The sequence below is a fragment of the Aquarana catesbeiana genome, linkage group LG08 (genome assembly GCF_042186555.1).
Source record: "Aquarana catesbeiana isolate 2022-GZ linkage group LG08, ASM4218655v1, whole genome shotgun sequence".
Lineage (NCBI taxonomy): Eukaryota > Metazoa > Chordata > Amphibia > Anura > Ranidae > Aquarana > Aquarana catesbeiana.
The window spans coordinates 294,915,814-294,976,761 of record NC_133331.1 but is presented as its reverse complement, the minus strand read 5'-3'; the positions used below and the strand labels follow the sequence as shown (position 1 = coordinate 294,976,761).

The window sequence follows — 60,948 nt, the reverse complement described above, 5'->3', positions numbered from 1 at the left end:
GTTTAATAATAAAAGTAAAAAGAACAAACGTAGTCAAAACATAGCCAAAGTTCAGTAACCGTAACGGATAGTCAGCCAAACCAGAAGTCAGGGATCAATGTAGTGGAAGAGCAAGCAGGATCTGGAGCCAGAAGGGATGTCAGCCAAGCAAGTCTTTAAACAAAAACGCCCTGACACGCTGGCAACAAAAGTGAGTACGCCCCTAAGTGTAAATGTCCAAATTGGGCCCAAAGTGTCGTTATTTTGTGTGACCACCATTATTTTCCAGCACTGCCTTAACCCTCTTGGGCATGGAGGTCACCAGAGCTTCACAGGTCACCACTGGAGTCCTCTTCCACTCCTTCATGACAACATCACAGAGCTGGTGGATGTTAGAGACCTTGCGCTCCTCCACCTTCCGTTTGAGGATGCCCCACAGATGATCAATAGGGTTTAGGTCTGGAGACATGCTTGGCCAGTCCATCACCTTTACCCTCAGCTTCTTTAGCAAGGCAGTGGTGGTCTTGGAGGAGTGTTTGGGGTCATTATCATGTTGGAATACTGCCCTGCGGCCCAGTCTCTGAAGGACCATGACTATGACACTCCCACCACCATGCTTGACTGTAGGCAAGACCCACTTGTTTTTGTACTCCTCACCTGGTTGCCGCCACACACGCTTGTCACCATCTGAACCAAATAAGTTTATCTTGGTCTCCATCAGACCACAGAACATGGTTCCAGTAATCCATGTCCTTAGTCTGCTTGTCTTCAGCAAACTGTTTGCGGGCTTTCTTGTGCATCATCTTTAGAAGAGGCTTCCTTCTGAGACAACAGCCATGCATCCAATTTGGTGCAGTGTGCGGCGTATGGTCTGAGCACTGACAGACTGACCCCCCCCACCCCTACAACCTCTGCAGCAATGCTGGCAGCACTCATACGTCTATTTCCCAAAGACAACCTCTGGATATGACGCTGAGTACGTGACCTCAACTTCTTTGGTGGACCATGGCGAGGCCTGTTCTGAGTGGAACCTGTCCTGTTATACCGCTGTATGGTCTTGGCCACCGTGCTGCAGCTCAGTTTCAGGGTCTTGGCAATCTTCTTATAGCCTAGGCCATCTTTATGTAGAACAACAATTCTTTTTATCAGATCCTCAGAGAATTCTTTGCCATGAGGTGCCATGTTGTACTTTCAGTGACCAGTATGAGAGTGAGAGCGATAACACCAAATTTAACACACCTGCTCCCCATTCACACCTGAGACCTTGTAACACTAATGAGTCACATGACACCGGGGGGGGGGCGATGGAAAATGGCTAATTGGGCCCAATTTGGAGATTTTCACTTAGGGGTGTACTGACTTTTGTGGCCAGCGGTTTAGACATTAATGGCTGTGTGTTGAGTTATTTTGAGGGGACAGTAAATTTACACTGTTATACAAGCTGTACACTGACTACTTTACATTGTAGACAAGTGTCATTTCTTCAGTGTTGTCACATGAAAAGATAGAAGAAAAGATTTACAAAAATGTGACTGAGGGGTGTACTTACTTTTGTAAGATACTGTGTGTGTGTGTGTGTGTATGTAAGTAAATATATATATATACACACACACATAATATGTATAATAATCTGATAACATCCTCCAACTTTGGAACCTTAAACAGAAAGTGATAATGAGGGAGGAGTCAATAATCCAATGATGGTGGTCTTCAGGATCAGTCCAGTCTTCATCTTGGTTGGTTAGGGGGACCAATCAGCTCATGTCTAGTAATAATCTTTGTATTTCTATTTTAGTAGATGGACGGGAGATGAGGAAAACCTCAGAGGATTGTCTCACTTTGTCTCCAGACTGTAAAGTAGAAGATGAGGACATCACACAGTATAGTCCAGGAGAAAACCCGACTACCTCAAATGTCCATCCGGCACCACACAGTGTAGATGGACCCTCGTCTTCCTCTTATCCTGAGGAACCTCGGAATGTGAGGGACAATGCCATCCTTCCAACAGATAAGAGATTTCCCTGTACTGAGTGCGGGAAGTGTTTTCATTCTAAATCTGCTCCTAAAGAGCATGTAAAATCTCACACAGGTGAGAAACCGTATTCCTGTTCTGAGTGTGGGAAATGTTTTTCAGTGAAATCCTCGCTTTACAACCATCAGAGGTCTCACACAGGGGAAAAGCCATATCCCTGTCCTGCGTGCGGTAAACGTTTTTCACGTAAGTGCAGTCTTAAGAGACATCAGGACATGCACACGGGGAAGAAGTCGTATTCCTGTCCTGAGTGCGGGAAATATTTTTCATATAAGTCCAATCTTTACAAACATCAGAGATTGCACAGGGGGGAGAAGCCACATTCCTGTTCTGAGTGCGGGAAGTGTTTTTCAGTGAAGTCCAGTCTTTACAAACATCAAAGATTGCACACGGGGGAGAAGCCGTACTGCTGTTCTGAGTGCGGGAAATGTTTTTCACAGAACTCCAATCTTTACAGGCATCAGAGACTGCACACTGGGGAGAAGCCGTATTCCTGTCCTGAGTGCGGGAAATGTTTTGTAGATAAGTCCAGTCTTTATAAGCATCAAAGATGTCACACAGGCAAGAAGACACGTTCCTGAGTGAGGGAATTGCTCCTCACTGAAGTCCTGTCTTCCTGTACATCAGGGGTCCCACACAACCCTCGAAGTGTATTAGTGAGTCTTGTATATGAATGTTGCTGGACATGTGGGGAAGAAGCACACCCTGATATACACCTCAGATATACTCCATGGCTGATCTTCATCATGTTAGAAACAGTTGATAAGGAGATCAGAGATCACCAAAGACATGGATGAAGTGTTGTACCGTGTTGGCCATTCATAGCAGGAGAAAAATAAAAATGGAGTCATTACCTCTCATTGGCTGAGTACATTTTGTGGTAAAAACTCTTGCAAGAGGTCTTTTTTCTCAAGTCGTCTTCCAGGACGAAACAGGTTAACCTCACCACTTAAAAGGCGGCCCTCTAGGCCTTTTAAAATAAAAATGGGTTCATTACCTCTCATTGGCTGAGTACATTTTGTGGTATGGAGACTTAGAGGTCTATTATTCTCTTGCAAGAGGTCTGTTTTCCCAAGTCGTCTTCCAGGACGAAACACGTTAACCCCACCACTTAAAAGGTGGCCCTCTAGGGCTTTTAAAATAATAATGGAGTCATTACCTCTCATTGGCTAAGTACATTTTGTGGTGGAAGATTTCACAAACACTTACAGGTCTGTTTTTTTTTTTTTTTTTACAAAGCAGGAGTGCTTTATTGAACAAACAAAACAATATAGCATAAAAAGGCTCATAAACCGAATAGAATTCCATAACTGATTAGCATTTGAATAATACTCCAAGACCCCTCCATACATTGCCAAAATACATACTGTATACCTCTTACACTGACAGAAACAACAATCTAACATAACAATAATGAGATCTGACATGTCGGCATGTATTCGCTCTAGAATTACCAGTTATCCAAGTAACAGATGGAGCGATCAACGGAACCATAACTGAGTTATTGAGCCATTCGCAGTTTCCCTGTACCGGCCGTGTGTACTTACACGTGAATGGCTTAATCTTTGAGACATGCATATGCTACTGGCAGGATCATGGGACAGATCGCCAGAACATGCAAAACAGAACAATAGCTGGTAACAGCGAGGTGTAAGACGGAAATAGTCAGCAGCATTTCAACTTGAAGTCCAAGACCAAACTTTCTCATACTTCCAGGAACAACCTCCGATTTATTTACACTGCTCAAAAAAATGAAAGGAACGCTATTTAATCAGAGTATAGCATCAAGTCAATGAGATTCCTGAGGTATTGATCTGGTCAGGTAAGTAGCAGAGGGGGTTGTTAATCAGTTTCAGCTGCTTTGGTGTTCATGAAATGAACAATAGTTGCACCAGATGGGCAACAATGAGATGACCTCCAAAACAGGAATGGTTTTACAGGTGGAGGCCACTGACATTTTTTTCCCCTACTTATCTTTTCTGACTGTTTCTCACTAGTTTTGCCTTTGGTTAGGGTCAGTGTCACTACTGGTAGCTTGAGGCCCTGGACCCTATAGAGGTCAGTGTCCCTACTGGTAGCATGAGGCCATACCAGGACCCTATAGAGGTCAGTGTCACTACTGGTAGCATGAGGCCATACCTGGACCCTATAGAAGTCAGTGTCCCTACTGGTAGCATTAGGCCATATCAGGACCCTATAGAGCAGGGGTAGGCAACCTATGGCCCTCCAGCTGTTGTGGAACTACATTTCCCATGAGGTATTGCAAGGCTAGCAGTTACAATTACTCCCAAAGGCGTGATCGGACTTGTAGTTCTGCAACAGCTAGAGGTCCCCAGGTTGCTTACGCCTGCTAAAGAGGTTGCACAGGCAGTCCAACTCCTCCAGGATAGCTCATCAATACGTACCATTGCCAGAAGGTTTGCTGTGTCTCCCAGCACAGTCTCAAGAGCATCGAGGAGATTCCAGGAGACAGGCAGTGTTTTTAGGAGAGCTGGACAGGGCCGTAGTAGGTCTTTAACCCATCAGCAGGCCCAGTATCTGCTCCTTTGTGCAAGGAGGAACAGGATGAGCCCTACAAAATGACCTCCAGCAGGCCACTTGTGTGAATGTCTCTGACCAAACAATCATAAACAGGCTTCATGAGGGTGGCCCGAGGGCCTGATGTCATCTAGTGGGCCCTGTGCTCACTACCTGGCATGGTGGAGCTCGATTGGCATTTGCCATTGAACACCAGACTTGTCAGGTCCGCCACTGGCCCTGTGTGCCTTTCACAGATGAGAGCAGGTTCACCTTGAGCACATGTGACAGACGTGAAAGGGTCTGGAGAAGCCGTGGAGAACGTTATGCTACCTGTAACATCGTTCAGCATGACCAATTTGGTGGTGGGTCAGTGATGGTCTGGGGGAGGCATATCCATGGAGGGACACACTGACCTCTTCAGGCTAGACAATGGCACCCTGACTGCCATTAGGTATTGGGATGAAATCCTTGGACCCATTGTTAGACCCTACGCTGGTGCAGTGGGTCCTGGGTTCCTCCTGGTGCACAACAATGTCCGGCCTCATGTGGCGAGAGTATGCAGCCAGTTCCTGGAGGATGAAGGAATTGATACCACTGAATGGCCCCCATGCTCGCCCAACCTAAATACAATAGAACACCTCTGGAACATTATGTTTCGGTCCATCTGATGCTGCCAGGTTGCACCTCAGTCTGTTCAGGAGCTCAGTGATGCCCTGGTCCAGATCACCATCCATCGTCTCATTAGGAGCATGCCCCAACATTGTCAGGCATGCATACAAGTACATGGGGGCCACACAAACTACTGAGGACCATTGTGAGTTGCTGCAATGAAATTTCAGCAAAATGGACTCGCCTGCTGCATCATTTCTTCACTTTGATTTTTGGGGTGTCTTTGAATTCAGCCCTCTGTAGGGGGATCATTTTCATTTCCATCAAACAATGTGGCATTCTTTCATCCCCAACACATTACCCAGTCCATACCAGTATAGATCCTAACACATTACCCAGTCCATACCAGTATAGATCCTAACACATTAACCAGTCCATACCAGTATAGATCCTAACACATTACCCAGTCCATACAGTATAGATCCTCACACATTACCCAGTCCATACCAGTATAGATCCTAACACATTGCCAAGTCCATACCAGTATAGATAATCCAGCATGGGATTTTTCCCCATTGAGAGCTGATGTGTTTTCAAAGTGTTCCTTTCATTTTTTTTTTTTTGAGCAGTGTATGTAAGTCTATAAATAGGTAAAGCAGCATCCACCATCGCTTCCCAGAAGGACAACGCAGAGAGAGTGGAGGAGGTCCACTTAAGGAGAATTTCTGCTTGGGATAGAAGATATGAGATGAGCAATTTAGTATAATAAGGCCGTTGCTCATCCTCATGAATCCCCAGAAGTGGCAGCTCCGGGGAAGGAAAAAGTGTCAACTGTAACCTAACATTAATCACTTCAAATACCTCAGACCAGAATTTAGCAATATTAGGACAAGCCCAGAACATGTGCAAATAGGACCCTAGATGAACCCGACACTGAGGACATTGCAGGTCTTGTGTCTTATGGAGTCTCACAGAGGTGTAGTACACTCTATGTAAAAACTTAAATTGTATCCATTTATCCCTGGAAGAGATCATCAGTTTAGGGCCACCCTCCAAACAATCGTCCCAGCTCTCTCTATCCAAGGAGAGAATGTCATCTCCCACACTCGCTTCAGTTTAGGGTAGTCAGTATTGAGGAGCGTCCCATATAGGGTGGAAAGTGGTTTATTAATATCACCCCGAGTGAGTAACTCCTCAATGGGGTCAGCCTGAAGGAGGGGCGGCTGAGGAAATTGGGCCCTAAGCTGGCCATAATGAAATTGCCTCTATGCTGGTAGATGGAATTGCTCAGCAAGCTGCATAAAGGACAGAAGGGTCCCTGAAGGCATGGCATCTGCCAGAGTTTTTATGCCTCTATGTGCCCACAATTGGGGTTCGGTGATGTATCAATTGGGGGAGGAAGGGATTGCCCCAGAGTGGTTGAGCAGACGACTATGGATTCAGATGCAGAAAATAAAGGCAGGCAGACCCTCAAGGTGGTACAAGTCGGCCCCAGAAATGCATTGTTCACCTTGGGTCCTCTGTAGACCATATTACGGAGGTCGGCCAAGGAGCCCAAGAAAGTGGCCTCCAAACAGACAGCAGCTTAGATGGAGGGCCCGCAAACCACCAGTATACATAAACTAGCATCGCCGCCCAGTAATAGACCTGAATGTTGGGCAGTGCTGACCACCCCAAACTAGTAGGTAACCACATGGTGGATTTGGCAAGTCTGGGCAGCTCACCATTCCATATAAAGGAGCTCACACATATATCAACTTAACGAAAGAAGGGATCCAAATAGGACAGTTCCAAAAAATGTAGTTGAACTAAGACAGGAGCATCATTTTGACAAGGTTGATACCACCAAGAAGGTTAAGCGGGAGCCCAGCCCAAGATGAATAGTGAGATTTAAGAACTGATAATAACGGGAGAAGATTACTTCATAAAAGTGAGGAAGGTCGCAGGACACGTGGACCCCCAGGTATTTGAATTCGGACACCCAACACAATGCAGAGGGACCGGCAGAGGTGACGGTTCGCTGATCCAGGGGGAAAAGTAGGGACTTAGACCAACTGATTCTAATGCCTGAGAAAGAACCAAAGGTGTTAAAGATGCATAACGTGGCCGATAGGGATGGGCCGGCATCATTAAGGTATAGCAAAGTGTCGCCCGCATTATAATGATATCTTCTCCTCTAACCTCCCCTCTCGCAAGCCCTGAACCTCAAGAGACTCCCGAATCAAATAGCCAGTGGCTCCAAGGCCAGGGCAAACAGGCTAGGGGAAAGTGGACAGTCTTGACGTGTGCCACAGTAGAGGAAAGGGAGTGGAGAGATGATCGTTGGTGTGGGCCAGTGCTCTAGGAGGGTGATACAGCAGCTGAAGTCAATGGAGGATTTTGACCCGAACCCAAAACGTCAAAGAACCTCCCAAAGATATACCCACTCGACTGAGTCAATTGCCTTTTCGGCGTCCAATGAGGCGATGACCCTATTACCCGTGTTGTCATGTGGGAGGTCTGCTTTTTAAAAATCAGTTGAACCAATATGTCCAGCATTCCCCCAACTGTGACAAATTTTAGCCATATTTTATTTATTATGATAATTTCCTATGATCATTGGCTCCATCTAGTGGCCTTAATGCTGTGTTGCACTATTTTTACTGATGGAGGTATTTCAGAAAAAATATACTGCATTATAGACACTAGATGGAGCTGACACTGTGTTCATTAAAATATGGCCAAAATTTTTCACGGCTGGGCAAATTTCTTACAAGTTTCTTACAATCATGATCTAATTTTCTATAAAATAGACTCCTTAGTTTCCTCCATCAGACGTGACTTACTACAAATAACTGAGATCATACTCACGGACTTATGAGGGCAGTAGACAATAAAGGACAATTTTTTAAACCAAGTATAGCACCGCACCTTCAAGTGTGCAACTAGTCTAGGTAAATGTATTTGTGACTCCTGGTAGTTGTGTGAGTCTGTAATTAGGTTGGGTTACTCTAGGTCAGGCTGGAGGGCTCTACAGGGCAGGACTTTGGTACTTTCCCCCAGATCTAGAAGCTTGGAGAAGCTTCTGGAAGTTAATTGGCGGAGGCCAAAGGTTCTGATCTGTATACTTGAGGGAATCTAGCCAATCCGCAGACAGAAGGCACTGGCAGGGTGGCTGGATCAGCCCTTTGTGCTAGTTTGCTAAAGGGAACTGAGAGCTCCGGGCTCATAGAGGACCTTGCCACTGATCCATAGAGACTGCGATTATTTCGGAGGGAGTACAGTCCAGGATCTTCATCGTTCTGTGTACATAGAAAAGGAAGTTTGTCACCATCTGTTGTTTCTTCAAGTCAAGTTTGGCATCTCATAATCCCTAAACTCTATCCAAGTTGTTTTCCCCAATAAAACAACAAAAAACAGGCCCATGGCCATATTACTTGTGTCTGGATGCAAGTTGTAAATGTGTTTTGCCTGGCTGTGCAAGAATAGGGGGGAACCAGAAATCCAATGGCTCCTGCGGTGGTAGCGCTACATTTGGGGTTCTCGTCCAGGATTCCCCTATGGTAACCTGCACGTAGCAACTGCTAACCAACCCGCCAAAGAACTGTAAATCTGTTATCAAGCGAGCCTGGAGAAGAGTATTGGGATGCTTGCCCTTACACGCACATGAATTTTAATGGCATCCCAGTCTTGTTCCGTAGGGTTCAATATTGAGTTGGGTAAAATCAATTGATTGAACGTGATCTGGAAAGGCACACCGTTAAAAGGGCCTCATAGCTAATAATGCATACTGTATCAGAACAAAGAACTGCCTGCAGGGTTCACAGACAGGATTATTGCAAGGCACGAACCTGGGGAAGGCTACAAAAAAAGTTATGCTGCACTGAAGGTTCTCAAGAGCACAGCGGCCTCCATAATTCTCAAATGGAAGAAGTTTGGCACAACCAGGCCTTATCCAAGTGCTGCTCACCCGGCCAAACTGAGCAATCGGGGGGAGAAGGGCCTTAGTAAGAGAGGTGACCAAGAACCTGATGGTTACTCTGACTGAGCTCCAGAGATCCTGTTTGGAGATGGGACAAAGTTCTAGAAGGACAACCATCACTGCAGCCCTCCAGCGATCTGGGCTTTATGGCAGAGTGGCTGGATAGAAGCCTCTCTCTACCGCTCTGTGCAAAACAAATGAAAGCCAGCTTGGAGTTTCTGGAACTTTGAAAGGAAGGAAACCACAGAGCCCCCCTTACATCAGAGGCCCTCTTACATTAGAGTCCTGACTTTGAGGCAGGAGAGGCGGGAAACTTGACTCACAGTGGATGGATGGATAGGTAGTCAGCACCTTTCCTCACCCGGCTGCTGGGCTTTAAACTTCCCACCCTATAAGGAACAGCGCTACTGGGGAGAGGCAGACACAGGAGCAGAGGACGAGAGGAGGAGCAGAAACAGCTCTTTCTCTCCTCTCCTGTCCATGTGGGGGGGCTGTGGCAGAGGGAATCTCCCAGCTTTGAGCCTTGCAGCCGCTGGAGAACCAGGGTTCAAGCTCTTGGGGCCCCCCACAGTGGCTTTAGAGCAGCCCAGGGGGGCAATTGCCACCTTGCTCTATGGCCCAGTCTCCCCATGTTGAGGATGTGTTATTGACACCTGATATGGTTCAGGAGTGGGCATGCTCACTCTCCACCCTTCATTGCCCAGTCAGGCTGCATGCTCAGAACAGCGTCTGCTATGGATTTTGGGGGGTAACTGACACTTTTTTGTTTCCTCCTCTTAAAAACTAGTATAAATAGATTCTGTAGTCAGAGGTTCAACTCAGCCGAACAACCATTTAGTTCTACCATTTCCTGAACCCACAAACAAGCTAAGTTCTGTCCGAACCTGGGTTCAGTCCAAACCTGGTGCTCATCCATAGTGGTCAGTGTGATGGTCTCTTCGGAGACCAATGGTAGAAGAACCCCCTTATATCAGTGGTCAGTGTAGTGGTCCCTTCGGAGACCAATGGTAGAAGGACCCCCTTATATCAGTGGTCAGTGTTGTGGTCCCTTACATTGGCGACCAATGGGAGAAGGACCCCCTTATATCAGTGGTCAGTGTAGTGATCCCTTCGGAGACCAATGGGAGAAGGACCCCCTTATATTAGTGGTCAGAGTAGTGGTCCCTTACATTGGGGACCAAAGGGAGAAGGACCACCTTATATCAGTGGTCAGTGTATTGGTCCCTTACATTGGTGACCAATGGGAGAAGGATCCCCTTGTATCAGTGGTCAATGTATTGGTCCCTTACATTGGTGACCAATAGGAGAAGGACCCCCTTATATCAGTGGTCAGTGTAGTGGTCCCTTACATTAGTGACCAATGGGAGAAGGACCCCCTTATAACAGTGGTCATTGTAGTGGTCCCTTACATTGGTGAAGAATGGGAGAAGGACCCCTTAAATTAGTGGTCTCTTACATTGGGGACCAATGGGAGAAGGACCACCTTATATCAGTGGTCAGTGCATAGCTCCCAACTGTCCCTGATTTCAAAGGAATGTCCCTGATTTGGAACAATGTCCCTCTGTCCCTCTTTGCCCCTCATTTGTCCCTCATTTTGGTCTGATCTATATAGTTGTATATCAATTGCACTTTTTATCTTTCAAAAAGTTTTTCCCAGTGCTAAACCTTTCATCCAATTTCAAATTTGCTGCATTTGTACATTTTAAAAGCCAATATAAAGGAATAGTAGTGGTAAAAAAAAAAAATCCTTGTGGATTTAATTAAACTTTTTTTGGTTAATTCTCCTTTAAGGGGGTGTGGTGGGGGCGTGTCTTATGCCTACATTTGTTTGTTAGTAAGTGTCCCTCGTTCCCATATCAAAATATTGGGAGGTATGGTCAGTGTAGTGGTGCCTTACATTGGTGGCCAATGGGAGAAAGACCCCCTTATATCAGTGGTTAGTGTAGTGGTCCTTTACATTGGTAGCCAATGGGAGAAGGACCCCCTTATATCAGTGGTCAGTGTAGTGGTCCCTTACATTGGTGACCAGTGGGAGATGGATTCTCTTATATCAGTGGTCAGTGTAGTGGTCCCTTACATTGGTGGCCAATGGGAGAAGGACCTCCTTATATCAGTGGTCAGTGTAGTGGTCCCTTACATTGGTGGCCAATGGGAGAAGGACCTCCTTATATCAGTGGTCAGTGTAGTGGTCCCTTACATTGGTGACCAGTGGGAGATGGATTCTCTTATATCAGTGGTCAGTGTAGTGGTCCTTTACATTGGTGGCCAGTGGTAGATGGATCCCCTTATATTATTGGTCAGTGGGAGAAGGAGACCCTTACAGATCATTGATGTCAGTTGTTACTGAGAGACAGAAATTGTTCATTGCTCAAGGAACCCCTAGAACCCTTTAGAGGAACCCTGGCTGAGAAAGGCTGGACTAGGCAGTCATATATTTGAAGATGACCCCATCTATAAGGATATACAGTACATACACACACAGCACAAGGCCGTGTTCACACTACGAGATGTTTCTCTGTGCTGCAGTTCCTCTGAGCTCCACAAGATGGTGATCTCACTTCTACCATAGAGACAGGAAGTCTCTATGGAACACAGGAAGTGATGTCAGGTATACATATGAAGTTACGGGTGAAAGGTGAGTCGAGAGGAAGTAGAGAGAAGACATTGCTGGAATTGGCACCAGAGGAGGTAATAAGATCTTATTTTCTATTTACACCCAGTAACCCCCCCGTCATGTCCGTCCTCTTCCTCCATAGTCACTGTGATGTATTTTATCTCCAGCAGATGATGATACACACATATATAGTGTGGAAACCTAGATTAACCCCTTCAGGGGCAGAACATTTCCCCACTTATGGGGCCGGAACATTCTCTTCATTTTAGAGAGGTACGGAGGATAGGGGATTTCTATAGACATAAAGGGTGAGAGGCTACTGGACCCCAAAACCATGGCATATGCTGAAAGGAATGTTCCGCTGTATGTAAGCCCACTGGGGTTCTTCCCTCATATTACCCCCCCCCCCCCATACATCCCCATCCTAATATTGTACAACCAGTACAGTCCAGATCATTCTCTGTTATCAATTATTGGTCTACAGGAAACCTGTATAGATCACATGACCAATGAGGATGGGGGAGGACCGGAGTCACATGACTGAGAAGATACTAAACCTCACCCTGGAGATCATCTACCTGCTGACCGGAGAGGTGAGGAGGATTCTGGGAGGTCACATGACATCACTCTTATCTCTATTAATAAAACACAGACCTGACCGGAGAGGTGAGGAGGATTCTGGGAGGTCACATGACATCACTCTTATCTCTATTAATAAAACACAGACCTGACCGGAGAGGTGAGGAGGATTCTGGGAGGTCACATGACATCACTCTTATCTCTATTAATAAAACACAGACCTGCATGGAGAGGTGAGGAGGATTCTGGGAGGTCACATGACATCACTCTTATCTCTATTAATAAAACACAGACCTGACTGGAGAGGTGAGGAGGATTCTGGGAGGTCACATGACATCACTCTTATCTCTATTAATAAAACACAGACCTGACCGGAGAGGTGAGGGGGATTCTGGGATTCTAACATGATATTCCTATTGGTTCTCCAATACAGAGATTTCCTCTTGTGAAGTCAGGTGATCATATGACCATCACAGTGCCTCCATGTGACTCCCTAAAACCTGAGAGACACAACATGGAGAAGATTCTAGAAGTCACCAAGGAGATGATGGAGCTGCTGACAGGAGAGGTGAGCGGTGCTGGGAATTCTGGGACATTATCCAGTAACAGACAAGGGATGTGTCTGGATGGTGACTGTATCATTGTGTGTGTCAGGTTCCTATAAGGTGTCAGGATGTCACTGTCTATTTCTCCATGGAGGAGTGGGAGTATTTAGAAGGACACAAGGATCTCTACAAGGACGTCATGATGGACAATCAGCCGCCCCTCACATCACCGGGTAAGAGGAGACTTTATTGTAAAGGAGAGAGCAGTACGGAGGCTCCACCTAGATCCCCCATCATCTGATAAACACATAGAAACAATGTATTCAGTCAGTGTGTGTGTTTCCTACAGATGGATCCAGTAATGAGAACCCACCAGAGAGATGTCCCCGTCCTCTGTATTCCCAGGATTCCACACAGGAAGGTCACACCATCCCTCACCATCATCAGGTAGATGACTGATAATTACTGGTAGTTGTGATTTATACACAAGCGTGTTGTTACAAAAAATATTTTGTCATATCTTTTAGAATGAAATATTCAAGGATAATATTGTTGTAAAAGAAGAGTATAAAGAGGAGGATGAGGAGTATGGGGTGATAAAGGAGTTTTCTGAAGGACACAAGGATATGATGGAGCCACCTAATATCAGGAACCCACCAGAGAGATGTCCCCGTCCTCTGTATTCCCGGGATTCCACACAGGAAGGTCACACCATCCCTCACCATCATCAGGTAGATGAGGAACAATCACTGATAGTATCATTAGGATTTGTACATTATCTGCATAATGTACAGGTAGGTCTGCGAGTACCTGTGTATTGTCTTGAGTATTAGTGCCAGGAAGCTAGTTGTTAGGTAATTTGGACAGGGTAAAATCCCCAAATCCTCACTAAATTTAATAGGTACGATGCCCGGCGGGTGTGGAGAGGCGACTCTTTGTACATCTTGCGGCATGTATGCGTTCCTTGATCATCCGATCGAGGGTGAATACTGCTGTGTAAAATGTAAACACATTGTTTCCCTGGAAGCCCAGGTTCTGAATCTGGGGAAGCAACTGTCAGCACTGAGAAGTCCCTCCATACTAAAGGAGAGCCAGGAACGTACACGGCAGGTGCCGGCAGGGGCCAGCACAGAGGCGGGTGGAGACAAAGAGGTGCAGGCACTAGCAAAGAGTAGATGGGTGACAGTCAGGAGGGGTAGAGGGGGAAGTGCCAGGGAGGCCAATCCAGGACTGGAGCATCCCAATAAGTACGCTCCATTGAGTGACATTGGTGTAACCAGTCAGGGACCAGCACTGCTGGAGATGAGGGACTCTCCTAGCTGCTGGGGGAAGAACTCCTCCAGTGAGTGTGGGGGGGGGAAGGAAAGACAGATTCTGCTGGTAGGGGACTCAATTCTTAGAAGGACAGAGAGGGCAATCTGTAACCAAGACCTGAAGCGCCGAACTGTATGTTGTCTACCGGGCGCTTGGGTTCGGCACATCACGGATCTAGTGGACAGATTACTGGGAGGGGCTGGGGAAGACCCAGCTGTCATGGTGCACCAATAACAAAGTCAGAGGCAGATGGAGTGTCCTAAATAACGATTTTAGGGACTTGGGAGCTAAATTGAGGAAAAGGACCTCCAAGGTAGTGTTCTCAGGAATACTACCGGTACATCGAGCCACACCAGAGAGAGATTAGGGAAGTAAACAAGTGGCTGAGGAGCTGGTGTAGTAAGGAGGGGTTTGGTTTCCTGGAGGACTGGGCCGACTTCTCAGTCAATAACCGGTACTATAGAAGGGACGGACTGCACCTAAATGAGGAGGGTGCAGATCTGCTGGGAGTGAAGTTGGCCAAAAAGTTAGAGGGGTTTTGAAACTAGGTGACAGGGGGAGGGTCCAGAGATAGCCAGCGCGGAAGATATTCCAGAGGGTAGTATTGGGGGCATTAGTGGTAGGTTGACCAAAGCACATAAACCCAAGGTAAGTATAGTAGCAAGTCCTAGTTGCAATCTCGGAACACCCAATAAGAGGATAATATGTGACCGGTCTAAACTATGTGGTATGTTCACCAATGCCAGGAGCATGGCGGACAAAATGGGTGAACTAGAGATACTGTTGTACGAGGAGGATTTGGATTTTGTGGGAATTTCAGAGACCTGGTTCAACAGCTCTCGTGATTGGCTGGCAACCATTCAAGGATATACCCTTTACCGCAAGGATAGAGAGGGTAAAAAAGGGGGAGGGGTATGCCTATATATCAAGAATAATGTACAAGTGAATGTGAGAGATGACATCACTGAGGGAGCTAGGGAGGAGGTGGAATCCTTATGGGTAGAGCTCCAAAGGGATGAATCTAAGGGGAAAATAATACTGGGAGTATGCTATAGACCCCCTAACCTGAGGGATGAGGGGGAGACGGATCTCCTATTACAATTTGGATTAGCAGCAAGGATGGGAAGTGTTATCATGATGAGGGCTTTTTAATTATCCAGACATAGACTGGGCGGAGGGAACCGCGCATTCGTCTAAGGCTCTCCAGTTCCTAAATGTCTTGCAGGACAATTTCATGGTTCAGATGGTAGACGCACCAACTAGAAATAAAACATTACTGGATCTACTGATTACCAACAATACTGACCTGATCACGGATGTGGAAATACGGGGCAATTTAGGTAACAGCGATTACAGGTCAAATGGCTTCAGTATAAATCACACAAATAGGAAACATAAGGGGAATACAAAGACACTGAATTTCAAAAGAGCCAACTACCTTAAACTATGAACCTTGTTAGAAGGCATAAATTGGGATAAAATATTAGGAACAAAGAACACGGAGGAGAGATGGGTTTGCTTTAAGAACATATTAAATAAGGGCATTAGCCAATGTATCCCATTGGGTAATAAATTTAAAAGTGCAAACAAAAGTCCTGGATGGCTTAACTCCAATGTAAAAATGTATATAAAAGCAAAGGAGAAGGCCTTCAAAAATACAAGGTTGGGGGATCATCATCAGCATTCAGACTTTATAAAGAATGCAACAAGAAATGTAATGCCGCATGCTCAAGAGCGGACATTACGGCAGACTTTGCCCGGCGGACGGGATTTGGTCGGACAATTCGATCGTGTGTGGGCTCCAGCGGACTTTGTTTTCTCAAAAGTTGGACGGACTTAGATTTGAAACATGTTTTAAATTGATCCATCGAAATCGAGTCCAGTCGAAAAGTCCGCCGTCTGTATGCTAGTTTGACGGACATAAAGCCACGCTAGGGCAGCTATTGGCTACTGGCTATGAACTTCCTTGTTTTAGTCCAGTCGTACGTCATCGCGTACGAATTCGACGGACTTTGGTGGTTTGTGTGTAGGCAAGTCCGTTCATTCAGAAAGCACGTCGAAAAGTCTGCCGTAAAGTCCGCTCGTGTGTACGTGGCATAAGGGTGCAATAAGGACAGCTAAGGTAGAAGATGAAAGACACATAGCGGAGGAGAGCAAAAAAAAATCCCAAGAAATTCTTTAAGTATGTAAACAGTAAAAAAGGGAGGACAGACCATATTGGCCCCATAAAGAATGAGGAAGGACATCTGGTTACAAAGGATGAGGAGATGGCGAAGGTATTGAATTTATTCTTCTCCTCAGTCTTCACGAGTGAATCGGGGGGCTTCAGTAACCAAAACTGCAGTGTTTATCCTCATGACACAACACAGGTAGCACCTCCATGGTTAACAGAGGACAGAATTAAAATTAGACTTGGGAAACTTAACATTAATAAATCACCGGGACCAGACGGCTTGCACCTGAGGGTACTTAGGGAACTCAGTCAAGTGATTGCCAGACCATTGTTCCTAATTTTTACTGACTGGAATGGTACCAGCTGATTGGAGAAAAGCCAATGTAGCACCAATATTTAAAAAAGGGCCCAAAATACATCCCTGGGAATTACAGACCAGTTAGCCTAACATCAATAGTATGCAAGCTCTTGGAGGGGATGATAAGGGACTATATACAAGATTTTAGTAATAAGAACGGTATCCTTAGCAGTAATCAGCATGGATTCATGAAGAATCGTTCTTGCCAAACCAATCTATTAACCTTCTATGAGGAGGTGAGTTGCCATCTAGATAAAGGAAGGCCCGTAGACGTGGTGTATCTGGATTTTGCAAAAGCATTTGACACAGTTCCCCATAAACGTTTACTGTACAAAATAAGGTCCGTTGGCATGGACCATAGGGTGAGTACATGGATTGAAAACTGGCTACAAGGGCGTGTTCAGAGGGTGGTGATAAATGGGGAGTACTCAGAATGGTCAGGGGTGGGTAGTGGGGTTCCCCAGGGTTCTGTGCTGGGACCAATCCTATTTAATTTGTTCATAAACGACCTGGAGGATGGGATAAACAGTTCAATCTCTGTATTTGCAGACGATACTAAGCTAAGCAGGGCAATAACTTCTATGCAGGACGTGGAAACCTTGCAAAAAGACCTGAACAAAGGAATGGGGGAGGGGCGACTACATGGCAAATGAGGTTCAATGTAGAAAAATGTAAAATAATGCATTTGGGTGGCAAAAATCTGAATGCAATCTATAGACTGGGGGGAGAACCTCTGGGGGAATCTAGGATGGAGAAGGACCTGGGGGTCCTAGTAGATGATAGGCTCAGCAATGACATGCAATGCCAAGCTGCTGCTAACAAAGCAAACAGAATATTGGCATTAAAAAGGGGATCAACTCCAGAGATAAAACGATAATTCTCCCGCTCTACAAGACTCTGGTCCGGCCGCACCTGGAGTATGCTGTCCAGTTCTGGGCACCAGTCCTCAGGAAGGATGTACTGGAAATGGAGCGAGTACAAAGAAGGGCAACAAAGCTAATAAAGGGTCTGGAGGATCTTAGTTATGAGGAAAGGTTGTGAGCACTGAACTTATTCTCTCTGGAGAAGAGACGCTTGAGAGGGGATATGATTTCAATTTACAAATACCGGACTGGTGACCCCATAATAGGGAGAAAACTTTTTTGCGGAAGGGAGTTTAACAAGACTCATGTCCACTCATTAAAATTAGAAGAAAAGAGGTTTAACCTTAAACTACGTGGAGGGTTCTTTACTGTAAGAGTGGCAAGGATGTGGAATTCACTTTCACAGGCGGTGGTCTCAGTGGGGAACATTGATAGTTTCAAAAACCTATTAGATAATCACCTGAATGACCGCAACATACAGGGATATACAATGTAATACTGACATATAATGACACACATACAGTAGGTTGGACTTGTGTCTTTTTTCGACCTCACCTACTATGTAACTATGCATTGTTACAATTGATGTCATTTTTATTATATATTCAGAGTGGAAACCTGAGAGATTCTAAAGATGGGGTTAAATCAGAAGAAGAAGAGAGGTATGTGAGGGATGATCAGCAGTCTATGGAGGAGGATGGAATAACGGGGACATTTATAGAGGAGGACACTTCTACAAAGATCAGCAAAGGTGAGTCATTAACACTAAATCCATTCCTCCACCCATACTGCTCACTGATTGGTCCAAAGTAGGGCGGGGACTGGGTGATATCAGCCTGTAATCCCCTGGTCACTTTCCTGAGCTGTGTTCCCCGTCCTGTATTCCTGTATTTCTCTCGGATAATCTTCCTTCTCTGTGCTGCAGACACAATTTATGTATCTAGACTGGATTTATGGAGATTCTGGGGTTCAGCTAGAAGCAAAATGTTGATTTTCACCATAGATCTTGCTCAACCTAGGCACCTGGGGTATGTACCTTGGGTATTCTGCCCCGTGCCCGGGTCTAGGAAGCTCTCTGACAGAACAATTCTCCCGGGGTTACTTGTTCTGTTATTTGCTGGCTGTGCCGGGTGGAGGGATATGTCTGTATAGTCTCAGACCCAAGTCACTGAGTGCAGTCTCAGGAGATGGGAGGCAGCGGTGTGGGACCTCTGCAACTTGTCTCCAGTAAACATATAAGCGTCCACTGATTGCTGAATACCAATATTATGAGTCTTGACCCTTACACTATATACTCTATGTTGTACATTGTGGTAACATCCTCCAACCTTGGAAACAGAAAGTGATAATGAGGGAGGAGTCAGTAACCCTCTGATGGAGGTCTTCAGGATCAGTCCAGTCTTCACCTTGGTTGTTCTCCCCCCATCCTCACTCTCTGACCTCTGGTGGGGCTCAGCCACGCTGTTATTCATGACTAAATAAGGAAATGCAGGACTTCTTGTGTTGGGAAGATGGCAATGAGTGATAGAGGGGGAGGGGACACTCGTCCTATAATCCCCTCATCACTGTCACTCCTATAAAAGACAGTTCTCGTTGTTTCCTCACTCTCTGACTAAGGTCCATGAATAAAGAAATGAACTGGTAGGAGATCAGAGGACCCATTTACTAGTTACCTTGAGGGGGGAATTGTAAGATCCTCAGAGACAAAGCTGCCTGATGTGGGCGGAGTCCTGGTTTAGGGGAACCAATCTGCTCATGTCTAGTAATAATCTTTGTATTTCTATTTTAGTAGATGGACGGGAGATGAGGAAAACCTCAGAGGATTGTCTCACTTTGTCTCCAGACTGTAAAGTAGAAGATGAGGACATCACACAGTATAGTCCAGGAGAAAACCCGACTACCTCAAATGTCCATCCGGCACCACACAGTGTAGATGGACCATCGTATTCCTCTTATCCTGAGGAACCTCAGACTGTGAGGGACGGTGCCGAACCATCGTATTCCTCTTATCCTGAGGAACCTCAGACTGTGAGGGACGGTGCCGGACCATCATATGGCTCTTATCCTGAGGAACCTCAGACTGTGCGGGACGGTGCCGGACCATCGTATTCCTCTTATCCTGAGGAACCTCAGACTGTGAGGGACAGTGCCGAACCATCGTATTCCTCTTATCCTGAGGAACCTCAGACTGTGAGGGACGGTGCCAGACCATCGTATTCCTCTTATCCTGAGGAACCTCAGACTGTGCGGGACGGTGCCGGACCATCGTATTCCTCTTATCCTGAGGAACCTCAGACTGTGAGGGACGGTGCCGTCCTTCCAACACATGAGAGGTTTTCCTGTACTGAGTGCAGGAAGTGTTTCCGTTTTAAATACAATCTTAATGCGCATAAAAGATCTCACACAGGTGAGAAGCCGCATTCCTGTTCTGAGTGCGGGAAATGTTTTGCAAAGAAGTCCAATCTCTCTATTCATCAGAGATCTCACACGGGTGAGAAGCCGTATTCCTGTCCTGAGTGTGGGAAGTGTTTTTCAGATAAGGCCAATCTTTACAATCATCAGAGATCTCACACGGGAGAGAAGCCGTATTCCTGTCCTGAGTGTGGGAAATGTTTTTCATATAAGAGGTATCTTTCCATACATCAGAGATCTCACACGGGAGAGAAGCCGTTTTCCTGTCCTGAGTGCGAGAAAAGTTTTTCAGTGAGGTCCTTGCTTTATAATCATCAGAGATCTCACACGGGAGAGAAGCCGTATTCCTGTCCTGAGTGTGGGAAATGTTTTTCATATAAGAGGTATCTTTCCATACATCAGAGATCTCACACGGGGGAGAAGCCGTTTTCCTGTCCTGAGTGCGGGAAATGTTTTTCAGATAAGTCCAATCTTTACAATCATCAGAGAATGCACACGGGGGAGAAGCGGTATTCCTGTCCTGAGTGCGGGAAAGGTTTTTCACAGAAGATCACGCTTTACAAACATCAGAGATCTCACACGGGTGAGAAGCCGTATTCCTGTTCTGAGTGCGGGAAATGTTTTGTACAACAATCAGAGCTTGCCACACATCAGAGGTCTCACACGGGGGAAAAGCTGTTTTCTTGTTCTGAGTGCCGGAAACGTTTTTCAAAGAAATCCAGCCTCAGCAGACACCAAAGGTCTCACACAGACGAGAAGCCATATTCCTGTCCTGAGTGCGGGAAATGTTTTTCACAGAAGTTCAATCTCTCCATACATCAAAGATCGCACATGAGAGAAAAGCCCCATTCCTGTCCCGAGTGTGGGAAAAGTTTTGCACAAAAATCAGATCTGGTCTTGCATCAGATGTCTCACACAGGGGAGAAGCCGTATTCCTGTCCTGAGTGCGCAAAATGTTTTGTTAAAAAATCAGAGCTTGTCAGACATCAGAGGTCCCACACAGGGGAAAAGCCATATTCCTGTCCTGAATGCGGGAAACGTTTTTCACAGAAGTCCTATCTTTCCCAACATCAGAAATTGCACACAGGTGAGAAGCCGTATTCCTGTGCTGAGTGTGGCAAATGTTTTTCAGTGAAGTCCAATCTTTCCAGACATCAGAGATCTCACACGGGGGAGAAGTAACTTTCCTGTCCTTAGTGAGGGAATTGTTCCTCACTGAAGTCCTGTCTTCCTGCACATCAGGGGTACCACACAACCCTCAAGGTGTATTAGTAAATGTATTAGTGAGTGCAGGAAATGTCTTGTATATGAATGTTGCTGGACATGTGGGGAAGAAGCACACCCTGATATACCCCTCAGATATACTCTGATATATAGCATCACCCTTCACTCTGTCACCAAGACCTAGTCTGTGCAATGCCCAAAATGATACCAATTAGTCTCTGACCAATATCACGGTTTGGATGGACTTTCTCCTTTTCATTATTTCCAGGTGACCATGAATTAGAGTTCCAATATCTTCCAGATAAACATTTCCCGATGTACAAGCTCCATACCACGCCAAGCGCTCCCTGCCTACTCCTTCTCGGGTGTACACACGTCACTTCCGGGTGTGCTCTGCAGGATGACGTCACTTCCAGGTGTGCTGAGGGATGACGTCACTTCTTAGCCCACCTCGTCCCAATGTTTCAAGGTGGGTTAGGAAGCTGGTACTGGCTTATAAACCAAAAACGGGACGTGACAAAATCACTTCTGCTTTCATAGACCATAGAAGTGATCGGGGAACTTCCGTTCCTCCATCTCTATGGTCAGCCGGCGGTGGAATGGTGGAAGAAAGATATTCTGACTCCAGCTGTTGTAATAACGACTTATCCCTTGCTGAGACCTCTATGGACAGCCTGTATAAGCAGATACAATCACCACGGACAGCCTTTATCAGAGAACTGAACTCACCAAAACACGTCTTTTCCATCCACAAGATATTTATTGACTACAGCAGGCAACAAGATTTGGCTGTTGATTGAAATGCGATATTTGAAGGTCAAAACGTGGCAATGTGTTCCCGGGTGCGAGCAGATTGCATGAAAGGCCTAGACAAGTGGCCATCTCTTATCCCATCAGCATAATCAAGGAACAGGAAAAGGAAGTACATCACAAAAGAGGCGGAACACAGAAAGAAACAGAAAAAGATGGTGCAATAACTAAAATAACCACAAGATGGCAGTAAATGAACCAATTATATAAACATTGACATACCTATGCATTATATTATATCTTACATACAAGTTGAAATAAATATTGGGGTGGTTTTTGGATTCCCCCTATTTATTATGAATATCTATTAACTTGTCTAGTCCTATAATTAGCTAGTCTATCAATGCTCTGATAAAGTTATTGGTGATGGTACAGTAAGAAGTTTAGCTATAAAAATAAACACACTGCTTAAATAAGCAAGGGTCTCCTTTATTTGCCAAGAAAGTAGGAATACTAACATAAAAACACTAAAAGTAGACTTCAGAGCAAATAAAACAAAAGAACATAGATGATACTTTATGTAAGGGCGTCCTCTGTGTTCAGTATCTTCAGCACGGCCCGCTGACTTCCTTGTTAGCCTGGCCGGGGGGGAACACGAGGCGGAGGCACCAGGGAAGAGGTCACCAGAGGATGCGGGCACAGCTGGGGAGGTGGAGGAGGGGCCGAACATGAGGTTGGCAGAGGAGACGGGCACAGCTGGGGAGGTGGAGGTGCCAGGCACGAGGTCGTGGGAGGAGGCAACAGGCACAACTGGGGAGGCAGAGGAGATGCCAGGCATGAAGTCAGCAGAGGAGACGATAGGCACAACTGGGGAGAAGGAGGAGGTGCCGGGTATGAGGTCAGCGGAGGAGGCGACGGGAAAAGCGGAGGAGGCGGGCACAGCTGGGGAGGCGCCACACATGAGGTCGGCAGAGGAAGCGGACACAACTGGGTAGGCGGAGGAGGCACCAAGCATGAGGTCAGCGGAGGATGTGGCGGGCACAACTGGGGAGGCGGAGACATAGCTGCAGTTTGGTGAGTCTGCTCCCTGATCCTGTCACCTGTGTGGCCCTAGGCAAGACTAACAGCACGGGCGGGCCAGGGGGGTTGTCTTGCCTAGGGCGCAAAATAGTTAAGCACTGACCCTGACTATGGTGCTAATCATTGAAAATTGATCACGCCTAATGTACTGATGGCCTATGGGGCCTTTCACATGTGCGGTCCGATCAGGTCCACCTGCCAGTTTCCTCAATTCACCCCTATGGAGCGGCGGATGTCAGCGGTGACATGTTTGCTGACACCCGCTGCGATTCGATCCAATCCAATCCTGTCTGCAAAATCCAGACGGATGGTGATCCTATTTTTCATCCGTCTGGAGGATTGGATGCAAACGGACAGGCGGTCCGTTTTCACTCGATTTCCCTATAGAGGAGAGCGGGGTTCTGTCTATCTCTGCTTTGTACAGTGAGAAGAGACAGACCTGTCATACACCTGCTTAGCGGGGATCAGCGATCCCCCGCTAAGCAAAGTGGAGTCCGCCGAGGGGACCGCCCGTGTGCATGGACCCTAACTCATTTCTTAAGGCCCTAACAAGCCAGGAAAGTACAAATACCCCCCAAATGACCCCTGTTTGGAAAGTAGACATTTCCAGAGTATTTAGTAAGAGGCATGGTGAGTTTTTTTTTTGAAATTGTAATTTTTTCCCACAATTCTTTGCAAAATCTAGAACCCCCCCCACAAAATGATCATATTAACAGGTTATTTTTCTCACGTGGCATAGGCATACTTGCAACTACACCCCAAAACACAATCTGTCTCTCCTCTTGAGTATGGCGATACCACATGTATGAGACTTTTCCACAGCCTGGCCACATATAGAGGCCCAACATGCAAGGAGCACCTCCAGGTGTTCTAGGGACATAAATGACACATCTAATTTCCTGACTACCTATTACATATAGAGGCCCAACATGCAAGGGGCACCTCCATGTGTCTTAGAGACATAAATGACACATCTAATTTCCTGACTACCTCTTATAGGGCGTACACACGGTCGGATTTTTTTCCGACGGGTGTTGGCTCAAACTTGTTTTGTCTACACACGGTCGCACAAAGTTGTCGGAAAATCCGATCGTTCTAAACGCGGTGACGTAAAACACGTACGTCGGGACTATAAACGGGGCAGTGGCCAATAGCTTTCATCTCTTTATTTATTCTGAGCATGCGTGGCACTTTGTCCGTCGGATTTGTGTACACACGATCGGAATTTCCGACAACGGATTTTGTTGTCGGAAAATTTTATCTCCTGCTCTCCAACTTTGTGTGTCAGAAAATCCGATGGAAAATGTCTGATGGAGCCCACACACGGTCGGAATTTCCGACAACACGCTCCGATCGGACATTTTCCATCGGAAAATCCGACCGTGTGTACGGGGCATTACACTTTTGAAGGCCCTGGAGCACCAGGACAATGGAAACGCCCACAAAATGACCGCCATTTGGAAAGCAAACACCCCAATGTACAGTATATTCTATAAGGCATAATGAGTCTTTTAAACATGTCATTTTTTCCACAAGTTTTTGGAAAATGTGGGGAAAAATGAAAATGTATTTTTTTTTTTTTTTTTACTCAAAGTTGTCCATTTATAAGATATTTCTAACACATAGCATAAAAATACCAAAAATAAACCCCAAAGTACATTCTGCTACTCCTACTGAGTATGGTGATATCACATGTGGGAGACCTTTTCACAGCCTGGCGACTTACAGAGGCCCAACATCCAAGTAGCACCTTCAGGCGTTCTAGAGACATAAATTGCACATCTAATTTCCTGACTACTGACTATTTTTGGAGGCCCTGGAGCACTAGGACAATGGAAACACCCAAAAAAATGACCCCATTTTGGAAAGCAAAGACACCAATGTATATTCCGTGAGGCATGATGAGTCTTTTGAACATGTATTTTTTTCTACAAGTTTATGGAAAATGTGCAAAAAAAATGAAAATTTATTTTTTATTACACATTTTTTACAGCACTGACGGGCGCTGATGAGCGCTATTGGGCGGGAATGAGAAGGTAGCTGTGGGAGTGAAGAGGGAGTTGGGGAGGTGAAGAGGGGGAAGGGAAAGTGAAGATGAGCTGGGCAGTGACGAAGGGAAGGGAAGGGATGGGGGATGAAGAGGGGGAACAGTGCAGTATAGAGGGGGAACAGGAGGAGAAGAGGTGAACAAAAGGGTGAAGAAAGGGATATGGGTTTGATGAGGGGGATGGGGAGTTGAAAAGGGGGGATGGGGAGGTGGAGAGGGGACAGGAGAGTGAAGAAGGGGATAGGGAGGTGAAGCGGGGGACAGGAGGGTGAAGAAGGGAATGGGGAGGTGAAAAGGGAGACAGGATAGTGAAGAATGGGATGGGGAGGTGAAGAGGGGGATGGGGAGGTGATGAGGGGGACAGGAGGGTGAAGAATGTGACAGGGAGGTAAAAAGGGGGACAGGAGGTGAAGAAGGGGACGGTGAGTTGAAGAGAGAGACAGGAGAGTGATGAAGGGAATGGGGGGATAAAGAGGGGGACAAGTGGGTGAAGAGGGGGACAGGAGGGTGAAGAAGGGGACAGGGAGGTGAAGAGGGGGACAGGAGAGTGAGGAAGGGGATGGGGAGATGAAGAGGGGGGCAGGAGGGTGAAGAGGGGGAGGTGAAGATGGGGACAGGAGGGTGAAGAAGGGGACAGGAGGGTGATGAAGGGGATGGGGAGGTGAAGAGGGGGACAGGATGGTGAAAAAGGGGACAGGGAGGTGAAAAGAGGGACAGGAGGTGAAGAAGGGGACGGGGAGGTGAAGAGAGAGACAGGAGGGTGACGAAGGGGATGGGGAGATGAAGAGGGGGACAGGAGGGTGAAGAGGGGGACAGGAGGGTGGAAAAGGGGACGGGTATTTGAGGAGGGGGACAGGAGGGTGAAGAAGGGGACAGGGGGATGAAGAGGGGGATGGGGAGGTGAAGAAGGGGGACACGAGGGTGAAGAAGGGAAGATGAAGAGGGGGCATGAGGGTGAAGAAGGGGACTGGGAGGTGAAGAAGGGGAGGGGGAAAGGAGGCTGAAGAAGGGTATAGGGAGGTGAAGAGGGGACAGGAGGGTTAAGAAGGGGACATGGGAGTGAAGCGGGGGACAGGAGGGAGAAGAAGGGGACGTGTGGGTGAAAAGGGAGACAGGAGGGTGAAGAAGGGTTCGGGGAGGTGAAGAGGGGGACAGGAGGGTGAAGAATAGGACGGGGAGGTGAAGAGGGGGACAGGAGGGTGAAGAAGGGGACAGGGTGATGAAGGGGGGATGGGGAGGTGAAGAGTGGGAAGGGGAGGTGAAGAAGGGGGACAGGAGGGTGAAGAAGGGGGGATGAAGAGGGGGCAGGAGGGTGAAGAAGGGGACAGGAGAGTGAGTGAAGAAAGGGACTGGGAGGTGAAGAAGGGGACTGGGAGGTGAAGAAGGGGAGAGGGACAGAAGGCTGAAGAAGGGGATGGGGAGGTGAAAAGGGGGACAGGAGGGTGAAGAAGGGGACATGGGGGTGAAGAGGGGGACAGGAGGGTGAAGAAGGGGACAGGGAGGTGAAGAGGGGGACAGGAGGGTGAAGAAGGGGACGGGGAGGTAAAGAAGGGGACGGGGAGGTGAAGACAGGAGGGTGAGCAATGGGCCGGGAGGGTGAAGAGGGGGACAGGAGGGTGAAGAAGAGGACAGGGAGATGAAGAGGGGTACAGGAGGGTGAAGAAGGGGACGGGAGGTGACAAAGGGGAACAGGAGGGTGAAGGGGGGGAAGAGTGGCAGGAGTGTGAAGAAGGGGACAAGAGGGTGAAGAGGGGGACAGGAGGGTGACAAAGAGGATGGGGAGGTGAAGAGGGGGACAGGAGGGTGAAAAAGGGGACAGGGAGGTGAAAAAGGGGACGGGGGGTGAAGAAGGGGACAGGGAGGTGAAGAACGGGACGGGGTGATAAAGAGGGGGACAGGAGGTGAAGAAAGGGACAAGAGGGTGAAGAAGAAGACAGAAGGTGACGAAAGGGACAGGGAGGTGAAGAGGGGGACAGGAGGTGAAGAAGGGGACAGGAGGGTCAAGAAGGGGACAGGGAGGTAAAGAGGGGGAATGGGAGGTAAAGAGGGGGATGGGGAGATGAAGAGGGGGACAGGAGGTGAAGAAGGGGACAGGGAGGTGAAGAAGGGGACAGGAGGGTCAAGAAGGGGACAGGGAGATAAAGAGGGGGAATGGGAGGTAAAGAGGGGGATGGGGAGATGAAGAGGGAGACAAGAGGGTGAAGAGGGGGACAGGAGGTGAAGAAAGGGACAGGGAGGTGAAGAGGGGAAAAGGAGTATGAAGTGGGGGACAGGGAGGTGAAGAGGGGGACAGGAGGGTGAAGAAGGGGAAAGGGAAGTGAAGAAGGGGACAGGAGGGTGAAGAGGGGGACAAGGAGATGAAGAGGGGGACAAGAGTGTAAAGAAGGGGACAGGGAGGTGAAGAAGGTGACAGGAGGGTGAAGAGGGGGACAGAGAGATTAAGAGGGGGACAGGAGTGTGAAGAAGGGGACAAGAGTGTGAAGAGGGGGACAGGAGGGTGAAGAGGGAGACAGGGAGATGAAGATGGGGACAGGAGTGTGAAGAAGGGGACAAGAGGGTGAAGAGGGGGACAGGAGGGTGAAGAAGGGGACAGGAGTGTGAAGAAGGGGACAAGAGGGTGAAGAAGGTGACAGGAGGGTGAAGAGGGGGACAGAGAGATGAAGAGGGGGACAGGAGTGTGAAGAAGGGGACAAGAGGGTGAAGAGGGGGACAGGAGGGTGAAGAAGGGGACAGGAGTGTGAAGAAGGGGACAAGAGTGTGAAGAGGGGGACAGGAGGGTGAAGAGGGAGACAGGGAGATGAAGATGGGGACAGGAGTGTGAAGAAGGGGACAAGAGGGTGAAGAGGGGGACAGGAGGGTAAAGAAGGGGACAGGAGTGTGAAGAAGGGGACAAGAGGGTGAAGAAGGTGACAGGAGGGTGAAGAGGGGGACAGAGAGATGAAGAGGGGGACAGGAGTGTGAAGAAGGGGACAAGAGGGTGAAGAGGGGGACAGGAGGGTGAAGAGGGAGACAGGGAGATGAAGATGGGGACAGGAGTGTGACGAAGGTGACAGGAGGGTGAAGAGGGGGACAGAGAGGTGAAGAGGGGGACAGGAGGGTGAAGAGGGAGACAGGGAGATGAAGATGGGGACAGGAGTGTGAAGAAGGGGACAAGAGGGTGAAGAGGGGGACAGGAGGGTGAAGAAGGGGACAGGAGTGTGAAGAAGGGGACAAGAGGGTGAAGAAGGTGACAGGAGGGTGAAGAGGGGGACAGAGAGATGAAGAGGGGGACAGGAGTGTGAAGAAGGGGACAAGAGGGTGAAGAGGGGGACAGGAGGGTGAAGAAGGGGACAGGAGTGTGAAGAAGGGGACAAGAGTGTGAAGAGGGGGACAGGAGGGTGAAGAGGGAGACAGGGAGATGAAGATGGGGACAGGAGTGTGAAGAAGGGGACAAGAGGGTGAAGAGGGGGACAGGAGGGTAAAGAAGGGGACAGGAGTGTGAAGAAGGGGACAAGAGGGTGAAGAAGGTGACAGGAGGGTGAAGAGGGGGACAGAGAGATGAAGAGGGGGACAGGAGTGTGAAGAAGGGGACAAGAGGGTGAAGAGGGGGACAGGAGGGTGAAGAGGGAGACAGGGAGATGAAGATGGGGACAGGAGTGTGACGAAGGTGACAGGAGGGTGAAGAGGGGGACAGAGAGGTGAAGAGGGGGACAGGAGTGTGAAGAAGGGGACAAGAGTGTGAAGAAGGGGACAAGAGGGTGAAGAAGGGGACAGGAGGGTGAAGAGGGAGACAGGGAGATGAAGATGGGGACAGGAGTGTGAAGAAGGGGACAAGAGGGTGAAGAGGGGGACAGGAGGGTGAAGAAGGGGACAGGAGTGTGAAGAGGGGGACAGGGAGGTGAAGAAGGGGACAGGAGGGTGAAGAAGGGGACAGGGAGGTGAAGAAGGGGATTTAGGAGTTAAGAGGGGAAAGGAGAGGAGATGAAAAGGGGGACCGTTCAGTGAAGAGGGAGATAGGGACAGTTATGCCAACCTACCTGATTGAGTGATTTAAGGTAGATATTAAGGCAAAAGCATATGTCTTATTTTATTTTCGATATAGTAATTAAGTAGCTCAAGGACAGGAATTGAGAGGGCAAGAACTTAGAATGGGGGGCACACACACATGAAATTGACTCTCACAGTGACACGGACAGCAGTGTGCAGCAGCACAGTTGATGATGGCACCTCACCAACATGATACGTCCCCTACTGAGTCACAGTGACCCTCTCTCTCCATGCCAGGTGGTCCCTTCAGTCCACTCCCGGCTTGCCTTCCTCCCGTCCTGCAGACCTGTACATGAGGCTCTGGCTGCTCCGTTCCCTTGCACCATGACTTCACGTGACACGCTGCCGGCACAGTCTGAACACACCGTAGGAACTGGGATGGCCTCGGCCAAGCGTCACGGTCATATTTTTTACTGGCAACCTTTTGCTTTCACTGGCATTTATTGGCAGGAGAAAAGTGCCCATTTTTTGCTGCCTGCCAGTAGAAATACTGACCGTTGGCAACACTGGATAGGGAGGTGAAAAGGGGGGCGGTGATATGAAGAGAGAGAGTGCAGCGAATATGGCGAAGAGGGGGTGAAGAGGGGGACAGTGCAGTAAAGAGGGGAATTAGAAGGGGGGAGTGGGTAGAGAGAGGAATGAGGTGGTAAAGAGAGGAATGTAGTGATGAAGAGGGGGCGGGGCAATGAAGGGGGATAGAAGAGTGGGGTGAGGATGGTGACATGGGGTGTAATTAGGGGATGAGGGGAATTGAAGAGGATATATGGGGGTATTTGCTCCTAGGAGTGGACTACATTTACATATTTTGTGTGATGCTGTGATTCTCGGGACTTAGACATCGCAGAAAAAATAGATGAAAAGAGTGACTGTCCTGGCAAAGTCTGAGACAATTGGCAACTACCCATCTGTAAGGATATACAGTACATATACACACAGCACAAGGCCGTGTTCACACTACCAGACGTTTCTCGGGCTGCAGTTCCTCTGAGCTCCACAAGATGGTGATCTTCTCACATCTACCATAGAGACAGGAAGTCTCAATGGAAGACAGGAAGTGATGTCAGCTACAGACAGGAAGTTCTTGAGGTACGAAGTACAAAGGTGACGTTGCTGAAATTGGCAGCAGAGGAGGTAATAAGATCTTATTTACACCCAGTAACCCCCCGTCATGTTCCGTCCTCTTCCTCCATAGTCACTGTGACGTCTTTTATCTCCAGCAGATGATGATACTCACATATATAGTGTGGAAACCTAGATTAACCCCTTCAGGGACAGAACATTCCCCCACTTATGGGGCCGGAACATTCTCTTCATTTTTTTCATTTTATCAGTGGCTTTTAATGACTTATATGACTTTTATATGGTGTGGGGGATGGGGATTTATTTAGACATAAAGGGAATCGTATTTGTCGGAGGATCAAAAACTAGCAAAACAGACTTTATGTAGAAATAGGAGTTTGTGATCCATCAAGCCAAAAGTAATCACAAAAAACGCCCAAAGGAATGTTCCTCTGTATGTAATCCCAGTGGGGATGGTTCTTCCCTGATAGAAACCCTTATATTACCCCCCCCCATACACCCCCATCCTAATATTATACAACCAGTACAGTCCAGATCATTCTGTCTTATCAATTATTGGTCTACAGGAAACCTGTATAGATCACATGACCAATGAGGATGGAGGAGGACCAGTGTCACATGACTGAGAGGATACTAAACCTCACCCTGGAGATCATCTACCTGCTGACCGGAGAGGTGAGGAGGATTCTGGGAGGTCACATGACATCACTCTTATCTCTATTAATAAAACACAGACCTGACCGGAGAGGTGAGGAGGATTCTGGGAGGTCACATGACATCACTCTTATCTCTATTAATAAAACACAGACCTGACCGGAGAGGTGAGGAGGATTCTGGGAGGTCACATGACATCACTCTTATCTCTATTAATAAAACACAGACCTGACCGGAGAGGTGAGGAGGATTCTGGGAGGTCACATGACATCACTCTTATCTCTATTCATAAAACACAGACCTGACCGGAGAGGTGAGGAGGATTCTGGGAGGTCACATGACATCACTCTTATCTCTATTAATAAAACACAGACCTGACCGGAGAGGTGAGGAGGATTCTGGGAGGTCACATGACATCACTCTTATCTCTATTAATAAAACACAGACCTGACCGGAGAGGTGAGGAGGATTCTGGGAGATCACATGACATCGCTCTTATTTCTATTAATAAAACACAGACCTGACCGGAGAGGTGAGGAGGATTCTGGGAGGTCACATGACATCACTCTTATCTCTATTAATAAAACACAGACCTGACCCGAGAGGTGAGGAGGATTCTGGGAGGTCACATGACATCACTCTTATCTCTATTAATAAAACACAGACCTGACCGGAGAGGTGAGGAGGATTCTGGGATCTAACATGATATTCCTATTGGTTCTCCAATACAGAGATTTCCTCTTGTGAAGTCAGGTGATCATATGACCATCACAGAGCCTCCATGTGACTCCCTAAAACCTGAGAGACACAACATGGAGAAGATTCTAGAAGTCACCAAGAAGATGATGGAGCTGCTGACAGGAGAGGTGAGGAGGATTCTGGGAATTCTGGGACATTATCCAGTAACAGACAAGGGATGTGTCTGGATGGTGACTGTATCATTGTGTGTGTCAGGTTCCTATAAGGTGTCAGGATGTCACTGTCTATTTCTCCATGGAGGAGTGGGAGTATTTAGAAGGACACAAGGATCTCTACAAGGACGTCATGATGGACAATCAGCCGCCCCTCACATCACCGGGTAAGAGGAGACTTTATTGTAAAGGAGAGAGCAGTACGGAGGATCCACCTAGATCCCCCATCATCTGATAAACACATAGAAACAATGTATTCAGTCAGTGTGTGTGTTTCCTACAGATGGATCCAGTAATGGGAACCCACCAGAGAGATGTCCCCGTCCTCTGTATTCCCGGGATTCCACACAGGAAGGTCACACCATCCCTCACCATCATCAGGTAGATGAGGAACAATCACTGATAGTATCATTAGGATCTGTACATTATCTGCATTGTTACCATTGATGTCATTTTTATTCTATAATCAGAGTGGAAACCTGAGAGTTTGTAAAGTTGAGGTGAAAGAAGAGATAAAAGAGGAGGATGATGAGGATGGGGTGATGGAGGAGTCAGAGTTTGCTAAAGAACACAAAGATCTGTACCAGGACACCACGGTGGAGTCATCCAGATACAGGAACCCACCAGAGAGATGTCCCCGTCCTCTGTATTCTTGGGATTCCACACAGGAAGGTCACACCATGCCTTATCATTACAAGGTTGGTGGGAAGGAACATCTAGAACAAAAAAGTGTCTTATGGAGATGATGAATGAATTCTATACAAGATGTTATAATCTATCATTCTCTTGGTTTAGGGTGAAAATCTGATAGATTTAAAAGTTGAGGTTAAATCAGAAGAAGAAGAGAGGTATGTGAGGGATGATCAGCAGTCTATGGAGGAGGATGGAATAACGAGGACATTTATAGAGGAGGACACTCCTACAGAGATCAGCACAGGTGGGTCATTAACACTAAATACATTCCTCCCCCCATACTGCTCACTGATTGGTCCAGAGTAGGGTGGGGACTGGGTGATATCAGCCTGTAATCCCCTGGTCACTTTCCTGAGCTGTGTTCCCCGTCCTGTATTCCTGTATTTCTCTCGGATAATCTTCCTTCTCTGTGCTGCAGACATAATTTATGTATCTAGACTGGATTTATGGAGATTCTGGGGTTCAGCTGGCAGCAAAATGTTGATTAGGTCAAGCAAACCATAGGGTTTGCTTGACCTAGGCACCCGGGGTATGTACCTTGGGTCTCCTTTTCCCCATACCCGGGTCTAGCAAGATCCCAGACAGAAGAATTCTCCCGGGGTTACTTGCTCTGTTATTTGCTGGCTGTGACGGGTGGAGGGATATGTCTGTATAGTCTCAGACCCAAGTCACTGAGTGCAGTCTGTAGTGGAAATTTTATGAAGATGTATTTTAATATGTATTGTCACAGTGTCTCCCGGTGTTCGCTCTCCAGCAACCCGCTCTAAAGAGCTGACTGGGGCAGACTGACGCTGGTTGAGATCCGATAGGTAGTACCTGAGGTTGGAGAGAGGTGTTTTTGGAGTGGGGATATGTATGACGCAAAAGGGCCCCTGTGCGATGCACAGACGTTCGTCCGGGGGGGATGTGTTCGCTCTGCAAACACATTTTCGGTTTAGCGGATGTGCGCTCGTGTCACCCCTGTATGCCTGATCAACATATTTTGGGGTGCCATGAAGTACACCTGCAGATATTCTCTCATCAGCAGGAATGGTAGTCATTGTCCATTTGTTGTTGTATAAATTCATTTTTGCTGTGTTGACATTCACATCCTGTGTTGTCACATCCTGTGTTGTCACATCCTGTGTTGTCACATCCTGTGTTGTCACATCCTGTGTTGTCATATCCTGTGTTGTCACATCCTGTGTTGTCACATCCTGTGTTGTCATATCCTGTGTTGTCACATCCTGTGTTGTCATATCCTGTGTTGTCACATCCTGTGTTGTCATATCCTGTGTTGTCACATCCTGTGTTGTCATATCCTGTGTTGTCACATCCTGTGTTGTCATATCCTGTGTTGTCACATCCTGTGTTGTCACATCCTGTGTTGTCATATCCTGTGTTGTCATATCCTGTGTTGTCACATCCTGTGTTGTCATATCCTGTGTTGTCACATCCTGTGTTGTCACATCCTGTGTTGTCATATCCTGTGTTGTCACATCCTGTGTTGTCACATCCTGTGTTGTCACATCCTGTGTTGTCATATCCTGTGTTGTCACATCCTGTGTTGTCACATCCTGTGTTGTCACATCCTGTGTTGTCACATCCTGTGTTGTCACATCCTGTGTTGTCATATCCTTATTTGGTCATATCCGGTGAGGTCATATCCTGTGTAGGAGGCGATTGGCTGTTGGAGGCAGGGCTTCCTGTTTGTGATTTCCTTTGTGTGTGTGAATACAAGCCGAGAGTCTCTGCCCGGCAGGGCAGTTGATTTTAGCGATGGAGCTAACAGCATCAGAGAGGTGACTATGTCTGTTCACTGGGGAAGAGGGGGAGACGTGGGTTATTTAAAGATGTGTTATACCATTATGCTGAAAGGACGCTTATTAGCACAAGATTATAGTGGGTTTATCCACCACAAGTCTCAGGAGATGGGAGGCAGTGGTGTGGGACCTCTGCAACTTGTCTACAGTAAACATTTTATCCACCACTGATCACTGAATACCAATATTATGAGTCCTGACCCCTGCACTATATTCTCTATGTTGTACATTACATACTCCTGACTTCTGCTCTCTCCCCTCCACCCACTGCTATATATACACATAATATGTATTCTCTTTTGTTACACCCATTTCCTACCAGCTGGACATTTTATATCTGATGATGTGATTGGAGCACAGACTTTTACATGGTGATAATAATGTGATAACATCCTCCAACTTTGGAACCTTAAACAGAAAGTGATAATGAGGGAGGAGTCAATAACCCAATGATGGTGGTCTTCAGGATCAGTCCAGTCTTCATCTTGGTTGTTCTCCCCCCATCCTCACTCTCTGACCTCTGGTGGGGCTCAGCCCCGCTGTTATTCATGACTAAATCATGGACTAAATAAGGAAGTGCAGGACTTCTTGTGTTGGGAAGATGGCAATGAGTGATAGAGGGGGAGGGGACACTCATCCTATAATCCCCTCATCACTGTCACTCCTATAAAAGACAGTTCTCGTTGTTTCCTCACTCTCTGACTAAGGTCCATGAATAAAGAAATGATCTGGTAGGAGATCAGAGGATCCATTTACTAGTTACCTTGAGGGGGGAAATGTAAGATCCTCAGAGACAAAGCTGCCTGATGTGGGCGGAGTCCTGGTTTAGGGGAACCAATCTGCTCATGTCTAGTAATAATCTTTGTATTTCTATTTTAGTAGATGGACGAGAGATGAGGAAAACCTCAGAGGATTGTCTCACTTTGTCTCCAGACTGTAAAGTAGAAGATGAGGACATCACACAGTATAGTCCAGGAGAAAACCCGACTACCTCAAATGTCCATCCGGCACCACACAGTGTAGATGGACCATCGTATTCCTCTTATCCTGAGGAACCTCAGACTGTGCGGGACGGTGCCGGACCATCGTATTCCTCTTATCCTGAGGAACCTCAGACTGTGAGGGACGGTGCCGGACCATCGTATTCCTCTTATCCTGAGGAACCTCAGACTGTGCGGGACGGTGCCGGACCATCGTATTCCTCTTATCCTGAGGAACCTCAGACTGTGAGGGACAGTGTTGTCCTTCCAACAGATACGAAGTTTCCCTGTCCTGAGTGCGGGAAATGTTTTATACAGAAGTGGCATCTTACCGTACATCAGAGATCTCACACGGGGGAGAAGCCGTTTTCCTGCAATGAGTGCGGGAAATGTTTTCCAAATAAATCCTATCTTAACATACATCAGAGATCTCACACGGGAGAGAAGCCGTATTCCTGTAATGAGTGCGGGAAATGTTTTTCAGTGGTCTCCAATCTTTACAGACATCACAGATTGCACACGGGGGAGAAGCCGTATTCCTGTCCTGAGTGCGGAAAATGTTTTTCAGATAAGTCCAGTTATTACTCACATCAGAGAGTGCACACGGGGGAGAAGCCGCATTGCTGTCCTGAGTGCGGGAAATGCTATTCAGATAAGTCCAGTTTTAAAAGACATAAGAGATTGCACACGGAGGATAATCTGTATTCCTGTTTTGAGTGTGGGAAATGTTTTTCAGAGAAGTCTCATCTTTATAGACATGAGCTTTTGCACTTGGATAGGAAGACCTATTCCTGTTCTGAGTGTGAGAATGTTTTTCTTAATAAATCCTCCCTATTGAAACATCAGAGATTTCACGCGGGTGATAAGCCGTATTCCTGTTCTGTGTGCGAGAAAAGTTTTGTCCATAAGTACGATCTTACCCTACATCAGAGAACTCACACAGGGGAGAAGCCATATTTCTGTCCCGAGTGCAGAAAATGTTTCTCGAGGGCATCCACTCTTTACAAGCATCAGAGATTGCACATGAAGGAGAAGCCAGAGTGAAGAAATCGTCTTCCTGTACATCAGGGGTCCCACACAACCCTCGAGGTGTATTAGTGAGTGGATGAAGACATGGATGATGTGTTGTACCGTGTTGGCCATTGATAGCAGGAGAAAAATAAAAATTGAGTCATTACCTCTCATTGGCCGAGTACATTTTGTGGTGTAAACTCTTGCAAGAGGTCTGTTTTCTCAAGTCATCTTCCAGGACGAAACACGTTAACCCCACCACTTAAAAGGCGGTCCTCTAGGCCTTTTAAAATAAAAATGGAGTCATTACCTCTCATTGGCTGAGTACATTTTGTGGTATGGAGACTTAGAGGTCTATTATTCTCTTGCAAGAGGTCTATTTAATCAAGTCGTCCTCCAGGACGAAACACGTTAACCCCCCCCCACTTAAAAGGCGGCTCTCTGTAGCTTTTAAAATAAAAATGGAGTCATTACCTCTCATTGGCTGAGTACATTTTGTGGTGTAAACTCTTGCAAGAGGTCTGTTTTCTCAAGTCGTCTTCCAGGACAAAACACGTTAACCCCACCACTTAAAAGGCAGCCCTCTAGGCCTTTTAAAATAAAAATGGAGTCATTACCTCTCATTGGCTGAGTACATTTTGTGGTGTAAACTCTTGCAAGAGGTCTGTTTTCTCAAGTCGTCTTCCAGGACAAAACACGTTAACCCCACCACTTAAAAGGCAGTCCTCTAGGCCTTTTAAAGTAAAAATGAAGTCATTATCTCTCATTGGCTGAGTACATTTTGTGGTATGGAGACTTAGAGGTCCATTATGAAAAAGAAAACAAATAGTTAATCTGACACACATTCGTCCAATCAGGACAAGTATCGGATCATCAGCTTCATCTAGTGGCAATAATCTGGCACTGTGGGATTATACCCCATTTTGGCCACTAGATGGAGCTGGCAGTCATAGGAAATCAAAACATGGCCAGAATTTGTCACTGCTGGGTGAATGCTTGTCACATTTGTTCAACAAATTTTCTACAAGTAGCCCCCTTAATTTCCTTTGTCGGGCGCGGTTTACTACAAATCACTGAGATCATCCTCATACACTTATGAGTTTAGACATCAAAGAATATGAGTTAACCGCTTGCCGCCAAAGGTACGTAAGTGGACATCCTTGGGTTTCAGCGGTTATACCGGGATGGTGGGGGCACCTACAGGCATGATCACGGTATCTATCTTTTCAGCCAGCAATTCTGAGAAAGGCAAATGTGATCTGAATGGCTAATTAGCCACTCGATCACTTCTGCGGACGACAGAAGTTTACTATAGAGCTGACAGAGGACCAGGTGGTCCCCGGTCACCTCTATGACTCTCAGAGGCCTGGCACAACGTTATGACGTCACTTCCGGCCCTGGCAGTTGTAAACACCCCTGTGTGTTCGACTGGAAAGCCTGAGATCTTTTTTTTTTTTTTTTATCTCAGGCTTTCCAGCCTGTGGGGTCCTATAGACTTGTTCAACTTTCCAACCAGGAGGGAATGGACTTGGCAAGATACTCTCCCCATGGTAAGGACTTGTGGTCTTGTATGGTTCAGGAAGAGGCTATACTCGCTCCCCACCTCCCACCCTTCATTGCCCAATCAGTAGGCATGTTGTGATTGATGGTCTGCTATGGATCTTTGGGAAGTACACCACACTTTTTCCTCCTCTTAAAATCTAGTATGGACTTTTCTTTAGGGGGAATTGGCCCTGCAGTTACTGCCCCCCTAAACAACCAGCCTGAGCGGGAAGTTGCCATATTTTCTCAGTGAAGGCAATGCTGTATTAGGAGGTTCAACTCAGCCGAACACCCATTTACTTCTACCATTCGCTGAACCCATAAACAAGCTAAATTCTGTCTGAGCCTGTGTTCAGTGTAGTGGTCCCTTACATTGGTGAACAATGGGGGAAAGACCCCCTTATATCAGTGGTCAGTGTAGTGGTCCCTTACATTGGTGAACAATGGGGGAAAGACCCCCTTATATCAGTGGTCAGTGTAGTGGTCCCTTACATTGGTGACCAATGGGAGATAGACCTCCTTATATCAGTGGTCAGTGTAGTGGTCCCTTACATTGGTGACTAATAGGAGAAGGACCTCCTTATATTAGTGGTCAGTGTAGTGGTCCCTTAAATTGGTGACCGATGGGAGAAGGACCCCCTTATATCAGTGGTCAGTGTAGTGGTCTCTTACATTGGTGACCAATGGGAGAAGGACCCCTTATATTGGTGGTCAGTGTAGTGGTCCCTTACATTGGTGACCATTGGGAGAAGGACCCCCTTATATCAGTGGTCAGTGTAGTTGTCTCTTACATTGGTGACCAATGGGAGAAGGACCCCTTATATCAGTGGTCAGTGTAGTGGTCCCTTACATTGGTGACCATTGGGAGAAGGACCCCCTTATATCAGTGGTCAGTGTAGTGGTCCCTTACATTGGTGACTAATAGGAGAAGGACCCCCTTATATCAGTGGTCAGTGTAGTGGTCCCTTACATTGGTGACCAATGGGAGAAGGACCCCCTTATATCAGTGGTCAGTGTAGTGGTTCCTTACATTGGTGACCAATGGGAAAAGGACCCCCTTATATCAGTGGTCAGTGTAATGGTCCCTTACATTGGTGACTAATAGGAGAAGGACCCCCTTATATCAGTGGTCAGTGTAGTGGTTCCTTACATTGGTGACCAATGGGAGAAGGATCCCCTTATATCAGTGGTCAGTGTAGTGGTTCCTTACATTGGTGACCAATGGGAGAAGGATCCCCTTATATCAGTGGTCAGTGTAGTGGTTCCTTACATTGGTGACCAATGGGAGAAGGATCCCCTTATATCAGTGGTCAGTGTAGTGGTTCCTTACATTGGTGACCAATGGGAGAAGGACCCCCTTATATCAGTGGTCAGTGTAGTGGTTCCTTACATTGGTGACCAATGGGAGAAGGACCCCCTTATATCAGTGGTCAGTGTAGTGGTCCCTTAAATTGGTGACCGATGGGAGAAGGACCCCCTTATATCAGTGGTCAGTGTAGTGGTCTCTTACATTGGTGACCAATGGGAGAAGGACCCCCTTATATCAGTGGTCAGTGTAGTGGTCTCTTACATTGGTGACCAATGGGAGAAGGACCCCTTATATCGGTGGTCAGTGTAGTGGTCCCTTACATTGGTGACCATTGGGAGAAGGACCCCCTTATATCAGTGGTCAGTGTAGTGGTCCCTTACATTGGTGACCATTGGGAGAAGGACCCCCTTATATCAGTGGTCAGTGTAGTGGTCTCTTACATTGGTGACCAATGGGAGAAGGACCCCTTATATCAGTGATCAGTGTAGTGGTCCCTTACATTGGTGACCATTGGGAGAAGGACCCCCTTATATCAGTGGTCAGTGTAGTTGTATCTTACATTGGTGACCAATGGGAGAAGGACCCCCTTATATCAGTGGTCAGTGTAGTGGTTCCTTACATTGGTGACCAATGGGAAAAGGACCCTCTCCCATTGTCATCAGTGGGAAGACTGCTCCCCTTACAGATCATTGATGTTAGTTGTTACTGAGAGACAGAAATTGTCTATTGCTCAGGGAACCCCTAGAACCCTTTGGAGGAACCTTGGCTGAGAAAGGCTGGACTAGGCAGTAATATATTTCTCTCCTCCTTGGTGGGAGTGGAGATGACCCCATCTATATAGTCAACATTTCAAAAACATTTCCATGGACACCCCTTTTTTTTGCTGTGTGTCCTGCAAGCCATCATAGGTGAAGAATGCACTTTAGTTATGGGCGGGGCATTCATTTAAAATGGGTGGTTCTACAAGACGCCTATCGATAGCCTATTGTACAATAAAATGTAACATACTGTATATAGAGGAAGATTTATCATAATAAGGACAGACACACAGACAAGAAGGTCTTGGTCATCATTCAAATGATTTTTGGATCTGGGTATCTAGTTACAAATTATAGGGCTCTTTTACACATTTAGCAGTCTTTGCGCCCCCCCCCCCTCAAAATCTATCCGTGGTGGATCACTTTTCAGAGGGTGGTTGATAAGCGGCTGGGAGGCAATAGGTTACCTCCTCACCTCGAGTTGTAACACTGAAAAGCAGGGTAAAAAGAGGGTTAGCAGTGATGAGGAGGTGATGTGAAGGAAGAGGAGGTGGAGATGCAGAAGGATGAAAAGGAGGACATAGGGGTGATAAAGGAGATGGGGGAGGGTGTTAAAAGGGGAATAGAAGGATGGGGAGATGAAGATGGTGGAGGGGAAGAGAGGGTAAAAATGGGGGATATGGGATTTTTTAGAGGGATGGGGGTGAGAAGTGGGAAAAGGGGGTGAGTAGGGGAAGGGAAGGCGGAGAGGGGGACAGAAAAGAGAGGAAAGGGGGGATGGTGAGGTGAAGCGGGGAAATGGAGAGGGGGCCAGTAGAGTGAAGAGTGGGACATTGGGGTGATGCGGGCATGGGGAGGTGAAGAGGGGGCAAGTTGGTGAAGAGTGGGATGGGGGTGAAGAGGGGATTGGGAAATGAAAAGGGGGCCAGTAGAGTGAAGAGGGGAACATTGGGGTGATTCGCGAATGGGGAGGTGAAGAGGGGGGGGCAAGTTGGTGAATAGTGGGATGAGATGAAGAGGGGGGTTGGAAAATGGAAAGGGGGCCAGGAGAGTGAAGAGTGGGACATTGGGGTGATGCGGGCATGGAGAGGCAAAGGGGGGGCAAGTTGGTGAAGAGTGGGATGGGGGTAAAGAAGGGGGATTGGAAAGGGGGCCAGGAGAGTGAAGAGGGGGACATTGGGGTGATGTGGGCATGGGGAGGTGAAGAGGGGGGGGGCAAGTTGGTGAAGAGTGGGATGGGGTGAAGAGGGGGATTGGAAAATGGAAAGGGGGCCAGGAGAGTGAAGAGGGGGACATTGGGTGATGCGGGCATGGGAAGGTAAAGAGGGGGGCAAGTTGGTGAAGAGTGGGATGGGGTAAAGAAGGGGGATTGGAAAGAGGGCCAGGAGAGTGAAGAGGGGGACATTGGGGTGATGCGGGCATGGAGAGGCAAAGGGGGGGGCAAGTTGGTGAAGAGTGGGATGGGGTAAAGAGGGGGGATTGGAAAGGGGGCCAGGAGAGTGAAGAGGGGGACATTGAGGTGATGCGGGCATGGGAAGGTAAAGAGGAGAATGGGGGGTAAAAAAGAAGGAAGGATAATGGAGGAGTGAAGAATGGGGGGGTGGGGGGGAGGGAGTTAAGAGGAAGATGTGGGGGTGAAGAGGGGCAGGGCAGTGAAGAGGGGAAGGAAGGGGCGATGAAGAGGAGGAAAAGGGGAGTGAGGATGGGAACGGGGGGATAAGATGGAGATACAGAAGTGAAGTGGGGAAGAGAGGGAAGATTAAGAGGATGACAATGTACTGAATATGGCGAAGAGGGGGGAAGATGGGGATGGGGTGTCGAAGAGGTGGCAAAATGGGGATGGGGTGGCGAAGAGAGGGGAAGATGGGGGTGGGGTGGTAAAGAGGGGAAAATGGGGATAGGGTGGTGAAGAGGGGGATAAGTCGGTAAACCCGGGAACATAGAGATGAAGAGAGGAGATAGGGCAATGAAAGGCGGTAGTAGAGGGTGAAGAGTAGGGTGAGGATGGTGACATGGGGTGTAATTAGGGAATGGGGGAATTTAAGAGGATACATGGGGGTATTTGCTCCTAGGAGTGGATGGCTAGCAGTATAATTTTAGGTGCACAAGGCAGATAGGTATTTGAGAGCACTACCCCGGCTAAGTGAAGGAACATAAAAAAGGCCACCCTCACCCTTCCACCAGGACACCACACAGCACCCCCAGTCCCCCCTTCTTGCACCACACACAGGACCCCTGATGACTCTCATTCAACCCCCCACAAACACAATGCCCTCCGCTCCACTACTCCGGACACTATCACCTCTCAGGGACCGGGATACACCGTGAGAAGCCATAACTTGTATAGATCTGGAAGGGTTGGAGAAGCCAGGCACTCATCACCGGACACCCCACAGGGGGCGCATCCAGAGCGGAGCCCATTCCACACACTGTGCGCAGCGTCCTGATGGATCCTGAGAGTAGGAAAGCCTCTGCCTGAGCGTTCTCTGATACCTGCCAACTGCTGATCACTGCTTGGTCATTGGCCACTTACAGACCCATCCTGGACACTGATTGGTCCACCATTGCCTGGACACAAACACATTTCCATGTGATTCTTGGGACACTGCCCGGGACTAAGACATCATGGGACACAATTGGCATCTATAAGGATATACATAGACACACACAGCTGTGGTCACACTACAAGACGTGTCTTGGGCTGCAGTTCCTCTGAGCTCCACAAGATGGTGATATTCTCACTTCTACCATAGAGACAGGAAGTGATGTCGGGTACAGACAGGAAGTTCTGGGTAAGAGGTGAGTTGGGAGGAAGTAGAGAGGAGACATTACTGGAAGTTGTAGCAGAGGAGGTAATAAGATCTTATTTTCTATTTACACCCAGTAACCCCCCCGTCATGTCCGTCCTCTTCCTCCATAGTCACTGTGATGTCTTTTATCTCCAGCAGATGATGATATACACACATATATAGTGTGGGAACCTAGATTAACCCCTTCAGGGTCAGAACATTTCCCCACTTACAGGGCCGGAACATTCTCTTCATTTTATTAGTGGCTTTTAATGGCTTATATGACTTTTATTAGTGGGGGGGGGGGGGGGGGGGTATTTAGACATAAAGGGAATTATATTTGTCTTTCTTTGTCGGAAGATCAAAACTAGCAAAATTGACTTTACGTAGAAGGAGTTTGTGATCCATCAAGCCAAGTAAGAGGCTCCTAGATCACAAAACACCAAAATGAATGTTCCTCTGTGTGTATTCCCACTTAGGGATGGTTCTTCCCTGATAGAAACCCTCGTATTACCCCCCCCCCATACACCCCCATCCTAATATTGTACAGCCAGTACAGTCCTCATCATTCTCTCTCATCAATTATTGGTCTACAGGAAACCTGTATAGATCACATGACCAATGAGGATGGAGGAGGACCGGAGTCACATGACTGAGAAGATACTAAACCTCACCCTGGAGATCATCTACCTGCTGACCGGAGAGGTGAGGAGGATTCTGGGAGGTCACATGACATCAATCACTCTTGTCTAGTCTGGTCAGTAGACCATGTATTTATTGTAGACATTTACATGATGTCAGATGATTGATATCGGTTTATCTTTCTCCTGATCTGTAGAATTATGTTGTAGTGAAGAAGTCTAGTGGGGAGCCAATCTCAGGAGGATGGAGCAGGACCCGGAACCTCACCATGGTGCCTCCCCCTCCTTCTCCCATATCTGAGAAGAACAAGGAGCAGAAGATCCTGGAACTGACCACCATGATGGTCCATCAGCTGACAGGAGAGGTGAGCGGTGCTGGGAATTCTGGGACATTATCCAGTAACAGACAAGGGATGTGTCTGGATGGTGACTGTATCATTGTGTGTGTCAGGTTCCTATAAGGTGTCAGGATGTCACTGTCTATTTCTCCATGGAGGAGTGGGAGTATTTAGAAGGACATAAGAATCTCTACAAGGACGTCATGATGGACAATCAGCCGCCCCTCACATCACCGGGTAAGAGGAGACTTTATTGTAAAGGAGAGAGCAGTACGGAGGCTCCACCTAGATCCCCCATCATCTGATAAATACATAGAAACAATGTATTCAGTCAGTGTGTGTGTTTCCTACAGATGGATCCAGTAATAGGAACCCACCAGAGAGATGTCCCCGTCCTCTGTATTCCCGGGATTCCACACAGGAAGGTCACACCATCCCCCACCATCATCAGGTAGATGATTGTCAATTATTGGTAGTTATGATTTATACACAAGCAAGTTTGTTACAATTAATGTTTTATTATATATTCAGAGTGGAAACCTTGGGGATGATAATATTGATATTAAAGAAGAGTATAAAGAGGAGGATGAGGAGTATGGAGTGATGGAGGAGTTTTCAGAAGGACACAAGGATATGATGGAGCCACCTAATACCAGGAACCCACCAGAGAGATGTCCCCGTCCTCTGTATTCCCGGGATTCCACACAGGAAGATCACACCATCCCTCACCATCATCAGGTAGATGAGGAACAATCACTGATAGTATCATTAGGATCTGTACATTATCCGCATTGTTATCATTGATCTAATTTGTATTCTATGTTCAGAGTGGAAACCTGAGAGATCCTAAAGTTGAGGTTAAATCAGAAGAAGAAGAGAGGTATGTGAGGGATGATCAACAGTCTATGGAGGAGGATGGAATAACGGGGACATTTATAGAGGAGGACACTCCTACAGAGATCAGTACAGGTGGGTCATTAACACTAAATACATTCCTCCACCCATACTGCTCACTGATTGGTCCAGAATAGGGCGGGGACTGGGTGATATCAGCCTGTAATACCCTGGTCACTCTTAGATAATCTTCCTTCTCTGTGCTGCAGACACATGATGTTATGGCTGATCGGTTTATTTTATGGTACATACTCCTGACCCCCGCACTATATAATCTATGTTGTACATTACTGTGACAGACTCTGGGCACCCTGTTGGATATTTCCGCCAATAAGCTGCTTCCCAAGTCCTGGAACACGAGACCAGTGGATCTGGCTATAGCAACCCCATGGACCAGACAACACCAGTTTTGGAGTACACCAGAATTAGAACTGTTTATTAGAACACAAATACAGTCTTATATACACTGGAGGAAGAGGTTCCCCCCTCCTGATCATGTTACTCTGACAATACAACTGTAACCAGAAACATAAATTAACATGAGCTAATTAACTAGTCATTTAACCAGCCTAGGTGACTCAGAGATATGACCTTTCAGGGCAGCCTTGACGTCTTCTAGCTCTCTAACTACAATACACATTATCAGAAATATCAACACAGAACTCCTTCACACAATAGCTGAGTTAATTAGCACAGATAACAATGGGTGAAAGACCCTTATAGCCCAAACTAGACTTATTTACAATAAACACATTATAGCAGACGACAGACAGGCAGGTGGCTGGAGTTGATGACATCAGCATCTGACATGAGTCCCAACAGTGTGAAGCAGTCACTATTTATAATATGGCATATAGGCCCTATAAGAGGTTCCCAGAGTCTGTGTGTCTTGGGGAGACATGGACTTGAATCCAAAGTAACATTACTTCAAGGGTCCCCAGGCATACACCTCACTAAGAGTATTGTTCCCTTAAAATCCAAGGCCCATAATCAGTAGGCACAACGCTAGCATTCAGTCCTCTCCAAAAGCCTCTGTCCCGGGTGAGTCTATCACAATTACATATTCCTGACCCCTGCACTATGTACTCTATATTGTACATTACATACTCCTGATCCCTGCACTATATACTCTATGTTGTACATTACATACTCCTGATCCCTGCACTATATACTCTATGTTGTACATTACATACTCCTGACCCCTGCACTATATACTCTATGTTGTACATTACATACTCCTGACCCCTGCACTATATACTCTATGTTCTACATTACATACTCCTGATCCCTGCACTATATACTCTATGTTGTACATTACATACTCCTGACCCCTGCACTATATACTCTATGTTGTACATTACATACTCCTGACATCTGCTCTCTCCCCTCCATCCACTGCTATATATACACATAATATGTATTCTCTTTTGTTACACCCATTTCCTACCAGCTGGACATTTTATATCTGATGATGTGATTGGAGCACAGACTTTTACATGGTGATAATAATGTGATAACATCCTCCAACTTTGGAACCTTAAACAGAAAGTGATAATGAGGGAAGAGTCAATAACCCAATGATGGTGGTCTTCAGGATCAGTCCAGTCTTCATCTTGGTTGTTGTCCTCCATCCTCACTCTCTGACCTCTGGTGGGGCTCAGCCCCGCTGTTATTCATGACTAAATCATGGACTAAATAAGGAAGTGCAGGACTTCTTGTGTTGGGAAGATGGCAATGAGTGATAGAGGGGGTGGGGACACTCGTCCTATAATCCCCTCATCACTGTCACTCCTATAAAAGACAGTTCTCGTTGTTTCCTCACTCTCTGACTAAGGTCCATGAATAAAGAAATGAACTGGTAGGAGATCAGAGGACCCATTTACTAGTTACCTTGAGGGGGGAATTGTAAGATCCTCAGAGACAAAACTGCCTGATGTGGGCGGAGTCCTGGTTTAGGGGAACCAATCTGCTCATGTCTAGTAATAATCTTTGTATTTCTATTTTAGTAGATGGACGGGAGATGAGGAAAACCTCAGAGGATTGTCTCACTTTGTCTCCAGACTGTAAAGTAGAAGATGAGGACATCACACAGTATAGTCCAGGAGAAAACCCGACTACCTCAAATGTCCATCCGGCACCACACAGTGTAGATGGACCATCGTATTCCTCTTATCCTGAGGAACCTCAGACTGTGAGGGACGGTGCCGGACCATCGTATTCCTCTTATCCTGAGGAACCTCAGACTGTGAGGGACGGTGCCGGACCATCGTATTCCTCTTATCCTGAGGAACCTCAGACTGATAAGAGGTTTTCCTGTGCTGAGTGCGGGAAATGTTTTCATTTTCTTTCCAAACTTAATGTGCATAAAAGATCTCACACGGGAGAGAAGCCGTATTCCTGTTCTGAGTGCGGAAAATGTTTTTCACAGAAGTCCAATCTTTACACACATCAGAGATTGCACATTGGAGAAAAGCCATATTGCTGTCCTGAGTGCGGGAAATGTTTTGTACAAAAATCAGACCTGGTCTCGCATCAGATGTCTCACACGGGGGAGAAGCCGTATTGCTGTACTAATTGTGGAAAATGTTTTGTACAAAATTCAGATTTGGTCAGACATCAGAGGTCCCACACAGGGGAAAAGCCATATGCCTGTCTTGAGTGTGGGAAATGCTTTTCAGATAAGTCCAACCTTTGCCAACATCAGAGATTGCACACGGGGGAGAAGCCGTATTCCTGTCCTGAGTGCGGGAAATGTTTTTCACAGAAGTCCATTCTTTACAGACATCAGAAATCTCACACGGGGGAGAAGCCGTATTCCTGTCCTGAGTGCGGGAAACATTTTGTACAAAAATCAGATCTTTTCGCACATCAGAGGTCTCACACGGGGGAGAAGCCGTATTCCTGTCCTGAGTGCAGGAAATGTTTTGTACAAAAATCAGATCTTGTCAGACACCAGAGGTCCCACACAGGGGAAAAGCCGTACTCCTGTCCTGAGTGCTGGAAATGTTTTTCAGATAAATCCTATCTTTCCCAACATCAGAGGTTGCACACGGGAGAGAAGCCGTATCCCTGTGCTGAGTGCGGGAAATGTTTTTCATTGAAGTCCAATCTTTACAGCCATCAGAAATCCCACACTGGGAAGAAGCCGTACTCCTGTCCAGAGTGCGAAAAATGTTTTTCAGTGAAGTCCAATCTTTATAGGCACCAGAGATCTCACACGGGGGGAGAATGAACCTTCCTGATCTGAGTGAGGGAATTGTTCCTCACTGAAGTCCTGTCTTCCTGTACATCAGGGGTCCCACACAACCCTCGAGCTGTGTTAGTGTCTATGAACATTGCTGGACATCACAGCTCTCATGTGGGGAAGAAGCACACCCTGATATACATCTCTGATAGCATCTCCCATCACTTTGTAACCAAGGCCTGGTCTGGCAATGCCCAGAATGATACCAATCAGTCTCTGACCAATCTCACAGTTTGGATGGACTTTCTCCTTTACATCATTTCCAGGTGATCATGAATTAGGGTTTCGATATCTCTCCTGTGTTCTGCAGACAGATAAACATTTCCCGATGTACAAGCTCCATACCACGCCAAGCGCTCCCTGCCTGCTCCTTCCCGGGTGTATACGCTTTACTTCCGGATGTGCTGTGCGGGATGACGTCATTTCCCAGGTGTGCTCTGCGGGATGACGCCACTTCCTGGGTGTGTTATGCAGGATGACGTCACTTCCTAGCCTATAATAATGTAACATGTTGTGTATTGTACACAAATGAATAATGACTCCGCCTCCACATTCCAGACAAGTAATTTTTCTGACCAATCGGATTTCTAACTTTACTATTTCCTGTTTTTTTTTTTTGTTTGTTTGTTTTTCACTGCAATCTTGTTAAAATACGATTATAATAAAAAATGTGATGAATAAAAAAAATGTGTGTTGCTGCAATGACAAATTTCGGTATTCAAAAATAATCCATAGCTGACCCTTTACAGGTCATTCGTTTTTTGAGTTAACTGTGAATAATGGGCCTAGAGTGCAGTGGTCAGGGGTATATCATATACAGCCCTGTGTATAGAGTGCAGTGGTCAGGAGTATATCGTATACAGCCCAGGGTACAGAGTGCAGTGGTCAGGAGTATATCATATACAGCCCTGTGTATAGAGTGCAGTGGTCAGGAGTATATCATATACAGCCCTGTGTATAGAGTGCAGTGGTCAGGAGTATATCATATACAACCCAGGGAACAGAGTGCAGAGGTCAGAAGTATATCATATACAGCCCAGTGTGCAGTGGTCAGGAGTATATCATATACAGCCCTGTGTATACAGTGCAGTGGTCAGGAGTATATCATATACAGCCCAGTGTACAGAGTGCAGTGGTCAGGAACATGTCATATACAGTCCTGTGTATAGAGTGCGGTGGTCAGGAACATGTCATATACAGCCCAGTGTACAGAGTGCAGTGGTCAGGAGTATATCATATACAGCCCTGTGTATAGAGTGCAGTGGTCAGGAGTATATCATATACAGCCCTGTGTATAGAGTGCAGTGGTCAGGAGTATATCATATACAGCCCTGTGTATAGAGTGCAGAGGTCAGGAGTATATCATATACAGCCCTGTGTATAGAGTGCAGTGGTCAGGAGTATATCATATACAGCTCAGTGTATAGAGTGCAGTGGTCAGGAGTATATCATATACAGCTCAGTGTATAGAGTGCAGTGGTCAGGAGTATATCATATACAGCTCAGTGTATAGAGTGCAGAGGTCAGGAGTATATCATATACAGCCCATCATACAGAGTGCAGTGGTCAGGAATATATCATATACAGCCCAGGGTACAGAGTGCAGTGGTCAGGAGTATATCATATACAGCCCTGTGTATAGAGTGCAGTGGTCAGGAGTATATCATATACAGCCCTGTGTACAGAGTGTAGTGGTCAGGAGTAGAATTGGGCGAACAGTTTGGGCCGAGCAAAAGTTTGGCCCGAACATTGTATGACGAACACCCGAATTTGCGGGGAGCACGTGTGATGTTAACCTGCTGAGCGCCCCGCAATGCACTGCTTGCTGCACAGTGCTTTCTAGGGCCCTAATTAGATTAAGGCACAGGGCACTGTCAGAGCCCTGATTAGACAAAGTGATGGTGACTTTGTCCAATCATGGCTCAGTGCTCATAGTCCCACCTCACACTATAAAAGGTTCCTTCCCACAGGAAGCTTTTTCAGTGTGTTTTTGGAGCGGAGATAGAGCGGGACTGTGTTTGCTACTAGCGAGTTAGTGTGTTCTCTGAGTGTAGAGTGTCAGTATAATGTACTTTCAGTATAGTGTAGTGCCAGTATACTGTGAGTATAATATAGTGTGTCAGTTTAGTGTAGTGTCAGTATAGTGTGAGTATAATATAGTGTGTCAGTTTAGTGTAGTGTCAGTATAGTATAGTATAGTGTAGTGTCAGTTTAGTGTAGTGACAGTATAGTATAGTATAGTGTAGTGTCAGTTTAGTGTAGTGTCAGTATAGTATAGTATAGTGTAGTGTCAGTTTAGTGTAGTGTCAGTATAGTATAGTATAGTGTAGTGTCAGTTTAGTGTAGTGTCAGTATAGTATAGTATAGTGTAGTGTCAGTTTAGTGTAGTGTCAGTATAGTATAGTATAGTGTAGTGTCAGTTTAGTGTAGTGTCAGTATAGTATAGTATAGTGTAGTGTCAGTTTAGTGTAGTGTCAGTATAGTATAGTATAGTGTAGTGTCAGTTTAGTGTAGTGACAGTATAGTGTGAGTATAATATAGTGTGTCAGTTTAGTCTAGTGTCAGTATAGTGTAGTGTCAGTATAGTGTGAGTATAATATAGTGTAGTGTCAGTATAGTGTGTCAGTTTAGTGTAGTGTCAGTATAGTGTGAGTATAATATAGTGTGTCAGTATAGTGTAAGAAAAACAGAAATGGAAGGCGCGCACACCTAGTGCATTACCAGAGATAATTTAATAATAAGACATTTTTGTATAAAAGTGGGTACTCACAAAATGCAACTGACAAAAGGCCATAAACACAGTGCATGGACATGCACAGAACACAGGGTACAGCTAACGCATTTCGGGGGCGCACCCCCCTTCCTCAGAGCTAGGTTTAACGCCATATAGTTCTGTGTGCGTTACTGCCAGTTTAACGCCATATAGTTTTGTGTGTTACTGCCAATTTAACACCATTTACTTTTGTCTGCGTTACTGCCAGTCTAACTCCATATAGTTCTGTGCATGACTGTAAGTTTGGCGCATTATATTGCAGTATATTATATTGTATCCGTGGAGTGTGTCTGTGTAGTGTGAGTACTCAAATTAAAGGGCACCAAACACCCTTTTACATTGATTAAAGTGCATCTACGTACAGATTTCAACTTCTCCTTTACATTTGCTTATAAGCACCGCCCCCCCCTCCCAATAATGTCTGGGAGAACAACAAGGAGAGGCAGACATTCCCTTGGCACTGTAAGGGGGCCAGCACCATATGTGTCCACAGGCAAAGGTGGACGTGGTGGTCAGTCCTCAGGCAGGGCATCATTTCCTCTGTTTAGTGAGTTTGCCCATGCTATCCAGCCACAGCATGCGGAGGAGGTGGTGGACTGGCTTACTAAACCTTCCTCATCCTCCTCATCCTCTGTCACGCAAGTAGAGACAAGTGTGCAGTTGCCAGGGTGGATAAACCTGCCTCCTTTTCCACATCTATTCCTGCCATAGCCCCAACATCAGCCATTGAGGAGTCAGCTGAGTTATTTGACCACAGTGTCAGCCACTTAATCCTTGATGATGCCCAGTCATTACTGGATTCAGATGTTGATTCTGAGGTTGAGGATGACAGGAACATGAGCCTAGAGAGAGGGAGGAACACGTAGACAAATTTGCATTTATTTTCCCCAAGCTGCAGCATATTGCCAAGTTGTCTCCAGCGGTAATGATGAAGATAGAGGAGATGATGATGAGGTCACTGATGTGACTTGGGTGCCAGATAAAGCAGAGGAAGAAACTGAAGTTGAGGGGTCACAACCCCAAGGAGGCCGACATCAAGAAAGAGTAGAGCAGCCACCCTATTCCATCACATTCTGCGGCTGTTCTTTCCCGGCCCACTCCCCACAGCTCAGCTGTCTGGGAATTTTTCAGCACATCTGCAGCAGATCGAACTGTTGCTATCTGCAAACTGTGTCTCAGGCACAATAAATGTGGCAAAAACACCAACCATTTGGGTACCACATGCTTAACAAGGCATTTAACGTCCAACCACTCAGCCTGTTGGTAAGAGCACCTAAAAGCCACACAAAAGGGGCACAAATCTGTCCCTCCCACTTCAGTCTGCCCCTGCGATGCTGAGTCATTACCTCTCAGCAGCCTCCACTGACAGGGATGATGGTATAGCACAGGGTGTCCCAGGCTGTAGACTGTAGCTGGCAAATATCTCTGCCCCACCTGCTGCAGTGGAAAAAAAATACAGTCCCTGCCACCCACATACCCAGCGTCGGAATGCAAGCTTGTCAAAGCTGTTGGCTCTCCAACTTCTGCCTTTCAGCCTGGTGGATTCTGCTCCCTTCCGTGAATTTGCACAATGTGCTGTACCACAATGGCAGGTTCCCAGTCGCTACTACTTTTCACGTAAGGCCGTTCTATCTCTCTACCATCACGTGGAAGGGAATGTTCTGGCATCGTTGGACAAGGCAATCAGCTGTAAAATCCACCTTACTACTGACACGTGGTCCAGCAAGCATAGACAGGGACAATATATTTCGTTCACAGCACACTGGGTAACGCTGCTTGTAACTCGAAAGGATGCAGGACAGGGCTCAGTGCTGCAACTTGTTGTGGCCCCACGTCTCCATACAGCTAGTGGTAATGATGCCAGACCTGTGAGCTCTACCTCCTCCTCCTCCTCCGCCACCTCCATGCCCTCCTCTGCAGAATTGTCCTATGAACATCAGGTACCCCCTAAGCATTCAAAGGGCTATTCCCAGAGTCAGGCTAAAAGGTGCCATGCAGTGCTTCAGCTGGTGTGTTTAGGGGACAGGAACCACACCGGAGCAGAGATTCTTGCAGCTCTGCAGGGGCAGGCACAGAGGTGGTTCACACCACGCCAGCTGGAGCCAGGAATGGTGGTGTGGGATAATGGCTCAAACCTCCTGTCTGCCCTTAGACAGGGAAAGTTGACACAAGTGCCATGCCTTGGTGGTGCAGCGTTTCCTAAATATGTACCCAGGGTTGCAAGATGTGCTAAAGCAGGCCAGAAGATTATATAGCCATCTCAGGCGGTCATTCACAGCCAGTGCTCGGTTTGCTGAAATTCAGCGGGAAATCCACCTGCCTGTGAATTTTTTTTTCCGGGTCTGTCGGGTGGCATGATTGACGATGGATGGACAAAAAAAAAACTGTCTTTTGTAGTTTTTACTTTTTGACACTTTTTATGGGTATGGGTACAATGTACCCATATCCATTTACATGGGGGGGGGGTCTGAGGGCCAGATTCCGATAAACCCCCCTGCCCGCAGACCTCGACAACCAATGGTCAGGGTTGTCGGGTAGAGGACAGGGACCTCAAAGCACCCTCCCCATGTTGAGGGCATATGGCCTGGTATGGTTCAGGAGGGGGGTGCTCGCTTGCCCCCCACTTCCTGTCCTCCAGGCTGCATGTTCGGATAAATGTCTGATATGGATTTTGAGGGGCACCCCCACGCCAATTTTTTTTTACATTTTGGCGTGGAGTTCCTCTTAAAATTCATATCGGACCCGAAGGGTCTGGTATGGAATTGAGGGGAACCCACGCCGTTTTTTTCCCTTGATTTCTTTATCTATATTGCCAGGAGCCAGCAATACATTACAGCTGCAAGCAATTTTGAATTAAATTTTTAGCTTTAGAAATGTCATTTTGCTACAGCACTGTAATACACATCAGACAAATGTGCCACTTTACAGGCAGACTAAGGGGACCCCCCAGGCATGATATTTAACGGAATCTTTCATTTTTATTGTTTCACTTTAAGCATCATTAAAACCACTGCTCCTGAAAAAAGTCATTTTAAAACCTTTTTTTTGCATTAGTACATGTCCCCTGGGGCAGGACCCGGGTCCCCATGCACTTTTTATGGCAATAACTTGTATATAAGCCTTTAAAATGAGCACTTTTGATTTTTTTTATGTTCGCGTCCCATAGACTTTAATAGGGTTCGCTAGTACTTTTTGCCTGTTCGCATGTTCTGGTGCGAACCGAACCGGGGGGGTGTTTGGCCCATCCCTACTCCCTATCAACCAACCTGAGTGGGAAGCTGCCACATTTATCAGCGATAGTAATAATGCAACTTGAGGTTCAACTTGGCTGAATACCCATTTAGTGGAGACAATCGGTGATCCCCCAAACAAGCCAAATTCTGTACAAATATGTGTTCAGTCCAAACCCGGAGCTCATTCCAAGTGGTTAATTTATTGGTTTTTATATTGGTGACAAATGGGAGAAGGACCCCATATATCAGTAGTCAGTGGGAGAAGGACATTCCTACATCATGAAATCATTGTTACTGAGAGACAGAAATTGTTCATTGCTCAAGGAACCCCTAGAAACCTTCTAGGAACCCTGGCTGAGAAAGGCTGGACTAGGCAGTAATATATTTCTCTCCCCCTTGGTGGGAGTGGAGATGACCCCATCTATAAGGATATACAGTACATACACACACAGCACAAGGCCATGTTCACACTACGAGATGTTTTTCGGGCCTGCAGTTCCACTGAGCTCCACAAGGTCACTTCTACCCAGACAGGAAGTCTCTATGGAAGACAGGAAGTGATGTCAGGTACAGACAGGAAGTTCTGGGTGAGCGGTGAGTCGGGAGGAAGTAGAGAGAAGACATCGCTGGAAGTGGCACCAGAAAAGGTAATAATAAGATCTTATTTTCTATTTACACCCAGTAACCCCCCGTCATGTTCCGTCCTCTTCCTCCATAGTCACTGTGATGTCTTTTATCTCCAGCAGATGATGATACACATATATATTATTATTATTATTATACACGATTTATATAGCGTCAGCAGTTTACGCGCTGCTTTACAATGTAGAGGGGGGGGGGGCACAATTACAGTTCAATACAAAAGGGACAGGAGGGCCCGGCTCGTAGAGCTTACATTCTAAAGGGAGGGGGTGGTGGTACAAAAGGTAATAGATGCGGGGAATAATTTGATGGGGGTGGATATATAGTGTGGAAATGTAGATTAACCCCTTCAGGGTCAGAACATTTTCCTATTTCCGGTGCCGGAACATTCTCTTCATTTTGGAGATGTGTCACCTTTCCCACCAATCACCTTCTCACCTCATCAGTCTATACTAATAGATTATACAATAATACGAGATGGGGGTTTTAGCTAGAGATGGCTTTATAATACGATGGTTTGATTTTATAATCTTTATGGAGGAGGAAATAATTATTCCTGATGTCTGTGAAGGTTCAAAACAAGGGATGTGTCTGGATGGTGACTGTATCATTGTGTGTGTCAGGTTCCTATAAGGTGTCAGGATGTCACTGTCTATTTCTCCATGGAGGAGTGGAAGTATTTAGAAGGACACAAGGATCTCTACAAGGACGTCATGATGGACAATCAGCCGCCCCTCACATCACCGGGTAAGAGGAGACTTTATTGTAAAGGAGAGAGCAGTACGGAGGGTCCACCTAGATCCCCCATCATCTGATAAACACATAGAAACAATGTATTCAGTCAGTGTGTGTGTTTCCTACAGATGGATCCAGTAATGGGAACCCACCAGAGAGATGTCCCCGTCCTCTGTATTCCCGGGATTCCACACAGGAAGATCACACCATCCCTCACCATCATCAGGTAGATGAGGAACAATCACTGATAGTATCATTAGGATCTGTACATTATCTGCATTGTTACAATTGATGTCATTTTATTATATATTCAGAGTGGAAACCTGAGAGATTCTAAAGTTGAGGTTAAAGAAGAGATAAAAGAGGAGGATGATGAGGATGGGGTGATGGAGGAAGAGCACAAAGATCTGTACCAGGACACCATGATAGCATCATCCAGCTACAGAAACCCACCAGAGAGATGTCCCCGTCCTCTGTATTCCCGGGATTCCACACAGGAAGGTCACACCATCCCTCACCTTCATCAGGTAGATGATTGACAATTATTGGGAGTTATGATTTATACACAAGCATGTTTGATACAATGAATGTTTTATTGTATATTCAGAGTGGAATCCTCAGGGATTATAATGTTGTTAAGGAAGAATATAAAGAGGAGTATGAAGTGATAGAGGAGGTTTCAGAAGGACACAAGGATATGATGGAGCCACCTAATACCAGGAACCCACCAGAGAGATGTCCCCGTCCTCTGTATTCCCGGGATTCCACACTGGAAGATCACACCATCCCTCACTGTTACAAGGTTGGTGGGATAGAGCATATATAAAATAAAACTGGTGGAGATGATTTTGTATTTTATATATAAGCCTATATCTTACAGTTTATATTCTCTCTCATTTTCTTGGTTTAGAGTGGAGATCCAATCGATATAGAATTTGAGGTTAAATCAGAAGAAGAAGAGAGGTATGTGAGGGATGATCAGCAGTCTATGGAGGAGGATGGAATAACGGGGACATTTATAGAGGAGGACACTCCTACAGAGATCAGCACAGGTGGGTCATTAACACTAAATACATTCCTCCACCCATACTGCTCACTGATTGGTCCAGAGTAGGGCGGGGGCTGGGTGATATCAGCCTGTAATCCCCTGGTCACTTTCCTGAGCTGTGTTCCCCATCCTGTATTCCTGTATTTCTCTCGGATAATCTTCCTTCTCTGTGCTGCAGACACAATTTATGTATCTAGACTGGATTTATGGAGATTCTGGGGTTCAGCTGGCAGTAAAATGTTGATTTTCACCATAGGGTTTGCTTGACCTAGGCACCTGGGGTATGTACCTTGGGTCTTCTTCCTCCTCCCTGAATCTAACAAGATCTCAGACTGAAGAATTCTCCGGGGTTACTTGCTCTGTTGTCTGCTGGCTGTGCCGGGTGGAGGGATATGTCTGTATAGTCTCAGACCCAAGTCACTGAGTGCAGTCTCAGGAGATGGGAGGCAGCGGTGTGGGACCTCTGCAACTTGTCTCCAGTAAACATTTCAGATTTCATTGATTAATGAATACCAATGTCATGAGTCCTGACCCTTACACTGTAAAATTATACATTACATACTCCTGACCCCTGCACTTTATACTCTATAGTCCTGACTTCTGCTCTCTCCCCTCCACTCACTGCTATATATACACATAATATGTATTCTCTTTTGTTTCACCCATTTCCTACCAGCTGGCTTTCAGTGCCTTTCAGTGCAGCCTATCACTGCATGGGGATCACAGGGAGGAATTGGGATGAGAGCTGGCCAGATCACACAGAAAGAGGATCTCCCACTGTGACACAGTTTAGATCTGAAATGCCGGCCACTGTCAAAGAAAGTCCCGCCTCCTGGAGCAGCTCCTATGATAGACGTCACACTACTTCTATTTCCCGGCATTGGACCAGTGTGACGTCTATCAAAGGAGTCGGTCCAGGAGGCGGGACTTTGTTTGACAGCAGCGTTTCAGATCCAAGCTGTGTCACAAAAGGAGATCCCCGCTCTGTGTGAGCCGGTCGGCTTTCTTCTCCCTTCCCCACAGTCTCCTGGCCGATTGCTTCTGGCAGAAGCGGTGCAACCTTTTTACGAGGCATCAGAGGCTGCGAGTAGAATCGTCTCCCGTTCAACCACTCCTGCCGGCGGCTCGCCCTTAGCTTATTTCCACTCGCCTATTGTGAGCAGGCGCAGTGGCATTGCTAGACGGGGGCGGGGGTGCGGTCCGCACCGGGTGCCACCCACTAGAGGGGTGACACCATCCCGAGGGTAATGAAAGCCCTGGCTCCCTTTGGCAGGTTTTTTTTTCCTTCAGCCGGGACACACCTCCAGCGCCGCGGCCGTGCCTGCCATGTGTTCTCCTCCTCCTCTGTCTCTGACTCCTGCCCAAGCCTGTCTCGATGTGCAGCTGCTCTCCACCCGGGCGGCATGGCTGCACTCTGTCTGTCTCTCTCCTCTCCGCCCGGGTGTTCTGTGCACCTGAGCCGCCCGATCTGGTGCGGTAACGGGCGGGGGGTGTCGGCTTGAGATGGGGGGGATGTCCTCCGCTGCCTGAGGTGAGATGTTGTGGGGTGGGGGGGGGCGGGGCTTGCTGATGAGGTTGGTTTATGCTGCTGGTTACAGCTATATCATATGGAAGGGGGTGGTTTGTTCTGGGGGGGGTCTGTACTTATGTAGGGGGGTGGTTTGTTCTGGGGGGGCTGTACTAATGGAGGGGGGGTGGTTTGTTCTGGGGGGGTCTGTACTAATGGTGGGGGGGGTGGTTTGTTCTGGGGGGGGTCTGTACTAATGGTGGGGGGGTTTGTTCTGGGGGGTCTATACTAATGGAGGGGGGGTGGTCTGTACTAATGGAGGGGGGTGGTTTGTTCTGGGGGGGGTCTGTACTAATGGTGGGGGGGTGGTTTGTTCTGGGGGGGTCTGTACTAATGGTGGGGGGGTTTGTTCTGGGGGGTCTATACTAATGGAGGGGGGGTGGTCTGTACTAATGGAGGGGGGTGGTTTGTTCTGGGGGGGTCTACTAATGGAGGGGGGTGGTCTGTACTAATGGAGGGGGCTGGTTTGTTCTGGCGGGTCTGTACTAATGGAGGGGGGGTGGTTTGTTTTGGAGGGTTCTGTACTAATCTAGGTGGGTGGTCTGTACTAATGGAGGGGGGTGGTTTGTTCTGGGGGGTCTGTACTAATGGAGGGGGGGTGGTCTGTTTTGAGGGGTTCTGTACTAATGGAGGGGGCTGGTTTGTACTAATGGAGGAGGGGGGTGGTTTGTTCTGGGGGGGAGACGGTACTAATGGTGGGGGTGGTTTGTTCTGGGGGGGTCTGTACTAATGGAGGGGGAGGTCTATACTGTGGGAGGGGGGTCTGTACCGAGGGGGGTGGTCTATACTGATGGAGGGGGTTTATACTTCGTAGAGGGTCTGCACTGACGGGGGGGTCTTTACTTAGTGGAGGGGGGTCTGTACTGGGGGGCGACTATAGTTGGAGTGGGGGGGTGACACCATGTTTTATCGCACCGGGTGACACCGACCCAATGACGCCACTGAGCAGGCGAGTGGAAATTTTCTGATCTATGGCTTGCTTAATGAGCATGGGGTGATTAGGGTGTGTCCAGGCACTCCCAGCACACCGCAGGCACAAATCTATGGAGGAAATGTAAGATCCTCAGAGACAAAGCTGCCTGATGTGGGCGGAGTCCTGGTTTAGGGGAACCAATCTGCTCATGTCTAGTAATAATCTTTTTATTTCTATTTTAGTAGATGGACGGGAGATGAGGAAAACCTCAGAGGATTGTCTCACTTTGTCTCCAGACTGTAAAGTAGAAGATGAGGACATCACACAGTATAGTCCAGGAGAAAACCCGACTACCTCAAATGTCCATCCGACACCACACAGTGTAGATGGACCATCGTATTCCTCTTATCCTGAGGAACCTCAGACTGTGAGGGACGGTGCCGGACCATCGTATTCCTCTTATCCTGAGGAACCTCAGACTGTGAGGGACGGTGCCGGACCATCGTATTCCTCTTATCCTGAGGAACCTCAGACTGTGAGGGACGGTGCCGGACCATCGTATTCCTCTTATCCTGAGGAACCTCAGACTGTGAGGGACGGTGCCGGACCATCGTATTCCTCTTATCCTGAGGAACCTCAGACTGTGCGGGACGGTCCCGGACCATCGTATTCCTCTTATCGTGAGGAACCTCAGACTGTGCGGGACGGTCCCGGACCATCGTATTCCTCTTATCCTGAGGAACCTCAGACTGTGAGGGACAGTGCCGGACCATCGTATTCCTCTTATCGTGAGGAACCTCAGACTGTGCGGGACGTTGCCGGACCATCGTATTCCTCTTATCCTGAGGAACCTCAGACTGTGAGGGACGGTGCCGTCCTACCAACAGATAAGAAGGTTTCCTGTGCTGAGTGCGGGAAGTGTTTCTGTTTTAAATATGATCTTAATGAGCATAAAAGATGTCACACAGGTGAGAAGCCACATTCCTGTACTGAGTGCGGGAAATGTTTTTCAAAGAAGTCCAGTCTTTACACACATCAGAGGTGTCATACGGGGGAGAAGCCATTTTTCTGTGCTGAGTGCGGGAAATTTTTCCGTTCTCAATCCCATCTTAGTGTGCATAACAGATCTCACACAGGTGAGAAGCCGTATTCCTGTCCAGAGTGCGGAAAAAGTTTTTCAACCTTGTCCAGTTTTGCCGTTCATTGGAAATTACACACAGGAGAAAAGCCGTATTCCTGTCCTGTGTGCGGGAAATGTTTTTCACAGAAGTCCAGTCTTTCCGCACATCAGAGATCTCACTTGGGCGAAAAGCCATATTCCTGTCCTGTGTGCGGGAAATGTTTTTCACAGAAGTCCACTCTTTACACACATCAAAGATCGCACGCGGGGGAGAAGCCGTATTCCTGTCTTGAGTGCGGGAAATGTTTTTCAATAAAGTCCAATCTTTACACTCATCAAAGATCGCACACGGGGGAGAAACCGTATTTCTGTCCTGAGTGCGGGAAATGTTTTTCAGCAAAGTCCAGTCTTTACAAACATCGGAGATTGCACACAGGGGAGAAGCCGTATTCCTGTCCTGAGTGCGGAAAATGTTTTTCAATAAAGTCCAATCTTTACACACATCAAAGATCGCACACGGGGGAGAAGCCGTATTCCTGTCCTGAGTGCGGGAAATGTTTTTCAGCAAAGTCCAGTCTTTCCACACATCAGAGATTGCACACAGGGGAGAAGCCGTATTCCTGTCCTGAGTGCGAGAAATGTTTTTCAATAAAGGCCCATCTTTACACACATCAGAGAGCGCACACGGGGGAGAAGCCATATTCCTGTCCTGAGTGCGAGAAATGTTTTTCATTAAAGTCCAGTCTTCACAAGCATCAGAGATTGCACACGGGGGAGAAGCTGTATTCCTGTCCTGAATGCGGGAAATGTTTTTCAATGAGATCCAATCTTTATACACATCAGAGATTGCACACGCGGGAGAAGCTGTATTCCTGTCCTGAGTGTGGGAAATGTTTTCAAACTAAGTCCAGTCTTAACATACATCAGAGATCTCACACAGTGGTAGAGCCACTTTCCTCTTCTGATTGGAGGAAGTGTAACCCACAGAAGTCCTCTGTTTACAGTCATCTGAGATTGGACACGGAGGAGAATGAACTTTCCTGGTCTGAGTGAGGGAATTGTTCTTCACTGAAGTCCTGTCTTCCTGTACATCAGGGATTCCACACAACCCTTGAGGTGTATTAGTGAGTGCGGGAAATGTCTTGTATATGAATGTTGCTGGACATGTGGGGAAGAAGCACACCC

At 47.1% G+C, this 60,948-nt stretch overlaps 2 protein-coding genes across 2 annotated transcripts in view; both read left to right on the top strand.

The window, feature by feature from the left end:
* Positions 1-1,725: 1,725 nt before the first annotated feature.
* On the top strand, positions 1,726-48,419 carry LOC141106815 (uncharacterized). The gene is given in 8 exon segments (XM_073597743.1): positions 1,726-2,584; positions 3,460-3,476; positions 13,367-13,432; positions 19,246-21,155; positions 22,571-22,817; positions 35,012-36,247; positions 43,454-43,621; positions 46,500-48,419. Coding segments are annotated over 8 exon segments (5,709 nt in total). The 5' UTR covers positions 1,726-1,740; the 3' UTR covers positions 47,721-48,419.
* Positions 48,420-58,853: 10,434 nt separating this feature from the next.
* LOC141104795 (uncharacterized) overlaps positions 58,854-60,948 on the top strand; it is a 4,600-nt gene continuing 2,505 nt past the window's right edge. Inside the window, exon 1 of the mRNA XM_073594548.1 lies at positions 58,854-60,948. This exon is cut by the window's right edge and continues 2,505 nt beyond it. Within this exon, the coding sequence (XP_073450649.1) occupies positions 58,900-60,816 (1,917 nt within the window). The 5' untranslated portion in view covers positions 58,854-58,899 and the 3' untranslated portion in view covers positions 60,817-60,948.